The sequence below is a fragment of the Helianthus annuus genome, chromosome 13, assembly GCF_002127325.2.
Source record: "Helianthus annuus cultivar XRQ/B chromosome 13, HanXRQr2.0-SUNRISE, whole genome shotgun sequence".
In the NCBI taxonomy this organism is placed as follows: Eukaryota; Viridiplantae; Streptophyta; class Magnoliopsida; order Asterales; family Asteraceae; genus Helianthus; species Helianthus annuus.
Window position 1 is genome coordinate 102,087,319 of NC_035445.2, and position 59,286 is coordinate 102,146,604.

At 39.0% G+C, this 59,286-nt stretch overlaps 2 protein-coding genes across 2 annotated transcripts in view; one reads left to right on the forward strand and one right to left on the reverse strand.

Annotated features, from left to right (window-relative positions):
- Window positions 1-19,479: 19,479 nt before the first annotated feature.
- On the reverse strand, window positions 19,480-22,972 carry LOC110901414. Its single transcript, XM_022148244.1, has 2 exons — window positions 22,258-22,972; window positions 19,480-20,288 (listed from the first exon to the last, which is right to left on the reverse strand). The coding sequence occupies exons 1-2, from the start codon at window positions 22,970-22,972 to the stop codon at window positions 19,480-19,482; spliced, it is 1,524 nt and encodes a 507-aa protein (XP_022003936.1).
- Window positions 22,973-58,018: 35,046 nt separating this feature from the next.
- The window catches only part of LOC110898847 (serine carboxypeptidase-like 45), a 6,527-nt gene continuing 5,259 nt past the window's right edge, over window positions 58,019-59,286 (forward strand). Inside the window, exons 1-2 of the mRNA XM_022145692.2 lie at window positions 58,019-58,306; window positions 59,130-59,231. Of these exons, the coding sequence (XP_022001384.1) occupies window positions 58,045-58,306; window positions 59,130-59,231 (364 nt within the window). The 5' untranslated portion in view covers window positions 58,019-58,044. The remainder of the gene's footprint in view (window positions 58,307-59,129; window positions 59,232-59,286) is intronic.

Consider the following 59,286-nt stretch of genomic DNA (forward strand, 5'->3'; position numbering starts at 1 on the left):
AATATTTTGGGATTTTTAAAGATTTTTAATTATTTTTAACCTGCTCATAACCTACGGTTATGGCAACGGTTCGATAAATACCGAATATACCCTTTTCGGCCGTAACTTGAGTTCTACAAGGTCTTTTGACCCGATTCCAGTTGCCACTGATTTTAAATAATAAATAAAGTATTTTGGACTTTATAAACTGTTCGGGAAACTCAGATTTCCTGTAGAACTCAGAAACCTCCTTTATAAATCCTTAAAATGACCGAAATACCCCTACGGGGCATAAAATGGATTTAAACTCGTTACGGGCCTTATGGAAGGTATCCTACTGATACCACAACCTCTTTAAAGCATATTGACTTAGGAAACCAATGTAGGACTCTTACGGTTACCCGTTGCGCCTTTTGCGCGCACGGTTCGGCTTATGTTACTAGTTTACATAAACTAGCCGAAACGGGTCAAACCATATTGTTTTGACCCCAAAATCCAGAGTGTGGTTATTATACCCATATAAAACAAGTCTTCAAACTTGTTGGGGACTTGGGTCCAAATCACATTCCATTCCCGGTTTTCGCCTTTCACGCGATTAAACCGTAACTATCCTTTGAAACTGACCGGTCTAAGCTACGGCTAACTTAAAGACCCGTTAGGATTCTAATAGGTTATTTTAAACCTCCGTTCCAGAATAGGAGAACAGTAAAAGCTATCTGCAATTTATTTCGATTAAGGATTTATACTTGCAAAGGTAAATACTTTTAACTTATTTTTCGTTATACGGGCTTGGGTTACGGTATATAGCAAACCGCTTGATCGGGCATCAAATTCTCTACAGTTAAGTGGGTAATTGAATAAATTTGATCGGCTCGTTTAAACAGTCTTGTTTACTTAAAAGCCTTTGGGGGTTAATGGCCATGTCCCGGATATCCCTAGCATCATTTTACGAAATGGCCACGACCTAAGCGCAGAGTGTAGGCGTACACTCGTCAGTGCATAAATAGTCGATATGGTGTGTCTATTGATCTTTAACCCGGACTTGATCCGGGCTACTGAACGCATAAGGAACATGTAATTCGTTCACAAGATTATATATTTGAAATAATTCTCCCAAGTTATAAAAGAGTTTGTGCCTTGTGCATTCAAATCAATTTTAATAAACATTTTTCAAAAGTGTCGGTTGAATGTATTTACCAGTGTAAACTAACGTATTTTCCCAAAAAGACTAAATGCAGGTACTATGCGTAATTGGCTGGATATTCTCCTTAGCATCATAAAGAGTCTCGCAAGCTTAAGATGCCTTCGTCTGTTGAACAAAACTTATATTTTTATTTGATCCCTTGTGGATACCTTTCGACTATTCGTAATACATTTGATATTACAAACAATGGTTGAAATATAATTATCTTTATGATTCCGTTGTGCATTCATATATTGTGTGGTTTGACTATATTGTTGCCAACTGCGTCACGGTAATCCCCCACCAGGCCCACCGGTGAGACACGTGGAAAATCGGGGTGTGACAGTTGGGTTATTATATTTCTGTTCAAATTAGATTATCAGATTGGGTTGGGCTTGGATTATGGTGTGTTTATTGGGTTAAAGGTTAACAGAAAGTTAATTAGTTAAGTGGAAAATTAATTAGGTTGTATTTAAAAAAAATCAGTGTTTACATAAAAAAATTATAAATTCATAAGATTTTTTTGGTAAGGGGCGCGGTCGAAAAATTTCAAGGGGTGCGAACGAAAATTTTTAAGGGGTGCGGTCGGGATTTTACCAGGAATTTAACACGAAATTTTCCTTTTTCAAGGGGTGCGCCCACCCACCTTGATATATATGTGCGTACGCCCATGCTTAGGGGTAAAATAGATTTTCATACGCACATAACTGAGATATTTAACATAGGTTAGTGATAAGGATCACAGGAGTTTAAAAATTGCAACCTCTGGGATCATCAATGTAATTATTGAAGTTTCGGGACCAAAACTGCAATAATTGCAAACCATATGGACCAGCCAAGCATTTAACTTTTGCTCGTATAAATAGAGAACTCTAAGCTGTCGAAGAATTAATCAAGGAGCCAGGGTCGTTCTCGAGAATTCTCAAAACATTTTGGGACAAACAATTTTAAAAGCATAGTAGAAAATTAGAAACCCAAGGAAAGTTTTCATCCTTAAATGCAGTTTTATATAAATAATAAATAGCGGAAGTGGGACTAAGCCCAAATTCTTCATTTTGAAATGTAAGCCACTAACCAACTCATCTATTTTAGTTTTGTTATCTTTTTCCATACCAAAATAATTTAAATACAATTTTTACATAAAATATATTACAAGGTTAAAAGACTTGGGCATCTCGGAAGTTCGGGCCTTGGGTCATCGCTCACCCCACCCATGCCCAAATTGGGCCTAAAATGAGCGTCATTTTGATTATTTTGAAAAGATGGCAAAGGATTGTTTGTCATGGTGAAGGTGTCACACTCTCAAATTCCACTTGCGGGGTCCTACCGCGAGATGTGTAACAAACCAGGATCCAACCACTAGTCATGTTGAATCATTCATAATAAATGAAAAATACTTAAATACCACATTCAATATGAGGTATAGGATCTAGGGATGGCAAAAAAGCCTAAGCCCGATGGGTATGACCGAAACCTGAAACATACGGGCCTGGTATACCCGAAGCCCAATGGGTATGGGCCGGGTATGGGCTTAAAAAAAGGAAAAAATCATGTACGGGTACGGGTATGGGATTAATGATACCCGCCCGATACCCGGCCCACTTACCCGAATAATACCCGAAAGTATCATATTATAGATTTCCATATATATATAAACTTAGTACATGTATTTGTTACCTCCTCTGTAGTCATATGTGGAAATGTATTTGGCAGGTGCTTAGTGAACAAATAACTTATTTTTGAGCATGTATATTGGATATGGAAGCTATCACCCTTTATTATATGGATGTTTATGCAATTAGATGGTCCTGATACAATTACTTAATTAAGTAATCGTTTTGATTTAGTTTGGTATATATGATCTGAATATGATATGTAAGTTATTAATCATATGTTCATTTGTTATAGTTATTAAAATAGTAAATTATATAAACATTAAAGTAAAAATTGCACATTTGTCCCAACGGGTATTTTTATGAAATTAACGGGTATGCCCGATACCCGACAGGTAATTACCTGACAAATACCCGACGGGTAACGGGCCGGGTATGAGACAAAGAATTATAACCGGGTACGGGCTTGGGATTACTAATACCCGACCCAAGCCCGACCCATTGCCATTCCTGATAGAATCATATACAAACAGGTATATTTGTACAAACTGTAAGAACCAATAGTTAAATGACATGTGTCCTCCATTAAAAAATTGATTTAAGGGTATTTTAGACTTTTTATACATTTTTATTTATATTTAATTAAAAACAATAATTAAATTATCCCTAATTCACGCAAGATTAATTCAAATCCTAATCTCCTAATCTATTCTTCGTCATCGAATCAGCACCATAATCAACATCATCATGAGCACCGTAATCAGCATCACCGTCAACACCGTAATCAGCACATCGTCAACATCAGCATCTTAATCAACACGGTAACACCACCGCGAGCAGATCTGGCGATAACATCCCACACCAGCACCATCAGCACATCTCGTAATCAGCATAACACTGTAATTAGTATCGTAATCAGCATAATTTCATTTTTTTAATTTTGTAAACAACAGATACTATTTAACTAGCATAAGTTCTTTTTTTATAAACAACACATATTGTTACATACTAGCACTATTTCATGTTTTTGTTTTAATTTGGTAAATAGCACATAATTTTACATAACTAGTAGAAAACAAGTTTATTTCCAAATAGTTTTCCAATAACAACACAAAAGGAAAAAAATAACAACACATAAGAATTACACAACAAAATAAAACTTACGTATAGATTTAAAATCGACATAATATATTTTTCATACTAGCACGTTCCAACTACATAACTAACACAATTATAAAACATTTTTTTAAACTTTTTTAAAAGTCACTTTTATAAATAAAAAAAGTATAGCAATATGGTACTTATATTAAAGATAAAAAAATACTTGATTTTATGGTATAAATTTTTTCAACAGTAATGAAGTATATAAAAGTTATTTAAGTTTAAAAAATTTGATGAAATTAGCATTTAATGGGAAATGGCTAGATGACTAAAATACCCCTAACTTGATAGTTTTAATTATTAATTATATGAGTTTTATTTGTAATCAATAACAACCATTGATTTAAACTATCAATGACTCGGATCTGTTCTTAGACCATGTGTAGTGGTAGGGGAAGATAATGCCCCCACCCTAGGGCATTTTACGCCATGTGGTGGTCCAGTCAGCAAAGGGGCATTATTGGGCGTTTTCTAAAATGGGTGTAGTGGGGATGGGCATTATTGGGGCATTAAATAAAATAAAGAAAAAACAACTAAAAATCTTATTGGTTAACAATAAAGGAGATCAAAGATGATTGGACAAGGAGAATGGTGTTGGGCGTGCTTTAAACCACGCCAAGGGGGCTTTTTTTGAATTTTTTTTAAAAAAAGCGCCCTATGTAATGGGTGTTGGGCGTTTTTGGGCGTTTTTGGGCGTTTTTGGGCGTTTTTGGGCGTTTTTTGTGAATTAAAAAAAAACGCTCCACTACACATGGTCTTACGGTTCTTACAGTTGGCACTGTTTGTACAGGATCTCAACTCTTCAACATGAATAGTGATAATGTTTTAACTGTTTTAAAAATAAAGTGATGAACGTTTAGGTTTAACAACGGAAGCAAAAAGTATCAAGTGCCAGATATAGCAAAACCAAACAGTTATCAGGATATTAGAGGAAAATAATTTAATTAAAAGAAAACGACACTCCAACGTGCATACAATGCGATGATAAAAGAAACATGCCTTAGCGACCTGTGGGAAGACATACTAAAGTGTGTCAATACAAGATTGGTGAGTTCACAAGTTTTAAATCTCAATTATTGTTTCTAGAAAATGCTTAATTCAGTTATATCAATAGGTAGTCATCCTGTTTACAAGTTACTAAACAAATGAACCGAAGTTGATGTATTGTGTTTTGGTGCCTTCCATCACGTCTATCACGAACATGGTGCTTGAGTTAGGCCAATGTTTCACACCTGGCTCCAGCATGGTGTGGGGTGTGTCAAACCTAGTAGTACTACCAAATATTACCTCACCATCCATATTAACGTCGGTGTGTAAAAATTTTGTGATAATGAGTGTGTTTAGTACACAAGTGATATAAAAGAAATACATTATCTAAGTAGTGTTTGTGTTTTCTCCCAGAAAATTTATAAGTAAAAGTAGTAGTGAAACTCACTGTTTGCGGAAAATTCGAGAAATGCAAAGGCAAGGAATAGGTGTCTAGCTAACCACTACCTATTACATGCAATGTATATGAGTATATGTTCGTGTAGGTTCACAAAACCCAAGTAATCCAAACAACCCCGTTGATTTAATGTTTTAGAAAAGACTCACATGTTTGACTAACTTAGAACAAGTTGACTTGACGACCCGTTGGTGACTATTAAGTGACTTAACATTACTTCATACTCAAGCAATTGAGTAAAGCCATTGTACACATCACATAACACGTATGATGGCATTTATTTCAGTTTCACCTCCTAAATACACCTTGCATAGCCAATTAGATGTAAACTCTAGTGTTAACAAAAAGTTTCAGCAATCATAGTTCAACTTCAGTTTTTAAGTCAGTTTGTGTGTTTTATTTGAAATAGTAAATGATGCAGAAAAATTGTGAATATTTTATAAGATATGCCAAATAGTTTAGTTGGGTTTGTGTAATTTTCTTGAGGTCTGAATGTTTATAGAAAATTCATGAAAAATCATACATCGCAGAAAGGTCAAAAAACGCCGTTTCTGCTGATAGTTTACCCTTAAATTTATAAAAAAAATATATGTTCCTCCGATTATCACACCTTGATTTCCTGGTGTGCCCGCACTTGAGGTTTATGCGTGACGATTGATAACAGTATCACATATGGTAGCGAAAGATAGAATAAAATAAAGTAATAAATATAAAAGCTTGAATGTATTAAACAAATTTTATACAAGCTCTTTGTACAAAATATCTACAAGCAGGATCTAAATAAAAGCCACTTGAGACTATAATGGGTCTCTCGTCAAGGAGTTGCAAATTTCAAGTTCTAAGACCAAGCCCACTCCAGCCTATTCCGTATTTGCTTTAACCTGCACTTAGTCTTTTGAAATACGTAAATTTTCACTGGTAAATACTAATAACCGACTCTTTTGAAGATCTTTTCAAAATTTATTTGATATCATTTGGTATTTCATTTTAAATAACTTTGGGATAAACTATATCTTTTGTTACCAGTTTTACATGTTTTTCAATACAATCAGGGACCGTAATAAAATGTCGGTACATGATTAATAGACACACCGCATTTATATAATATTTATGTGTGTCAGTTGTATGCCTACACCCCACGCTTTATGTCATGGTCATTTGCAATTAAATGAGTTGGGACGCCCGAACATGGTCGTATTAACACCCAAGTGTTTAATGTTATCAAGCAATACAAATTAAAAACGGGTTATTTGCATTTCTTGACAATATTAGCCCTTTTGCAGTACCCGACCAAGTGGCTAATGCCATATCCCAAGTCTTTATAATCAAAATAGGCTAAAAGTATTTACCTGTGCTAATCTTTGTTTAAACAATGTAATTAATTCCGTATAGCAAAGCCGCATTCAAAGTGTTTCAGTCTAGGTGCAGTTTACTGGAGGCTTTCTAGTCTGGAATGATCAGAAATATTATCCGTCAGAATGTTAACGGATCATTTGTAAGTCTTTGACTTTGACCGGTTAACTTTAGAATACGCTCGATTCCGCTAGATTAAGCATTGACCGGATAGAATGTGGTATATACCCGTCTGAGTGTGAGGCCTCGTGTAATATGGTTGTATTAACCAAACATTCTGATTGAAATGATTTTGAAAGAGTTTGATCCGATTCGACTAGTTTATACATTTTATATTATTTAAATTAGTCGTATGCGTAAATACGGTATAGGGTGGTCGAATAGGTCTATGACGAGTCTGGTATGTCAAAACACATTTTATAATGTTATATAATCAGTCTTGAGGTCAGATTATATGCCTTGTAGGTTTAAAACCATTTTATGCCACAAGGGCATTTTTGACATTTTTAAAGTATACTTAGTTGTCTCATCAATAGACCCTTCAAATGATATGACCAGAAGGTATAACCTTAAAGAGTTATTCCCTATAATATTATGGTCACATAACAAGCCTTTATTGGGTTTCAAAATAGACCAAACATGCAAGAAACGAAAGTCAAAGCAAAAGTCAAACTCTATGTTTCTATCTCAATCACAATATGCTATAGATATTTTTTCATAGAACAAACATGACCAATTGCAAGACATGCGCCACTCCTATTGACACATCCTCTAAACTTAGCGCAAATATGGGCTCACCTCTTCTGGATGGCACTACTTACAAGAGCCTTGTTGGGGCATTGCAATATTATACATTCACTAGATCCGACATTACCTACGTCGTTCAACAGGTCTGCTTATTTATGCAGGCTCCTATCAATGCACATTTCAACTTCATGAAGTGAATTTTAAGGTATGTACAAGGTACTCTTCATTATGGTGTCCACCTCAACGCCTCCCCTATTGGGTCCCTCACAGCCTATTCAGATCAAGACTAGAGGATGGGTGGGGGATTCCCGGACACTAGGAGTTCTACATCTGGTTACCGCGTGCTCATGGGTAATAATTTGATTTCTTGGTCGTTTAAACGCCAACCTACTATTTCCAGATATAGTGCCGAAGCAATTATAGAGGTGTAGCGAATTCGGTAGCTGAGACAACATGGCTTCGTAATCTTCTTCTAGAGCTACAATTATCGAGGTGTAGCGAATTTGGTAGCTGAGACAACATGGCTTCGTAATCTTCTTCTAGAGCTGCACTTATTGGTTCCATGTGTCACAATTGTCTATTGTGACAACATCTCAGCTATTTATCTTTCGGAAATCCCATGTTCAACACCAACGAACTAAACATGTTGAGATAGATATTCATTTCATCCGGAAAAAAGTTCGTCTGGGTCATGTTCGCGTGTTGCATGTTCTATCTTCGCTTCAGTACGCAGATATGTTCACTAAAGGCCTCACAAGATACGTGTTTCAGCAATTTCATGATGATTTAGGCGTTCGTTCCAACTCCTCGCTCACACTGAGGGGGGGTATTAGCGACATATATATTGTGTATATATTTTGTGATATATTATATTCAATTGTGATTAGAGGTAGTTAGAAAACAATTCTCTTTACCTTATTTGTAGGCCTACCTCACTTAATATATGATTAGAGGTAGTTAGGAAACAATTATCTTTACCTTATTTGTAGGCCCACCTCACTTAATATATGATTAGAGGTAGTTAGGAAACAATTATCTTTACCTTATTTGTAGGCCTACCTCACTTAATATAAGGAGGCCACTCTTGTACTTAGCAAATCAATATAGAAATCACAGAATACGTTCTGCACATTCCTTTATAGAGAAATACAAAGTCTTCTCTTGATATACTAGTGACATACAATAATCATCACTCACTTGGAATAACAACTTCAAGTATATGGAATTAAAAATAGAAACAAAAAAATGAGTAAGAGGTATCACCAACGAGAAACTAACGACCTCTGAAACGTTTCTTATATTCATAGAAAAAACTGAGGAATAGAGCGCTAGTTTTTCTTCATCGTAATCTTGCGACGACAATGGGCTCAAGAAAATAAAACCTCTGTATTGATTTCTTGTGTGCGTCAGAAGCCAATATCCATAAATAAAAAAAAACTATTTAATTTGTGTGCCACTGAGGACCTTCCGGTGCGTTTGCAACCCAATGACCTTCTAAAGTGGAGGTCATGGGTTCGAGTCTCTCCTAGAGTAAAATTGCTCTAGCTTGAGCCAAGGGTTTTACCTCAGTGGGCCTTCAGACGGTGAGTTTTCTCTAAAATGGGGGTGGGCCGGTCATCAATATCGTTTGTGTTTGGGAGTGTTGATGGACTTTTACCATTGGATTTACCTGAATGGTAAATTTAATTTGTGTCTTCTCTTTTTTTCACTATGACCGCGAAACACAAAGCCCACACCACAAAGCCCTTTTATTTGTTTTGTTGTTTCCGTGTGTCCAAAACTCCAAGCCCACAAACAAAATTATCCAATTGTATTTCTTTTGTTTTTGTTGTGATGGCTGCTAGCCCAAACAAATATATATCTTTTTTTTTTTTTTTATCTTTTCTCATCATAAATAAAATAATAACATAACTCATATATATGAGTTGGACTTTCCCATGAGCTAAAAAGACCCAATAGATTGTAAACTAAAAATAAATGAATAAAATGAAACAATGTTAACAAATCGAGCCAATTTAGGTTTCTAGTTAAAAAACAAAAACTCATTTATGGTGTCCTCAATTCGAAACCAAGACCAAATTTAAAACTTTAGCCAAACTACAAGTACTATTTCATAGATGCTTTTACTCTATTAATTTAGGCTTGTGATTAAATTTTAGTTAAATAGTATACTAGTATATGGTTCAAAGAAGAACCATTCTCACTTGTAAGAACCTTGAAAATTTATCATAACCAATCAAAACATAACACATGAAACCTTTTGGTTTTTTAATAGAAGGATAATAATGTAATTTCATCTTAAACACTCAAATAGTGCGATTGTTTATTTTATTTGTACTATTTCTTCTTTCTTTCCTTCTTCATCGGTTGTGTGACTTATTTATTTTGAGGTGATGATCGATTTGCTTTGTGTTATGGTTGTTAAATGAACATCTTGTATCCCCATTAGAGCCTTACCTTTTTGACTTTTCAAACTACTATGGTGATTGATTTCTATTTTTTATTGGAGGCAATGTTGGGTGAATATGGTAAATCTATTTATCTTTTGATTTATGTAAATGGGTGGCATTTTTTCTATTTTATTGCTCTTTGCCATTTTTTTTACCTAAGCTTTGTGGCTGATTTTTCCCAATTTACAGGAGTTAATTTATAAGATGTAAAACACACTGCAAGCAAGAGAGAACAACCGTTTGCAATCCCCGACAGGAGAGAGAGTGTGTGTGCATCAGACAGGAAAGAGAGAGAAGGGTTTACGTGACAGCGACTGCGAGTGAAGGGTTTACATGCCATTTTAAGAAATTACGACGGCATATCTAGTCCATAAATAAACAAACTTCAACATTTTAGGGCGGCTAGGGTTCGATTTAAGGTTATAAACATCGTCGTACGGTCCAGGTTTGCTGGTTGGGGGGTTTAATGGTACGTTCTATTCTAGCTAACACTTCATCGTCAGTCGTTCCAGTTTCCAATAACCCAAACATGCTAAATCCACAATTTTTTTAGTTTACTTCAAGATGACGCCGTACGTTCTAGTGTTTGATAACGGCGGAGGTTCAAGCGACGGTGGTTGCTGAATACAATCATACAAAATTTACGAATAAAGTGAAAATGTAAAAAAACGCGGTGACATTTTCGTAATTATTTACTCGTAGAATAATTATCAAAATTACTCTACAAGTGATCTTGTAGGTTAATTTTGATTTGTAGAGTAATTTTGTAAAATGTTCTTATAGGGTAATTTTGATCTTGTAGATTAATTTTGTAGAGTATCATAATTACTCTACAAATGATCTTGTATGGTAATTTTGATCTTGTAAGGTAATTTTGTAGAGTATCATAATTACTCTACAAATGATTTTGTAGAATAATTTTGAATTGTGTGTTGTTTGATAAACATGCAGAGTAATTTTAATACACTTGTAGAGTAATTTTGATGCAGAGTAATTTTGATGCAGAGTAATTTTGATAATTACCCTACAAGATCAAAATTACTTTACAAGATCATTTTAGAGTAATTTTGATAATTATCCTACAAGATCAAAATTGCTTTACAACATCATTTTTAGAGTAATTTTGATAATTACCATACGAGCAAATAATTACGAAAATGCCACCGCGTTTTTTTTTTTTTTTTACTTTTTAATGTCTTTCGTACGTTTTGTACGATAAGGCACTTTGTACGTGAACTTAACCCTATAAAACTCTAGTTTTATCATTAATTTTGTTTTTTTAATATTTACGACGATGATGTAAAAAAAATATTTACGTTTGTGTAAAAATGGTGTACAAAATTTTTACGTCGATGTAAGAAATACAAATCTTGTGATTTTTGAACATAATTTTTTATATGCCTTACAACGATGTAAATTTTTTATACTAGGCAACATAGTTTTTCAAATGTAAATTCCATATTTACACTAGGTTTTTAGGAAAAACTGGATGCAAAAACATTTATGTCGATGTAAAGATTGTCGCAAAACATTTAGGTTTTGTATTTCACATCTGGTTTTTTGTTCAAAATGATGTAAAAAATTTTGATGTATTTTTTTTCATTAGTGTAAAAAATGTTACACTATAATTACGATGTAAAAAATATTTTTGTAAAAGTCGATGTAAAAATATTTACATTCGATCTAAAAAATATTTTTTACATTCGATATAACAAATATTTTATAAAAATGTTACACTAGAAATAGGATGTAAAAACGATGTGAGAATATTTTACACTAGAAACACGATGTAAAAAAGATTGTGTTTTTGTGTTCAAGTAGGAAACGACGACATACATTTTTGTAAAAGTCAGATGTAAAATACATTTACATCGTTGCACTATCTTAAAAATTCTTTTTTACTTGCGTTTGTAAGTGTTGCGGTGTTTTTGACAAACGAGGATGATAAAGATCAAGATTGACTTTGGCTTTATTTATTTTTTGTTACATTTTTTGGTGATTTTACGTCAATTGAAATATTTAGGTCTATATAAATATTTTGTCACATTTTGTATTTTTTTCACATTTTTCTGATTTATATCAGTGTAAACTTTTACAACAATGTTAATGTTTTTATTCAAATTTAGTTCTTTTTATGGAAAATACGATAATGATGATGGCATGCATATTTGCAGAGGAGAGAAAGTGATAAAGGTCTAAAATGCTCTCTAGTGTAATCTTAATACAATACAATTGCAATTTGTCCATTTTAGCACATGAGAATTGCAAATTAGATCTAAGCCACACAAACACAAAGAATTAATGGATGTGATGAGCTCCTTTTGTTTTCGTAACTAAGGGTGTTGGATGAGAGATGTGTTGATGCAACAAATACAAGATCGATGATAGTAGCTAGGCTGGTTAGGTAAAAGGGTTAGAGGGTTTCGGTTTGCCTAACACAGGTCGTGGGTCCCCCCACGTTTGCAAGACGTGGAGAAAGATTCACTGGTTAGATTTTGTTGTTTGCTCAAGATCCTCAACTGAAGTGTGTTCAGCTTCGGATGTGAGAGCAGTGGAAATGTGTGTGTTGAATGTGAAGAATGAAGACTTGCATGGAACAAGTACTCGAGAAGAAAGACCAGAGATCCCAATGGAATCAGAGCTGATCGGAATGTCCCTTAGCATTAAATGAAGTGTCATTTTATAGGGAAGGACATCGCCTAAAGAGGAACCATGGACTAGTGAAACATGCTTGCAGTGGGGGACTTACCCTTTTAGGGGTTGAAGCGTTTGGACCTGCGGGTAAAAGACTTCACCCTATGCACTCGTTCTACTTTTGCGGCTGGGAGAGTTGTTGAAGTAATCAGTGACATGACTGATTACTGTACACGTGCTGCTTTAGCTCAGTTCCCGGGTTTTAAACCTTTGAACCTTTTAACCATTCAAGCTGTCATGTATTCTTAGTCATTTTATTTAGGTTTTGGCTACCCCCGTCATCAGCCCCCCAAGTCAGAGGCTTTTGGGTGTAAGCACAAATGCTTCTGACTTTTGTACATGTGTTTTATTTTGCTTGAAGGCTTCAAGGCTTCGAGGCTTGAAAGGTTGAAAACGGTTGAGCTTTTTGATTTTTGAATTTTGACAAGACAGTTGATATGACCTGTAGCAGTTTTCTTTGTGTCAGGCGGCGGTTTTAAATACCCTTGTGTAATTATAACATATTCTTCTCATTAATTTACATTAACTTTTTAGAAGAACCATCATTTGCACATTTCCTCTCAAGTTTTCCTTCTATTTTCTCAGTTCAGGTTAGTTCCGATTTCCTATTTTCTGGTTATTTTCTTATAGCATGGGTGCTCGTAAAGATTTAGCGAAATCGTTTTCTCAATTAACTCAAGAGGAAGTAGAAAATTTATGTATGGATTGGGGGATTGGGATGAAGTTTAAACCGGTTGCACCGGCTTGTGATGTTTCAATCGATAAATGTCCCCCTGGTTCCATTGCTCTCTATTGTCGCCATTTTGAGTTTTCAAACCTTTGCCACCCGTTTTCGAACTTTGTTTTGAATGCCTTGGAGTATTATCGCGTATCCTTCGGCCAGATTCACCCTCAGGGTCTGGCTAGGGTTTTGCATTTTGAAGTTCTGTGCTGGGCTTCTGGGTTTGATCCCACCTTTTTTCGTTCCGTAGTTTTTTCCGGTTGACCAAGAATGGTGACTGGTTTACATTCGAGACATCTCAGGTTGACACTTGCTTAATTTCATCTATGGTTTCTAGTTTTGGTGTCTGGAAAGACCGGTTTTTCTGGGTTTCCGATGAAATTGTTCCTTTCAAACTTGTTTGGAGGCATCCGGATGCCATTTTGAATGAGCCTGAACCTTCTGCCTCTGAGATAAATACTTGTTTTCTTGAAACTCTTAGGGAGTGCTCTTCAAGACTTCGTCCCTTTCCCGAGCACCTACTGGTATTGTTGGGTCTCAGTAAGTTATGGGACAAACGTGATCGAGATCCGGTGCTTAAGAGAGATGGGCAGGGTATGCATTTGTCTTGTTGTGCTATTATGTTCTTGTTTTTTTGCTTGCTTACATATTTTATTTTTGTTTATTTTGTAGTTATGTCTGCACTTGATTTTATCAAGAGTGATGATACTTCTGATGTTGCGTTTGGGGATGCTATGGCTACTCCGGGTGAAGATGCCGTTGTTAGGGGATTCGAGCATAGGTTCGAGGGTTCTGGCTATGTGAATGTTCCCCAATGTTAAGGGTTTCACGAAGGCTCCGAGTTTTAAGGTTTCTGTTCGACGTTCAAACCGTCGTTTAAAAGGTGTTGATCAATCCTCTGGGTCAGAGGCCATTGATATTAGTGATGACATAGAGATGTCTGCGGAACAGGTTCTTGAGGTTGAAATGGGAAAGGGTAAGGAAAAAGAGCTAGTGGTTTCTGGGAAGAAGAAGAAATTGGTTAAGAAAGGTAGCACTCCTACCATCTAGGGTTTATCGGGCAAAAGTGTTGAGAGCTTGGAGGGTCCAGAGGCTGAAGAAGTTTATGTTCCCAACTGGGATGTGAAGGTTGGAGATAGCTTCAAGGATCCGGCTGTTTGTGCTGAGGTATTAACTCATTTTGCTCCTCCTGGTGTTCGGATGTAATTTCTGAGATGGAAGCTGATCACTTTATTTCGATATTGATGCTAAGCTCCTGCAACCTTTCAGCCCTGTTGGCTGAAGGTGTTACCCGTTTCACAAAGGGTATGCAGGAGTACGAAGAAGCTTCCAAGAAGAAGGAAAAGATGAAAGCCTCTATGGCTGCCATGAAGAAGGAGGTTGAAGGGTTCTCCAAGAAAGAGGGAGCTTGGGTGAAGAAGGTTGGAGAGTTGACAAGAAGACATGAGATCGAGATGAACGATCTCAAGAAAAGTTTTGAAGTTGATCGCTTGAAGCTGAAGGCTGACAGGGAAACCTTGGATGTTCAGCAGAAGGCCTTCGAAGACGAGAAGGAAGGTTTGAAGACTTTGGTTGCTCAAGCCACTGGTGATAATGAGTGGCTTATTGAGCAAGGTTTTCATCAAGTTGTTACCTACCTCCTTCACTCCAAGGAATTCAATTCTGCTATTGGAGAAGTCTACACCAAACTGCTAAACTTGGGGAAGCATCAAGGCCTTATTGCTGGTTACAAACTTCATGAATCTGGTTAGCCTTTGGAGAAGTCTCCTTTGTATCGCCTTGAAGCTTCTGAGGTCTTTAAAGGTTCCGTTCAGCAGATGGAGAGGCTGACTTACCCGTATGTAAGTCAGGTTGCAGCTTGTTTTGGTAAGCCCCTTTCTGTCTTGCAGGAGCTAAAGCCGGATGGTCTCAATGAAAAAGTTTGCGCTGAAGTGTTTGATTCCCTTTCGAGGAAGCATTCTCGTTCGAGAGATAGTGAGGAGACCCTTTCAGGGGAACCTGATGCTTCCAAGGATGCAAGCCTCGAAGGTTCAGAAGGTGGTGATGATGGTGGTTCGAAGGCTAAGAAGTCGAATAAGACCAAGAAGGCTAAAGATAATGGTTCTGGGGCTTCTAAGCCTCCCTCTGATGTTTGAACAAAATTCGTAGCTTTCTTAGCACCACTAAACAATTTAATGGTTTGTATGTTACTTTGAACAATTTTAGGTTTTGTAGAAACCCTTAAGGTTTCTGTTTTGTGGTTGTGGTTGGCCTTGGTGGCCGTTTGAACAATATCTATGTTTGCAAACCGTTAAGGTTTGTCTTAACCTATTTGGGAGCCTTTAAAGCTTCCTATGCTATTAACTTTGACCACCTGCTTTGCGTTGTTGTTTTGTTGAATGTTTGTAGCTTGAAGCCTTCAAGGCTTCCGGTTGCTACTTTATTTTTGTGACTTGATGCCTTGGTTTGTATTTCTGAGTTTGGGTTGTATGCAACCTTTTACTATGTTGTTGTGTTGCTCCTTGAATCATTCTTTATCTTTTATGTTATTGTCTTTGTTGAGTTTGTGTTGTCTTTATGTTTTTTATACCTTAAAGGGTTCAGTGCTGCAGTCACTTAGCCTTGGTATTTTTAACAAGAAGACATAGCAACTATCCTATTTATCACTTTCCTTAGTTTGGTTTTAAGTTCGTAAGCCTGTTTTTGATAAGTTTTCTAAGGCTTAAGGAACATTTTGTGTAGGCTGTTCGGACCCGTCTATGAGATAACTTTGTTTTTGATTATTTCATAATTCTCATGGATTTGTATTGATTTAGGAACTCACCCCTTATATAGGTTCATTTAACAATTGAACATATTGAGCGATATGGCCTGGGAGCTCATCCCCTTACATGGCCCTTGCCATGGAGTTTTTTGCTAGGTTCTCAACCTGATTTTAGGATGGAAAGACAAATTTGATAAAACATCATCATTCATTCAAGAGATATTGTTTTACAAAAAGTGAGCATAGGACAACTCTTGAAATACACCTTGTGAAATACAAACCAATCTTTCTTGATCAGACATGGAACCTCTTAAGGGTATTTCCATTCCAATGTCTGGGAAGCTTTTTACCCTCTGCGTCGGCTAGTTTATAGTATCCGCCCTTGTGTGCCTCAAGGATTGCATATGACCCTTCCCATTTAGGGCCAAGTTTTCCTTGGTTCTCTTTTTTACTAGCCTCATTGTTTCTAAACACCAAGTCTCCTGGCTTGAAGCGTTCATGCTTGACTCTTTTGTTGTAATAAGCTTCCATCATTTGTTTGTATTTGGCTTCTTGAATTGCAGCTTGGTCTCGTGTTTCCTCGAGGAGTTGTAAGTTCAACATGGTCTCTTTATTGTTTGCTTCGGGATCCATGTTGACGGTTCTTTGAGTTACAACTCCTACTTCAGCTGGAATCACGACTTCGGATCCAAACACCAAGCTGTAAGGTGTTCTTTTGTGGCTTGTTTTTTCCGTTGTTCTTATAGCCCATAGAACGCTTGTCAACTCTTCGAGCCAATTGCTTTCATGACTTCCCAATCGGGTTTTGATTCCTTCAACTATGCTTCGATTTATCCTTTCAACTTGGCCGTTTGATTGTGGGTATGCAACTGAGCTGAAAACCTGAGCTATTCTGAATTCTTTGCACCAAATGCTAAAAGGCTTCTCAGCGAATTGCTTTCCATTATCGGTGACCAGCACTCCCGGCAACCCATAGCGACAAATAATGCTTTCCCAAACGAAGTCAATGACCTGTTTGTCCGTGATTTTTGTAAGTGGTTTAACCTCAGGCCACTTGGTGAAGTAGTCTATGGCCACCAGTAAGAACTTCACTCCACCTTTGGCTGGTGGGAATGGGCCGACAATGTCCATTCCCCACTTATTAAATGGCCAGGCTAAAGATATCGGGACAAGGTCATGCTTGGGGCTTTTTGGGACCGGTGCATGAATTTGACAGTAAGTCACATTTTCTTAGTTGTTCAGCGGTGTCTCGGTGCATGGAAGGCCAAAAAAAACCCAAGATTCATTAACTTAGCAACCACCGTTCTTGCTCCAACATGAGCTCCGCAAATCCCTTCATGAACCTCTTTAACCAAGTACTGGCTTTGTTCAGGACCGACACATCTCAGCAAGGGTGCAAGGTAACCCTTTTTGTAGAGGATTTCACCTTACAACACGTACTGCCTAGATTTGATTTTAACTCTTTATGCCTCTGTTTGATCATCAGGTAACTCACCGTTTTTAAGGAATTTTTTAATTGGAGTCATCCAATTGGGGCGTTCTTCGATGATTACATCTTGAACTTCCAATTCTTCAATCGATGGAGTTTTCAACACCTCTACCAATACCTTTTTGGTAAGGTGGGCAAAGGTGAGAGAGGCGAGTTTACTCAAGGCATCAGCTTTCTTATTTTGAGACCTAGGAATTTGCTTGATGGTACATGTTTGGAATGTGTTCATCAGCTCTTTAGATTTTTCTTTTTACCTCTCCATATTGGGCTCCTTTGCAACATAATTGTCATTCACTTGACTTGACACCATCAACGAGTCTGTGAAGACTTGAAGCTTTTGAACCTTCATTTCCTTGGCTAACCTCAAGCCGGCTATCAACGCTTCGTATTCAGTCTCATTGTTGGTGGTCTGAAATTCAAATCGAAGAGCATGTGTGAATTCTAACCCTTCAGGGTTGATCAGAATGAGCCCAGCCCCTGACCCTTCAACGCTTGAAGCCCCATCGGTAAAAAGCTTCCAGGCTTCAAGGTCGGAGGGTACAGTGGCAGCTGTGTTAACTTCAGTGATGGTTTGTTTTGGGACTTCCACAATGAAATCAGCCAAGACTTGGGCTTTGATGGCTTTTCTTGGAACATAGGTGATTTTGTGTTCACCTAGTTCCACGGCCCATTTGGCTAATCGTCCTGAATTTTCCGGTTTTTCAAGCACACTCTTAATGGGTTGGTCGGTGACCACTTGTATAGGGTGTGCTTGGAAATACCTTTGAAGCCTTCTAGCTGTTTGAGCTAGGGCTAGAGCAAGTTTTTCCAAAGGAGGATACTTGATCTCTGCCAGTTTTAGAGTTTTGCTGAAAAAATAAACGGGTGCCTGAACTTTATCTCGTTCGATGGTTAGAACCGCACTTATTGCTTCTTCAGCAACCGAAAGGTATACAAAGATCAACTCTCCTGTTTCTGGGGCTGCGATATCTGGGAGTGAAGCTAAGTGTTGCTTCATCCGGTTGAAGGCTTCCTCAGCCTCTTCAGTCCACTTGAAATCTTTTTTGTCAGAGCACCCCTTGAGCATTTTGAAGAAAGGCAAAGATTTTTCAGTTAATTTTGAGGTAAAACGCTTCAAGGCAGTGAGCTTCCCATTCAGGATTTTCACTTCCTTTTTGTTTCGTGGTGGTTTGGTTTCGAGAACAGCTTTGACTTTGTTTGGATTGGCCTTTATACTTTTTTTTCCCACAATATGCCCCAAGAATTTACCTTCTTCAAATCCAAACGAACATTTCTCGGGTTTGAGTTTCATGTTAACCATCCTTAGTTTCTTGAAGGTCTCTTGGATGTTATCAAGCATTTGGTATTCTGTTTTGCTTTTGATTACCAAATCGTCGACATATGCTTCCATGTTTCTGCCAATTTAACTAGCAAAAGCCTTGTCAACTAGGCGTTGGTAGGTTGCACCCGCATTTTTAAGGCCGAAAGGCATCTTTTGGTAGCAAAAGATTCCTTTATCCGTGTGAAAGGCGGTTTTCTCTTCATCTTCTTCTTTCATGAGAATTTGATGGTAACCCTTGTAGGCATCGAGAAAACACTTGAAAGGGTAACTAGTGAGGGAATCAACCTTAAGATCGATTTCTGGCAACGGGTAACAATCTTTGAGACAAGCCTTGTTCAAATCCTTGAAGTCGATGCACTTCTCCAGAAATTGTCGGGCTTACGAACCATGACTGGGTTTGCAACCCAGGACTGATACTTAACTTCCCGGAGAATTCCAGCTGATACAAGCTTTTCAACTTCTTGGCATGCAGCCAAGCTTCTTTCGGGTGCTAGACTTCGCTTCTTTTGGACAACAGGCTTGACATCGGGTGATATTTTCAGCTCGTGTTCAGCAATGCTTCGAGGGATACCCGTCATGACTTATGGGCACCAAACAAAGACATAACTATAATGTACTAGCAGCTTTTCAAGATATGAGAGAGTTTCTTGTGAAAGGCTTGAATTAACCCTTATCCTTTGTTCAGGATACTTGGGGTTTATGATCAGCCCTTGCTTGTCTTCTTCACCTTTGGAACTTTCCCCTTCAACCATGTAAGCCTCTTGTGTGGGTCGAAGGGTCGCAATCCCTCTCTCGGTAGGGAACTTAACTGTGCCATAACCAACAGAAACAGTCATGTAGCATGCACATTGCCCCGGCCTTCCTATGATGACATAATAGTTTAAAGGTATATTGATGACCACAAAAGTGAGAGGTTGGATTCTCTCCATCTTGCCTTCACTGAAACGGACATCAAGTGTTAGTTGCCCTAAAGGCTTGAGGGGTATGTCGGCAATACCTTTTATGGAGGTTACGGAGGGTTGAAGCTTCGAACGTTCCTCATTTCTCAAACGGTTGAAGAACTTCTCAAACATAATTTCAGTGGCTGCACCAGTGTCTATGTATGCTCTGCTTGTCTTTAGTGTACCCACAATTGCTTCAACCACAAGGGGGTTTGAGAGTGGGTCCTTTTCTGTTGGAGGGAAGTAGTTACACTGAAGTTCCCAAGCTTCCAACCGCTGCCGTTTGTGGGGAACCTTTCCATCAAAATCTACCACGTTAACTTCCATGCCCTTTCCTTCGGCTATCTTGTCTCTTACCCCCTTTACTAAGTGGGCAAGCTCCCCGGACTTGACGGCCTTTTCAATCCTCTTTTTGAGTTGGAAGCAATCATTAGTATGGTGGCCCTTCTCTTCATGAAATTAACAAAATTGGGTGGAATTTTCGTTACTTTTGCTTTTAGGGAGAGATCTGGGAGGTCGAAAGCTTTGTTTCACTTCCTCTGTGTCAAGAATCTCTTGAGGGGTCTTGGTAAGGGGTGTGAAGTTTATGGCCTTCTCCCTACTTGAAAGGTTCCGGCCTTCAGACCTTCCTTGCTCTGAACCCCTTTTGCGTCTGTCATAGGAATCAAAGTTTCCCTTTTTTCTAGCTGGACTGTTGCCTCGTGATGTGTGCAAAATGCAACATATAAATTACAACAAATATGGCATAAAACTAACCCTTTTTCAGTACTAATGTTGGAAACAGCATGTTTTTGTCTTCCTTTTGTATTTTCAGGATTAAATGAGCTCAAATGAACAAAAGAAGCAAAAAGACAGCTAAATCTAACATAAATACAAGAAAAATGAATAAACGTGGCATGCCCGACCCCCCGACAGCACCTTCCCATGCAAAAACAAGAGAACAGAAGGCTGAACACGCCCCGTGCTCAGTGAGCACGGGGGCGTGCCCAAGTGTCTGCAGAAAAGACAAAGTTGTAGAACCTTCTATCACCCACCACGGGGGTGTGCCCAACGGACACGGGGCCATGGCAACTCTAAGATTCGTATAATCTGGGGAAATCTTGATAGTACAGATACGTTTCTGCACACGGGGTTGTGCCCAGCGGACACGGGGGCGTGGTTAACTAATGCAGACAAACTGCAATTAATGAAGAAAGAGAAGGAGGATGGACACGGGGCTGTGCCCGAGCTTCTGTTCAGGCTATAAATAGGGGTGCTTGGCTCATTTGCAAACCATCCCTTGGCAAACCACCTCTCTCACACTTCACCCACCCACCACCACCATCATCCATCATAGAGTGTGTGAGTAGTTTCGGGATCCAAGATTGATCGTAAGAGTTCTTGACAATCAAAGGCCATGTTTGCCTAAGTCTCTTACATCACTTGGTGAAGACAAGTGTCTAGTGTAATACTTTTTATTTTTAATCTTTTCGCACTTTTTATTTGGTTATGTATTAATGACTTTAATAACTAGTTTCTTATGTTGAAGGTGATTCTTCCTTATCATTTGTCCGTGGTGTCTTGGCATTATTTTACTGTCTATGTAAAATAAAAGATTTTCACCATTCATATCTCCACGGTCTATATGGAGATATGTTGGCTACCTGGTCGGGGGTTAAGGGAATGGTTTGGTAAGAGTCTTGCCTTGTTCAGTGTATAGATCCTGCAAGGACCTGGGTCAAATTTAGTAGGACCTCCTTCAATACCCACCGGTATTGGATGGCGGGGGTCCAAACTCTTTGATCCCCTCATATGTAAGCTACTATTAAAACTTTAACCCGGCTACTTAGGACTGTATCCCTGCTGACTCAGACTACTTAGCCGAGGGTAACGTCGCCTTCAAAAGAGGGGCCTACCACATTACGCATTAATAACTTAATTAATTATCTTTCAATAATCCGACCCTTTAGGGTTGTATCCTTGCTGACTCAAACTACTGGGTTGAGGGTAACGTCACCTTCAAAAAAGGGGCCTACTACAATAACTAAGATAATCTCTTAAAAAGTGCAAAAGTGCGGAAATAATCAAAGGTTACACTAAACACGAGTCGGATCCAAGTGATTCATCTTGTCTATCTGTTTTTATTTTTTATTTTATTTTTCAGCATTTTAGTTAGTTTTATTTTTCTAGTTTAAAAACATTTTTCTAAACTTTTGATTTGATTAGACGTTGAGGATAAACCAGTATTAAAAGCTCTTGTATCCTTGGACGACCTCGGTATCTTACCAACACTATACTACGCTCATGATGGGTGCATTTGCCCATATGTGTGTTTAGTGTTAATAAATATCGTGTTTTATAAATTTAAAACTTGGCTAAAAAGTGTTAAAGGGCTTAAAATATACATTAAAAAACTATACAACACTTCACACGCATCACCTCGCCAGCTAGATCCCGTTTTTCTTTGCTCTTTTATGTCTACAGCCTCCTCTCCTCTGATGTGGGCTTCGGCCCTTTCGAGAGCTTCTTCTAATGTCTTTAGCAGGGACTTGTTGAAATCCCTGGTAAGGTATTTGGAGGTAATTGCATTCATGAAACCGGCTACTCTCATCTTTTCATCCGCCCCCACATACGTTAGACCTTCCTTTTTATACCTTTCTATGAACTCTCGAAAGCTTTCATCATCCCTTTGTTTTATCTGGAAAATCACCGTGGCATCTTTAACGTACCGCCTTTGCTGGGAGAATTTGGCCAGGAACCCTTTGTTAAGGTCATCGAAGCTTCGAACGCTTCTGGCAGGTAAATCATTGAACCATATTCTGGCTGACCCGACAAGGGTTTGCATGAACATGAGACAGCATTCAGCATTAGACCATTTCTCGATCCTAGCAGCACCAGTAAAGATCTGGAGATGATCCTCTGGGTCTTCAGTCCCATCATATGTTTTGATGTGGGACGGAATTTTGATCTTTGTTTGAAAATCATAATCGGCAATCTGCTGAGAGAAACACGACAAATTACTTGGTTTATATGGCTTAGCCAAATCCTCTTCCACCCTTACACCTGTGTTGTTGTTGTTATTGTTGCTCCATTGGGTGGCCAGCACTTGATTAATAAAGTGTTGCCATGGGAAGCTTGCCCTCATCTGGGCCATCATCTGAGGCATAAGTTGAAGCCTTGAAGGCTTCCAGGTGCAACTGGGCAGTTTACCCTCAAAGGAGTGCTCATAACGGCACTTCGTGCGAAAGGAAGCACAGACAAAGCTTGTTCCCACGTAGTTGTCGCTGAGGGTGGAAGGCTTGCTACTGGAGATTGTAGGAGCTGGTCCAAAGTCAGCTCGTGCCCCAAGGGAGCACCGGTTGCAACTGGTTGGGAAGAAAAGAGGGGAAACGACGTTGGATCTGGCCTCGTGTACAAATATGGGTTAGGATTTGGAGGAGGATTGCTGGGACCAGCCTCATTCCTAGACACAGTTGGTTGTGAGCTTGCAAAAGGAAGAACGGGAGGTCCAGGAGATAGTGATGGTTCTGGCTCGTCATAATCCAGACGGATCCTCACTCCCTTGTCCCTTTCCCTACTCACGTATTGGTTAAGAAGAGACCTTAACTCGAGAAAGTTATTGGCAACCCCTTCGGGAGTAAGGTCAACACGTGAGGGGGTGTTAGAAGCACCAACGTTGGGAGATGGTACTCCGGAACGAGATGGTGTCGGCGTTTGGAAAGTGAGAAACTCGGGGTATGTTGCTCCAGTTGGAGTGCTTCCCGGTGTTGAGATGGAGGTTGGTATCGCCACAGGAGTTTGGCTAGTGTTTGGGGCAGAGGTACGTGGGATTTGGTTTACCTCTTCTGGAGACTCACCTTCCGACATGCTGAATTTTGAGCAGAAATGGAGCTACACTACTAGGTCTTTTGAAGAAAATTAGTGGCGTAGCCCCACGGTGAGCGCCAACTTGTTGATGCAACAAATACAAGACCGATGATAGTAGCTAGGCTGGTTAGGCAAAATGGTTGGAGGGTTCCGGTTTGCCTAACGCAGGTCGTGGGGTCCCCCCACATTTTCAAGACGTGGAGAGAGGTTCACTAGTTAGATTTTGTTGTTTGCTCAAGATCCTCAACTGAAGTGTGTTCAGCTTCGGATGTGAGAGCAGTGGAAATGTGTGTGTGTTGAATGTGAAGAATGAAGACTTGCATGGAACAAGTACTCGAGAAGAAAGACCAGAGATCCCAATGGAATCAGAGCTGATCGGAATGTCCCTTAACACTAAATGAAGTGTCATTTTATAGGGAATGACATCGCCCAAAGAGGAAACCATGGACTAGTGAAACATGCTTGCAGTGGGGGACTTACCCTTTTAGGGGTTGAAGGTTTGGACCTGCGGGTAAAAAAGACTACACCCTGTGCACTCGTTCTACTTTTGCTACTGGGAGAGTTGTTGAAGTAATCAGTGACATGACTGATTACTGTACACGTGCTGCTTTAGCTCAGTTCCCGAGTTTTAAACCTTTGAGGTTTGGGCTATCCCCGTCATCAAGATGTAAAGTGAGATGATGGTAAAGAAAGAGAGAGAGAGAGAGAGAGAGAGAGAGAGAGAGAGAGAGAGAGAGAGAGAGAGAGAGAGAGAGAGAGAGAGAGAGAGAGAGAGAGAGAGAGAGAGAAGGAGGTTTGACGAAGAAGGGGAGGGTAGAAGTGGGTCCCACTAATTAGATATTTTTCTTTTATTTTTTCAATATGAAAAAAGGATCAAAATGGCAATTTGAAAAATTAAATTGAAAATCCCTAAAATACCCCTAGTTAAAAACGAGGTTTTTGGACGGAGTTAGGTAACGTGATCAAAGTAGCAACAAAAGGGAAAAGTCAAGGACCCAGAGGAGATAAAAAAACTATTTGAACTAAAATGACAAATTTGGACAAACCTCATAGACTAAAATGACAATTTACTCTAGTTTTATCAATAAAGTTATTCGGTTTATTATAGTTTAAGTCTTATGCTATCTAGTTTAAACACTTAAAACCGACTTTAACCTTTTGGAACACTTGAAATATTATAGCAAGAAACTAGCCGGGAACCTTGGAATAACAACAATATGTACTATGTAGTACTGGCTTAATGTGTTATATTTCTAGTGTTTTATATTTGACATGTTTGGCGATTTAATTTAATTTATGATATCTACGAAACCAGTTGATAGTGAGGTTGGTGACCAGCCATAAGATGAATGGAGTGAATTTCAAGGATTGTTATTTATTTTTATACCCATTTTCAGGCGCTATTCTTTATGTTCAAAATTGACGAGTTTTGTACTTTATGTTTTTATATCATACACGTTTTGTCCTTTAGGCCTAACCCAGTTAGTTTTTTCAGTTAAATTTGGTCATGTGCTTTGCACACGAGGGCATTTTTGTCAATTCAAATGTTGCAAAGGCTTTGAGCTGTAAATTTGCCGTTGAACTTACCTTTGAATTGACAAAAATGCCCTCATGTGCAAAGCATATGACCAAAATTAACTGAAAAACTAACTGGGTTAGGCCTAAAGGATAAAACGTGTATGATATGAAAACATAAAAGACAAAGCTCGTCAATTTTGAACATAAAGGACAACGTCTGAAAATGTTTATGAAGATAAAGGACTATCCTTGAAATTCATTGTGATAATATTAAAATAAATTTAGTTCGTGGATGGACACAAGTATATGGTGATGTTGGATCTATTATTTCCATGTTGCCACACGTCAATGAATTTGGTCAAAATCAATGATCCCTCATCACTAGGCTAGTGAAAATCGTTTTCACACAATCCTTAGGCCCTTTTTCTAGTGGATAAATTTAGGTCAAATCAAAACACATTATGAGTCAAACTTTGAAAGTTAAACTCATCGTTGTAGCTAGTTGGACGGGTACTCTATAATCAACTTTATATGAAAGCTCATTATTAAAATTCAAAAACTGAAAAATAAAACGCACCATTATATACAGGGTTAGACGCATCATTATAATAGATTATGCATCATAGTCTTATCTTAATTTATACAGGGTTAGACGCATCATTATAATAAATTATGCATCATAGTCTTATCTTAATTAATACATAAATTATGAATTTTGTGATATAATTTTTTACAAAGATAGCAAAGTATATAAAATTATATCCCTTAGAAAAAAATATCAGTAACTGTTTTATAAATATATACTGTTTTATTAATATATAAAATCAAACTTGAAAATGCATTTCCTTTATTTATTTTCGAGTAAATTGCCAAAATCGTCCTTTAGGCTTAGGTCTGTTTGCCAGTTTCATCCAAAATGACTTTTTTTTGTGCCAAACAGCCCACGTTTGACATTTTTTTTTTGTCATTTTCATCCAAGCCACTAACTTAATTTACTTTTTATGTTAAGTTGAAGGATATTTAGATGAAACTGACAAATAAAAAACCTCAGGGACGATTTTGGCAATTTACTCAAACTCTTTTGATTTTTTTTATTTAATTAATTTTGTCACATAAGTTTTACAAATTTTCATCCAAACCACTAACTCAGTTTATTTTTTCTATTAAGGCGAAGGATTTTTTAAATTTTATAAATTAAGACAGAATTTTTTTTTGTCAAAAAGTTTTTTTTATTAAAATATTATATAATAATTAACCAGAAAACTTGTTAAGTTACATCAAAACAGAAGGTAGACGGGCAACAAGCTGCGCCGCCAACCCTTTCTGAATTGCAAACCCCAACCTCCCAAACACAAACCCCTGCCCCCTTGGGGTCGAACAATTGTTGTGGATAACCCGTTGAACCCTCGTCAAGAAGTTGATGGCTTCTGGCGCTAGGGAGCCAAAAGTATCAAAGGCAAAAGGGATAAAGACATTTTGGTTCTCTGCGCAAGCTTTAGCGTGCTTATCCACTTTCTTTGATTCTGCCTTTCTTGCTGCTAGTCCAGCTACAAACCCGTTTCCCTTAAACCAACCAAAGGGGAAACCCCCGTGAGGTCTACACAAGCATGTTTCCCCCCAGCCCAGCCAAAGACGAGCAGATCCGCTGGTCGCAGAGTAGATCTCCTGTCCGTGAGGAAATTCACAGGGGCCTCTTTCTTAGCAGAAATCCCAGCTCTTCTTAAGATGTCCCCTAAAACATCTCGCACCCAGTCATGCCGATATTTAAACCCAGGGAGCTCTTTACAGTGAACTGCGTGCTCCCCATATTTATCCATACAAGCTTTACGACATATCGGGCATGTTTCATCTTCTGGGTACATAGGGATCATTAGCCGCTATTTGAGAATGGTTCTATATTCTACTGCCGACATGCATTGTCCTAACCCCTCAATCGGGATAACGGTCAAAAATTCCTGAGCATGGGGACCCTTCAGACACTCAAACACCGCCTTCTGGCGGGGTGACAAATCAAAAGCTTCTCCCAGGCTTTGAGCGATTTTGCTAAAAAGTGCATTCGCCAAAGTTTTTTGTGGCTTCGAGGGGGCGGTGTCCTTGTTAGAGAAACCGCCAATATCCAAGTCTGGGAGAGAGACATTTAAGCGTTCGAGCGCTTGTTGATAGTCTGGGTCAAGCCCGACGACCCCACCGTTTCGAAGGATATGATCCTGTAGTTCCCAAGACTGAGCTCTAGACGCCACAAAGGCATAAGCCCCAACATCTCGGGCTGAGAAGAGGCCCAAACCACCTAGACGCATTGGCAAAGATGCTAGACGCCACTGGAGGTCACCAAAGAAGGGGCCGCCACCCACTACTATGTCTTCTATGGCCTTTCTAAGGCCATCATCGAACCGAGATACCGCATCCTCCATCAAATGGGGTTGACAAGTCCGCAGCCCAAAAAGCAACTTAGCAACACCCATGCACGACCTTAGCAGGAGGAGTTCACATTGGGGATCCCTCAGGCAGGGTAAGAGTTTCATAAGGTCAACCGCCCCCGAGGCCCGCCGCCCTGCCAACTCTCCAATAAAGCTAGGATCCCGACTAACAGCTCCACCAAAGAGCTTAACCCCCTTCTCTGGTCTACCAATCCCTCTTGGGAAAAGCCCATCCTGAACTTTCTGGTCGTCGCATGTTGGCCAATAAACCTCTGTTTTCTTAATATTGAGATAAAGCCCTAGAGATGGCCCCTCCTCGTTGATGATGTCTAAGGCCTTAGCAACCTCAGAGGCATTGCTGATGATCGTCCCATCATCCAAATACCAAGCATGAAACGGGAGTTTACAGCGGTTCTGAACTCGGAGAATAAGGGGGTGTAAGGCGAGGGCAAAGAGAAGGGGCCCCAAAGGATCTCCTTGTTGAACTCCGGTAGTAGCCCCAATACACTCGTTACCAACATACAATCTAGCAGGCTGAGCCTAAAGAAATTGGACCCACCGATAGATTGACGGGCAACACTGATGAACCTCTTGGAGGAAGGCTGTGCGGTCGACCGTGTTAAAAGCATTGGAGAAATCCACAGTAAGCAAGGCTAAGGAACCATCTGCATGAAACGAGTTGAGAAACCTGTTTGCACTGTGAAGTACCGCCTCTGCCCCATTTGGCATCCCCACCCCAAACTGATAGTCACCTAAGTATTGGGCCATTTCTTTCCCGACCTTCTTCATCACCACCTTGGAAACCAACCTTCGCCAAATACCCCCCACAGCAATAGGCCGAATTCCTTTATCAGGTTTCAATAAGGGGGTGAGGGGGGCCGAGGCAACAAACTCAGCAAGCACCATAGGGCAGGATCCCCCAAGCCATAATATTCAGTTTTTTATATAGATCAGTTTTATAAAGAGAAAACGATATATAAAATAAATATCAATGGTGTGCAACAGATATCAATCAATTACAACTTTTACTCTTTTAGTATTTAATCAAGTGTAGAGATAGAAAAAAGTTGTAAAAGGTTACATATTTTTAAATGTGTTGAGCACCTAAGAAATATGTTGACAGAAATAAAATATTTATCTAATTAAGATTATGAGGGTAACTAACTAATATTTACTCCGAGTGGTTTGAGTAAAGAAACTATTTAGTGGGTAATTTTAAGATTTTGTAACGATACGTTATTTGATAAGGGGTGGGTGGGGGGGGGGCAGTGGCTTCTGTTTTTTTAGGAGCGAATTTAAAATAGTAGAAGATGAATTACAAACTTGGTACATATGGTAATATTTGTTTATTTGACATTTTTCTACAAAGTCACAAGCATTTTAGTTTTATAAGATTTAGAGGTTGAAACAGATTTTATTTTAATAAAACTGATGTATATAAAAAATTGGAAATTAATTTTTGTCTTACTTTATAAAATTTAAAAGATCCCACACCTTAATAAAAAAAATAACCGAGTTAGTGGTTGGATGAAAATTTATAAAAATTATGTGACAAAACTATTAATTTTTTATGTGACAAAATTAATTAAATAAAAGAATAAGTAAATTGCCAAAGTCGTCCCTGAGGTTTTACATTTACCAGTTTCATCCAAATATGCTTCAAGTTAAAAGAAAAAGTAAACTAAGTTAGTGGTATGGATGAAAATGGCAAAAAAATGCCAAAGGTGAAGGGCTATTTGGCACAAAAAAATCATTTCGGATGAAACTGGCAAACAAACCATAACCTCAGGGACAATTGTGGCAATTTACTCTTTATTTTCTAACCATATTTAACATTCACTTAGACCACACAGTGTGGAGGGGCTTGAAACTTGGGTGTTATTCGACATGTGGAGGCTACGTCAGCGCGCGTCAAAAAAGTAGCTTGGTGGAAAAAAATGAGGTGTGGAAAGAGGCATGGAAATGTGACGTTATCCGACACGTGACACACAATTTTTATTATTAATTTATATTTAAAAATTATATAAAATCTATTAAACTTAAATAAAAACCAATTAATACAAATTAATCATATAACTTAAAAATTAAAGACATTACATAACTTATAAATTAAAGACATTACATAACATTAAAAATTAAAGTCATGTCCCCTTAGGGAACTCGACGAGAGCGACTTGGATGATGTCGGCTTCGTTTAGCTCACCATCGCCTTTGTCCACGCCGTTGAGAATACCTTAAAATCTCGTACAATTAATATGAATCATCCGAAAACGTGAATAAAGTGCATCCTTGGATCGGATGCCCTCATCCCTACACATACAAAATTCTTGATAAACTCGTTCTCAAAACGAAGACGTGCATAACGGAGGCCCTTGGTTGTTCACACTGCGACCCACGATTTGCATAACGTGATGTCCTCTTCTAGGATCAATGGAATAACCAACATTGTAATAAGATGAAAGTTGAGATTTTTGTGAGAGTGTTTAGAGTTATATAAGAAGTTGAGATTTTTTGACAGAGCGTAATGGATTTTTTGAGATAGTGTAATGGTGTATTTATATATAAAAAGATTGATTTTTTTTTGAAAATTTGTTTTTTTATTAGCCGTTGGGTAAAATGGTTACTTTCACGGCCAAATGAAAAGATGACACCTATGCACACTTATTAACTCAGCGCCAATGGAATTTTCCAAGCCCATAACTCAACGCCATAAACAATGCCAGGTGCGGTGTGATGTGTGCAATGTGGAAAGGCATAAACGCCGTTGATCCACACCCACACCGTATGATTTTATTACATTGTTGTTATCACATTAATGGTGACCATTAACTTCATGTAATGGTTCAGGATACTTTTATTTCATCACTCGTGACAAGATTGTTGTATACATGATTAATATATAACTAGAATTATAATTTTTAAACGGCACGACTATTATTTGTTAGATTTAAACTCACAACTACTTGATTGATTGATAACTACATCATTTTACCATTAGATTACCCTCTCGAATACATAACTAAAATAATAATTATTGATCCAAATAACAAAAAGAAAATTTCCATCTTTTTTCTAATCTTGGGATATCTATAATAATATGAATAAGAGTAAATTGTCAAAATCGTCCTTGATGTTTGGGCATTTTTGTCATTTTCATTCAAAACAACTTTTTTGTACGATACAGTCATTCACTTTTGGGATTTTTTTTCATTTTCATCCAAACATCTAATTTGCTTTATTTTTTCTATCAAACATTTGGATGAAAATGGCAAAAAATCCCAAATCTCATGGACGATTTTGCCAAAAAAAGTCAGACGTTGGGATGAAAATGACAAACAATCCCAAAAGTGAAGGACTATATGATACAAAAAAAATTGTTTTGGATGAAAATGGCCAACATACCCAAAGCTCAGGGATGATTTTGGCAATTTACTCTATGAATAAAGAAAATAAGTTAAGAGAAAAATGCAAGGATAGTCCCTGTGGTTTGCCCATTTTCACCTTTAGTCTCTAACTTTCTAAAATTACACATATAGTCCCCAATTTTTTGAATTTCGTCCCCGGATAGTCCCTGGCGTGGATGGAGGTTATTTTTTGGTGTTAGGTGCGTGTGAAATGACTAAATTGCCCTTAATATTAACCAAAATAAATTAATTAGTTAGACCCACTTCTTATAAAACAATATAACAAGACCACCCCCACCCCCACCCCGCCTTTCTCTATCTTTCTTCTCTCTGGTCTCTCTCCCGACAAAAACCACCATCACAAGTGTAAGGACCTGCAAAAATGTCCAAAATACTCCGTAAGTGGAAACCCGGACCACCAAAACCCTAATCTTTATGAAAAATCAAGAAAATCCAAATTTATTAATCTGTCGCGGGCCGCGTAAGACTTAAGGAGAGTCTTCGCGGGGCGCAACAGCTAGTCAAAGCTCCGGATAACGATCAAGGCCACGTGTCAGACACGTGGCAGACCTAGGCCATGACACGGCAGCCTTAGCCGTAGCTAGGGTGGCCCTCGCGGACCGCGATGTAACACCCCAACCGTTTAAATATTGCGTAGTGTGTTCGTTTGTGATTTAGAATAAGTAATGTATGTAACATCCAAAAGTGCGAATGCAAAAAGGGTTCGAGTATACTCATAGCGGTTTGGATGGATTGAAGGGAGCGCTTGAGAGTAGGGTTAGGCTGAATAGTTCGATAGCATAATGATAAGCAATGCGTAAAACAGAACCAAGTGTTGATGGGTCGGACAGCTGGTCGATCGGACGGCTGACCGTTCGGTTAACAGTCCGTTTGGACAGCTGTCCGGTCAGACGGGTGTCCGATCGGATAGTTGTTCGAGTGGGTTGTTTCTTCCTTTGAGTAGGATGTGTTTGTGTATGATGGTTTGACTTTTGAAGTTTTTGTTGTAGCATTTCAAAACATGGGAGTATCCTTGCCCTTTCAGGTCGGTCGATCGGACGGTAGTTCGATCGGCCGACAACCCGATCGGTTAGGTACCTTAGCAAAATAAGTTCTCAGCAAGGTGTCATCCGATCGGACGACTGTTCGATCGGGTGGTACTCCTAGTGCATCGAACATGTTGAAAATCACCCAAACCCGGTCAGTGATCTGCTCGATCGGGTGGTACAACAGAACACTCGTCTTTACTTGGTTCTCCCGATCGGACAGGAATCACCCAAACCCGGTCAGTGATCTGTTCGGGACGGTTGTCTGACGTTTAACTCGAAATCGGTGAACCTCATGGATAGAACCCGGATCTTGAACCGCACAACTACTCTGATGATTAGTAAGTCGGCTCGAGCTCCGTTTCTATCGGCTTTGAAGGCGTTGAGTGTAAAAGAGTTGAAAGAAGGTTGGAAAACCATCTTTCAATCCTTTTTACCGTGTGTATGTTTAGATCTATGAAAGATCTTTGTTTATTTATGTGGAAATCGGCTAGATCCAAGTTATTCTTGGTAGATTGAGGCCAAAACATGAAGTTCTTCAAGAACACCATGATGACATCATCCTAGAACACTTGAATCTTGATGATCTCATGGTTAAAAGTTAAGATTTGAAAGATAGAAAGGTGTAGGAGTGCGTGTAGATCAAGAAAGTACAAGATTTAGGACGAAATCTTACTGGAATTGAGAGGAATCGAAGAAAAGGTGAGCTGAGTGTGCTGGTCGGACAGAAGTTTCCAAAAGTGGAAATGATGACAATGACAGGGGTATTTATAGGATGTTAAAAGAGGAAATGGTTGGCCGATCGGACAGGCAGCTCAATCGGATAGCCTGTCCGATCGGACAGCAGTCCGATCGGCTGGAAGCCTGGTCGATCAGTCGCCTGATTCGAGCATTCTGTAGCAACTCTCACTAAAAGTCCTATTTATTATTAGTCTAATAGGAAACCCTAATTAAGAAACCCAGGTGATTCTGCACAAACCTTGAAAGTTTCAGAACAATCAGAATCAGGATCAGGGCCCCTAAAACTCAAGAGGGGTAAACCCTAGCCAACGATTATCCTTATAATTTGCTGTAGGAATTGAATTTCGTCGAATTATGACTCACCAAGGCTATGTTGGACACGAACCTACCCTACCCTAAAATGTTACCCGCCGCGCCACGCGAAGGAGACAAGTCTCCCTGTCGCGACACGCGAGGGGGACAAATTTCCAGTATAAATAGAGGGCATTGGCACTTAGAATTCTGTGTTAGAACGATGTACAAATTCTCTCTGTACGTTGAGTTATTGTCTGATTACTCCAAAACACACACCAATCCCGAAACGCTGCTACGGTTCAGGGTATTAATTGGATCGCTATTACGATTCAACGTCCGATCGATTGAAACTATCCAACGTATGATTAAGTGTTGCTCAAATTGAGTTTATACTTTGTTATTCATCGTGATTTCGACTTGAATATTTGAGTATTATCCAATTTTGGACTATGCTCTGTTATTCGTTGTGAATCCACTGAATTATTAAGTATTGCACTTTGTTAATCGTTGTGAGGGTTTAATCTCGTGAATTGTCGTAAATGCTGTATTGGTTACTTACCTAATTTCGTGTGCATTAGATTATTAGGCTTATCAGTAGGCTAAACTCTATCCCATACCCCTACAATCAAAGAAGATAAGCAAACCAAGCAAAGCAAAGGTGAGTTCACAAACTTTCTACAAGGCACGGCCGTCCTCCAGAGGTAGGATGCCACTCCACTAAATCTTCGCACACATGCCTGTAGGGCCGCGACACGATGCGATATGATGCGATATGATACGATACGAATACTAACCTTCGCACACATGTCTGGGAGACCGCGATACGGGCTAGTAAGCCAGTGAACCAACCGTGAATTCACTTAACTTTGTTGTTGACTCGTTGTTACATGCCTTGCAGGTCGTTAGGTCTCTAGCTTAAGGAGCTTGCACTGGGAGGCGTGGTCGTTGTGGGAAAACTTATATTAAACTTATGTTTTGCTTCCGCTGTAAACTTAAACTATGTTTTGACCCCAATTGTATGGTGTTGGTTTTTATAAATAAACTACATGCTTGTTCAATATGATTGGTGGCTATGATCCTGGGCATGTCACGCCTCCAAGGCGGGGTGGGGTTTTGGAGGGGTGTGACAGAGTGGTATCAGAGCCATTGGTTATAGTGAACTTGGTTTTAAAAAAAAAGGGTAAAGCTTTTGGATAAAACCAGACTATAACCTGTACAGTGCTCAACGATCCGCAACGATGCTTCGCTCCAAGTGCAAGACTCAATACTTTACTGTGTTCTATAAATATTCATTTTAAGTGTTATAGCTAAGGTTAAGTCCTCCCTAAGTATTTCATGTATCCAACTTTAAGAAATATCTATCTGACGAATAGCTGGTAGTACCTCTTCAAGACATATAAGTGAATGAAAAATTTTAAGATTTGTTGAGAAATCACTTTAGATAGAAGACAGAAAGGTTAAGTTTCTCGAGCATAAAATATTAGTACTAGTATCCTTACTTATTCGAGTAAATCTCGAGGACGAGATTTCTATAAGGAGGGGAGAATGTAGCAACTCTCACTAAAAGTCCTATTTATTATTAGTCTAATAGGAAACCCTAATTAAGAAACCCAGGTGATTCTGCACAAACCCTGAAAGTTTCAGAACAATCAGAATCAGGATCAGGGCCCTTAAAACTCAAGAGGGGTAAACCCTAGCCAACGATTATCCTTATAATTTGCTGTAGGAATTGAATTTCGTTGAATTATGTCTCACCAAGGCTATGTTGGACACGAACCTACCCTACCCTAAATTGTTACCCGTCGCGCCACGCGAAGGAGACAAGTCTCCCTGTCGCGACACGCGAGGGGGACAAATTTCCAGTATAAATAGAGGGCATTGGCACTTAGAATTCTGTGTTGGAACGACGTACAAATTCTCTCTGTACGTTGAGTTATTGTCTGATTACTCCAAAACACACACCAATCCCGAAACGCTGCTACGATTCAGGGTATTAATTCGATCGCTATTACGATTCAACGTCCGATCGATTGAAACTATCCAACGTATGATTAAGTGCTGCTCAAATTGAGTTTATACTTTGTTATTCATCGTGATTTCGACTTGAATATTTGAGTATTATCCAATTTCGGACTATGCTCTGTTATTCGTTGTGAATCCACTGAATTATTAAGTATTGCACTTTGTTAATCGTTGTGAGGGTTTAATCTCGTGAATTGTCATAAATGGTGTATTGGTTACTTACCTAATTTCGTGTGCATTAGATTATTAGGCTTATCAGTAGGCTAAACTCTATCCCATACCCTTACAATCAAAGAAGATAAGCAAACCAAGCAAAGCAAAGGTGAGTTCACAAACTTTCTACAAGGCACGGCCGTCCTCCAGAGGTAGGATGCCACTCCACTAAATCTTCGCACACATGCCTGTAGGGCCGCGACACGATGCGATGCGATATGATACGAATACTAACCTTCGCACACATGTTTGGGAGACCGCGATACGGGCTAGTAAGCCAGTGAACCAACCGTGAATTCACTCAACTTTGTTGTTGACTCGTTGTTACATGCCTTGCAGGTCGTTAGGTCTCTAGCTTAAGGAGCTTGCACTGGGAGGCGTGGTCGTTGTGGGAAAACTTATATTAAACTTATGTTTTGCTTCCGCTGTAAACTCAAACTATGTTTTGACCCCAATTGTATTGTGTTGGTTTTTATAAATAAACTACATGCTTGTTCAATATGATTGGTGGCTATGATCCTGGGCATGTCACGCCTCCAAGGCGGGGTGGGGTTTTGGAGGGGTGTGACACGTTCGGTGCGACGATTTTTGATATTTCGATTGCGATTGCGATAGATGAGGATAAGATGGAGTTTCTTATTCAAATTACTTTTAATCCCAACCACTATATCTACATACAAGCATTCCTATCTCGCGCTGTCTTTTCGCCACCAGTTATCATGATTCGATTTTCGATTGAGTTTGATTGCGTTTCGATTGATTCGGTTGATTCCACACATAACATAAAGTAAACATGCACAAGTAACACATAAGGCACACACTCACGTATAATAATAACCAATCATCGCGATGTTCGAGTTTCGAGTTCGATGATGATTAGAGTAGTTCGATTATCGTTTAATTAACTTTATCGCATTGTTACTTCCTGCTATTCAAAGTCGTAAAGCGATTCGTATTGATAAACAATTCGATTACTTCGATTTTAGCAAATTACTCCACATAATACAACTAACGTAAAACACAAAATAGACTACATACAGTCAAAGAAGTCAAAACAGGTATTGGTCAAGGAGAGACAGATCGCAATTAGCAATCTTTTCTCCCTTTGACTTTAATCTTGACTTTGACTTTCGAAACACGGGGTGTTACAGCCTCCCCTTGTTTAGGGAATTTCGTCCCGAAATTAGGTCGAAGGTGTACAGTTCCGTGAATCACGTTTGACAACTCTCTCTCTAGACTTTCATTTAAACAACTGCGGGTACTTCGCCTTCATGTCACTTTCGAGTTCCCTAGTGAACTCCGCGCCTCGTTTGCCTTCTCATAGGACTTTCACAATAGGAATGCGCGAGCGCCTGAGCTGCTTGGTTTGGCGATCCATGATTTCGACAAGCTTTTCCATGAAGTGTAGCGTTTCATTTATTTGAAGGTCGTCGAGAGGTACGATTAAATCGTGCTCAGCCAGGCACTTTCGGAGATTTGACACATGGAAAGTCGGGTGGACGTTATTAAGTTCCTCCGGTAGTTCGAGTCTGTAGGCAACTTTTCCGATCCTTTCCAGAATCTTAAAAGGTCCAACATATCGAAGCGTTAGTTTCCCTTTCTTGCCGAATCTGACCACACCCTTCCAAGGTGATACCTTTAGGAGTACGTAGTCGCCAACGTCAAATTCAAGGGGCTTGCGTCGTCTATCGGCGTAACTTTTCTGTCTACTTCGAGCTTTCAGCAGGTTGTCTCGGATTTGGAGGATTTTGTCAGTTGTTTCTTGTAGTAGTTCAGGACCAGTTAATTGCGAGTGACTGATCTCGTGCCACACGATAGGCGATCGACATCTTCTTCCATATAAAGCCTCGAATGGTGCTATTTGGATGCTGGCATGATAACTGTTGTTGTACGAGAATTCGACTAACGGCAGGTATTTGTTCCAATTACCACCGAAGTCTATGACACATGAAATAAGCATGTCTTCAAGAGTACGGATCGTTCTTTCAGTTTGTCCGTCGGTTTGAGGATGGAATGCGGTACTCAGGTTAAGCGTTGTACCCAGAGCTGCTTGAAACGTTTCCCACAATCGCGAGGTAAACCGAGCATCACGGTCAGAGATGATGTCGCGAGGCATACCATGGTTACAAATGATCTCGCCGGTGTAGATTCGGGCTAATCGTTCTACCTAGTAGTCTTCCCATATTAGCAAAAAGTTGGCTGATTTGGTTAAACGATCAACGACAACCCATATGTTGTCGTGACCTGATGACGTGTGCGGAAGTTTGGTTATGAAGTCCATAGCTATACTCTCCCCATTTCCACATAGGGATTGGGGGTTGTTCGAGTAAGTCAGAGGGCCTTTGATGTTCAGCCTTGACTCTTGCACAAGTCAGGCACTTCCCAACGTAGAGAGCGATATCGCTTTTCATTCCCGGCAACCAGTACTTGTAACGAAGATCCTGGTACATTTTATCGGTACCTGGATGGATAGAATATCAGGATTTGTGGGCTTCATCCATTAAAATCTGTCGTAAATTGGTCCGCTTAGGGATCCAAATTCGGTTCAGAAAGTGGAATATCCCATTCGACTTACTTACAAGCTGAGCTCCATCGTGGTAGATTCGTTCCCTCTTCAGAGTTCGTTCATTGAAACAGACATGCTGGGCTTCGCGAATTAGAGTCTCGAGATCGTATTGGGCTTGGGTATCGCGGATGCTGAGCAAATAACTCCATCTGCTGAGTGCGTCGGCAACGACGTTTGCTTTGCCTGGGTGATAATGAATCTCGCAGTCGTAATCATTGAGGAGTTCCACCCATCGGCGTTGACGCATGTTAAGTTCTTTCTGATTAAAGATATGTTGTAGGCTCCTATGATCGGTGAAGATCGTACACTTGGTACCATACAGGTAGTGTCGCCAAATCTTTAACGCAAAAACAACTGCGCCTAGCTCGAGATCATGGGTTGTATAGTTCTTCTCGTGGATTTTGAGCTGTCGAGAAGCGTAAGCTATAACCTTGTCTCGTTGCATGAGAACACAACCGAGGCCGAGGTTGGAAGCATCACAGTAGACAATGAATCCGTCGTTCCCATTGGGCAATGTGAGAACAGGAGCATTGCAAAGCTTATGCTTGAGGGTTTGGAAAACAGACTCTTGTTCAGTTCCCCAAACAAAAGACCTGTCTTTATGCGTAAGGGCGGTAAGCGGCACAACGATCTTTGAGAATCCTTTGATAAATCGGCTATAATAACCCGCTAGTCCGAGAAAAGAACGAAATTCGGACGGGTTATTAGGTGTAATCCAGCTCTTAACTGCTTCAATCTTCGCGGGATCGACATGGATACCTTGACTATTAACAATGTGACCCAGAAACTGAACTTCCTCTAGCCAGAATTCGCACTTGGAGAATTTGGCATAGAGTTGATTCCCCTGGAGTAGCTCGAGAACCAAACGTAGATGTTGCGCGTGCTCGGCTTTCGATTTGGAATAGATCAAGACATCGTCGATGAACACGATGATGAATCGGTCAAGATAGATCCATGAAAACCGCGGGTGCATTGGTTAAACCAAAAGGCATAACAACGAATTCGTAATGGCCATAACGAGTTTGAAAAGCAGTTTTAGGTATATCCTCCTCTTGAATACGTAACTAGTGATAGCCTGAGCGCAAATCGATCTTCGAGAAACACGTAGCACCTTGTAGCTGATCAAACAAGTCGTCGATACGGGGTAGATGATAGCGGTTCTTGATGGTTAACTTATTCAATTCCCGATAATCGATGCACATCCGGAACGACCCATCCTTCTTTTTAACGAAGAGGACTGGAGCGCCCCAAGGAGAGGTGCTCGGGCGAATGAAGCCTTTCTCAAGCAATTCCTGGAGTTGGTTTGAGAGTTCACGCATTTCGGACGGCGCTAGTCGGTAAGGAGCTTTGGCAACAGGGTTGGCTCCAGGAATGAGGTCGATACGGAAGTCGATATCATGACTTGGCGGTAATCCAGGAAGATCATCAGGGAACACTTGAGGAAATTCACGGACCACAGGGACGTCTTTGACTTCTGTCTTCCTTTTCTTTTCCTTCTCCGCTACTACAATGTTAGCCAAGAAAGCTTTGTATTCCTTGCGGAGATACTTGCTAGTTTGGACATATGACATGAGCTTGAGGCCTTTCGAAGCAGTTTCACCGTACACACATAATAGATCACCATTCGCGAGCGAGAATCGAATCATCTTGTCGAAGCATACAACTTCAGTATGGTTTTCGCGAAGAAAGTCCATGCCTACTATGACGTCAAAACTTCCGAGTTACATCGGGATAATGTCGATTGGGAAGATGTGATTGTTGAGCTCAAGAGTACAATCACGAAGAACAGAATTAACGGAGACAGTTCTTCCGGTAGCGACTTCAACATCGATCGACGAGGAGAGATAAGAGTGCTTACGACTAAGGAGCTTTTCAAATTCGAACGACACAAAGCAATTATCGGCTCCAGTATCAAACAAACATGATGCATAAATACCATTCACAAGGAACGTACCATTGACCACATTGTTGTCGGTCTGGGCTTGGCGCTCATTGATGTTGAAAGTTCTGGCGTGTACTGCTTGTTGCTGCTGCTGTTGCTGCTGCTGCTGCTGCTGGGGCTCTTGCTTCACAACCCTGTTTGGGCACATGTTCGCAAAGTGGTTAGGGTCATGTAAGAACCGTCAATAAAACTCGTAATTAGAATAATAATTATCCAATAAGAAAACCCTAATTAAGACACCCAAGTAATTTGGCGTAAACCCTGAAATTTTCGGAACAATCGGAATCAGGATCAGGGCCCCTAAAACTCGAGGGGGGGGGGGGGCAAACCCTAATTGATAATTACCTTTTCAGTAATCATTAACACTAAAGATAAGGAACTTCAGGATATTCCAATAGTCTCAGAATACCCAGACGTTTTTCCAGAAGAATTACCTGGATTACTACCTGATAGAGAAGTAGAATTTAGAATTCATTTAATTCCAGGTACTGCACCAATAGCCAAAGCACCATATAGATTAGCACCTACCGAAATGCTAGAATTGAAAAAGCAATTAGATGAATTATTAAGCAAAGGATTCATACAACCTAGTTCATCCCCTTGGGGTACACCAGTATTGTTTGTGAAAAAGAAAGATGGATCGATGAGAATGTGTATCGATTATAGAGAATTGAATAAGGTTACGATTAAGAATCGATACCCATTACCTAGGATTGATGATCTTTTTGATCAATTACAAGGAGCTAGGTACTTCTCAAAGATAGATTTAAGATCCGGATACCATCAGTTGAAAGTACAAGAAGAAGACATACCTAAAACTGCTTTCAGAACTAGGTATGGTCATTATGAGTTTACAGTCATGCCCTTTGGATTAACGAATGCCCCAGCAGCATTCATGGACATGATGAATCGAATCTATAAACCATACTTGGATAAATTTGTGATCGTTTTCATCGACGACATACTTATTTATTCCAAAAGCCAAAAAGAACATTGTGAACACTTACACGTTCTCTTAACTTTGTTAAGAAAAGAAAGGCTTTATGCCAAATTCTCGAAATGTGAATTTTGGCTACAAGAAGTACAATTCTTAGGTCATGTGGTAAATCATGAAGGTATCCATGTAGATCCTGCTAAGATAGAAGCTATTACAAAGTGGAAAGTCCCACAAACAGCTATGGAGATAAGAAGTTTTCTAGGCTTAGCTGGATACTATAGACGATTTATCAAAGATTTTTCTAAAATAGCCGTACCTTTAACTAAGTTAACCTGTAAAGCTGCTAAGTTTGAATGGGGACCTAGACAAGAAGAAGCCTTTAAGATTTTAAAGCATCGATTGACGAATGCACCAATCCTAGCTTTACCAGGAGGAACCGAAGATTTTGAAGTATATTGTGATGCTTCAAAATTAGGCTATGGATGTGTGTTAATGCAACGCAAGAAGGTAATTGCGTATGCTTCTAGACAATTGAAACAGCACGAAGAAAATTATACGACTCATGACCTAGAACTAGGAGCCATAATTTTTGCCCTTAAGATATGGAGACATTATCTGTATGGAAGTAAGTTTACTGTTTATACAGATCATAAGAGTTTAAGATATATATTTGGGCAAAAAGAGTTAAACATGAGGCAAAGAAGATGGATGGAGATGCTAAGCGATTACGACTGTGATATCCAATATCACGAAGGAAAGGCAAATGTAGTTGCAGATGCCTTAAGTCGTAAGTACCATGAGAAACAGAAACGAGTCCGTGCTCTGAGGTTAAATCTACAAGTAGATTTAGTGGCACAAATCAAAGAAGTTCAGAAAACAGCAATCCAAGATGATGCTGAAGGAATGAAAGGTTACCTAAAAGAACTAGAACAAGGAAATGATGGAATTTGGAAATTCCATAAGAAACGAATTTGGGTACCTAAGCGAGAAGAGTTAAGAAATAAGATTTTAGAAGAAGCTCATAAATCTAGGTATACCATGCACCCAGGAAATAATAAGATGTACCAAGATTTAAGAAATAATTTCTGGTGGATAGGAATGAAAAAGGATATAGCCGAATACGTATCTAAGTGTTTAACTTGTTCACAAGTTAAGGCTGAACACCAGAAACCCTTAGGATTACTACAACAGCTAGAAATGCCTGTATGGAAATGGGAACTCATAACAATGGATTTTGTTACCAAGTTACCCAAAACCAAAAGAGGTAATGATGCGATTTGGGTAATCGTAGACCGATTAACCAAGTCAGCTCATTTCTTACCAATGAAAGAAACCTTTAGCATGGAAAGGTTAGCACAACTGTACGTGGACGAAGTAGTATCCCTACATGGAGTTCCGCTCTCCATTATATCGGATAGAGATAGTCGTTTTACTTCTCATTTTTGGAGAAGTTTTCAGAAAGCAATGGGAACTCGACTAAATCTAAGTACTGCTTATCATCCACAAACAGACGGACAGAGTGAAAGGACAATACAAACTCTAGAAGACATGCTCCGAGCATGTGTAATTGACTTTGGTGGTGGTTGGGATAGCCATTTGCCATTAATTGAATTCTCCTATAACAATAGTTATCATTCAAGCATCGAAGCTGCACCATTCGAAGCACTGTACGGACGTAAGTGCAGAACTCCAGTATGTTGGGCAGAAATCGGAGAAAGTCAATTATCAGGTCCTGAAATTGTACAAGAAACTACTAACAAGATAACTCAGATTAAAGAAAGATTGAAAACGGCTCGAGACCGTCAGAAGAGCTATGCAGACAATCGTCGTAGGCCTTTAGAATTCCAAGTAGGAGATAAAGTACTTTTAAAAGTCTCTCCTTGGAAAGGAATAGTACGATTCGGTAAGAAAGGAAAGCTAAGTCCAAGGTACGTTGGACCATTCCCCATGATTCAATGAATAGGACCAATAGCTTATCGTTTACAATTACCAGAAGAATTAGCTGGAGTACATGATGTATTCCATGTATCCAATCTCAAGAAATGTTTATCAGATGAATCCTTGGTAGTCCCTCTTCAAGATGTAGAAGTAAACGAAAAACTAAAATTCATGGAGAAACCATTAGAAATCGAAGATCGAAAAGTCAAATTTCTCAAACATAAACGACTGGTGTTAGTTAAAGTCAAATGGAATTCAAAGAGAGGACCAGAATACACTTGGGAGTTGGAATCAGAAATGAAGCGAAAATATCCTCATCTCTTCCAATAAATCTCGAGGACGAGATTTTTCTTAAGGTGGGGAGGATGTAACAACCGTAAATAAAACTCGTAATTAGAATAATAATTATCCAATAAGAAAACCCTAATTAAGACACCCAAGTAATTTGGCGTAAACCCTGAAATTTCCGGAACAATCGGAATCAGGATCAGGGCCCCTAAAACTCGAGGGGGGGCAAACCCTAATTGATAATTATCTTTATTAAAACGTTGCACAGTTCTTATTTGTTGAAAATGTTGATTCACCAAGGCTATAACCGAACTCAGCTAGGCTAGGAAATAGGCTGAACCCTTTACGGACCGTAAGGGTTGGTCCTTACGGACCGTAAGCATACCAGTCAGCCTTACGGACCGTAAGGGTTAAGGCATACGGTCCGTAAGCAAAGCGAAATTCTGGCTATAAATAGCCGACCTTGGCACTTGAACTGTGGTGTTAAAACGTTGCACAAAGCTTCTGTGTACATTGAGTTCTAACTGATACACTACAAATAAACACACACGATCATGAGGTGCTGCCGCAATCAGGGTAATAACTCGATCGCTATTACGATTCAACGTCCGATCGATTATAACTATCCAACGATAGTCGGGGTGCTGCTCGAATTGAGCTTGTACTTTGATTATTTGTCGTGATTTCGACTTGAATATTAGAGTGCTGTTCGAATTCGGACTACGCTCTGTTATTCGTTGTGAAGCCGACTGAATTATCGAGTATTGCACTGATTAATCGTTCTGAGGGTTTAATCTCGTGAATTGACGTAACTGCTGTATTAGTTACTAACCTGCCTGTGTGTGCATTGTGTTAAATTAGGTTTAATCAAGGCTAATCAGTAGGCTTATATCTTGCTCGTTAATTTGCAATGTGAGTCATTCTTCTTTTAAATTGTTTTCTCACAGTTTGTGAGTAAGTTTACAAAACTCCAAGTTATTTTCAAAGGTTATAATTACAGGGATTAAGTCTATGTAATCACCATATTACAGCCAGTATGTGGGGTTTTGTATACATTACTTATTTCCCGTCACACTTGGACAAACGGGTGGCCAAGGGGTGATCTGACCACAGTCACAGACACCATTGGACAAATGGGCTAGCCAATGGATGGTCGAGTGACAAGTACTGTGGGTAGTTGGTTTGATATCAGAAACATTGTAATTCCCCTTAATACTGTAATTTATTACTAACGGGTCGTTTTAGAAAACAGAATGATTCACTCAGTATTTCCCCGCTGACAAAACCTTTTTCAAACATGTTTCAGGTGATCTGTGTGATCCAGGAAAAGTGCAGTAAAGCACTACAAGCTCAGAGAAGTGGCTCATTGTGAATAAATAAATAAAACATATTTTGGCAAATAATGATTTCTGTGTGGAATCAACGTATTGTAAATTATGGGAATTTATCCCTAAAAATTTTGTATAATATATTAAACGAGCATTTTTACGGTGAAAAGATCCTATAATAAAAGACTTCCGCTGCCGCATAAATCAGATACCACGGGTACCACTGGACTACTCGCGGCTCCCGATTCCGTCCAGGGTGGGTCGGGGGGCGTGACAGAAGGTGGTATCAGAGCTAATAATTAATAACTATTGAGCCACTGATCGAGCCACTGATTTAAGCCTATTACGGAATTAAGTATTTGACAAAATACTTAATCCTACTAGTTATCATTCTGTGATTATTTGTTGTATTAACTGATTATTTGTTAGTTACAGTATGGGTAAACAAAAGCTGTCTGCTATCTACCACAAATTAGATATTGCATCTTCTTCTAAAAATCCAGTAAACCTAGAAGAAGGAATCTTTGTCCGCAAGGCAAACTATGAAAATCCTCTTTCCCCAGAGAAAAGGGATTCGATACTTAAAAAGAGTCAGGAGAAAAAGAAACCCCGAACCAAGAGAGTTAGGTTTAACCCAGAAGTCCAAGAGTTGGGTAATAGTACACCTTGGGAAGATAAAATAGACAAGAAATGGGCAAATCTTTATATGCTAGCTTCTGTAGCAGAAAATGCCAACCTCTAAATATCCGATAAGTTGGGTCTAGTAAGAGAAATCACAATCCAGTAAATAAATAAAATCCTAGTGTGTTTATTTCTGTTGTCCTTTGTATAAATTAGTATGCAATAAAACTTCAGTGTTTGTTTGTTAAACTTTGTTCCAAAGTTTTAACATTGCATTCTTGTATTTTGCATATATACTATGCAGCATGAATGAGATATCGGAAGCATTTCAGAATCTCAACCTATATCCAGCATGAATGAGACTGCTGCTGAGCCGGGACGACTTGTAGAGGTGCAGCAGTGGTAGTAACAACACAGTTCTTGTTGCTGGAGCTGCTATTGTTGTGCTTCTTATTGCGGCGTGATGACTTTGATGGTTGAGCAGTGGCGGTTTCAGCGGTTGGTGCAGTGGTGGCTTGGTGTAGAGACTTGGAGGGCTTATCCCAGAAACCAGCTTTTACTCGCTTGTCATTGATCTCGGCGGCAAGCAAGTAAGTCTCTTCAATTGACGAGGTATTTGCTGCGTGAACAAAATTGGCAACACAGTCAGGTAGAACTCGAATGTACTTCTTGATCGCTATCTCTGGCGTCTTGACTTGATCGGGACAGATAATGCTGAGCTGCTTAAAGCGAGCAGTCAGGGCAGCGTTGTCTCCATCCTTCTGCTTAATGTTCCAAAACTCGTCCTCCAGCTTTTGGCGTTCGTGGGGAGGGCAGAATTCGTCCATCATAATGGCTTTCAACTCTTCCCAAGTCAGCTCATAAGCTGCATCATTCCCGCGTTTGTTTCGTTCGGCCGTCCACCAGTCTAGAGCTCGGGACTGAAAGACGCCGGTTGCGTTTTGGGTACGGAGATTTTCTGGACAACCGCTTTGGCGCAGAGTGACTTCGACGGAATCGAACCATTGAAACATAGCGGTTGGGCCATCTTCTCCGCTGAATTCCTTTGGTCCGCATGCCTTGAACTGTTTGAAGCTAAAAACAGTCTTGGCAGCATCTTTGGGAGCTTCAGTTCTCGACTCCTTAGATGATTTGCTGATGTTCTCATACACTTCACTCACAGCCTTAGCTACTTGCTTGGCAATGATAGCAGCAAGACGCTTGTCACTCTTTTCTTGGCGGGTAAGTGGGGTTCGGTGTCCAGATGACGACATTGTCTGCAACAGACATCGTCGTAGGTCTCAGACACATCGTAATCGAATCTCACCTCACACGTCTACTACTTACTAAACTTACGTTGAAGCACGTATCACATAAACACATAGGCACATAGGTTCACGTAGTCACATAAGCATGTAAACACGTAAGCACATAAGCACGTAAGCACATAGGGCACAGAAGCACAGAAGCACATACACATTTAGTCACAGAGGCAGTCAGAATACAGAAACCTATTATTCAAAGTTTGCGATTACTCGAATATTTCGATTGCGTCTATTGTAGCGATTAGCATAGTTTAAGCGTATAGTATAGCGAGCATCATATCGTACAGCGTTTCCTCTTAGTAGCGACGATTTGTTACCGGTTTGAGATAGAAGAGCAATGCGGGTGGTGTGTGTCGATCGAAATGAGTGCAAAATCGAATAAATCTCAAAATTTTAAACAGGTAAACAGTTAAACACATATAACACATAAAAGTAACAAGTCATCAGAGTCAGCAGTTGCGGGCTCAAAATCGAAACACATAAAAATCGAGAGATAGATTGTCTGCGGCTACTAGACATTGACTACCCAAAGCGATTCGACTATTCTCAAGGATCCGTCGTACACATGTTGACTTTCAGGATAGGGCCTCTGCCTCGATTCTTGGGCATTCGGCGCAAATCCCTTTGGTCACATTGTGAGTTCAGATCTTTGGAGTCCGTCGAGGCTTTGGTGAGAGTTTTGGCAAAATCCATGGACAAGTCGTCAAGGTTAGGGTTTCACCCCTGGCTTGCCAACTTCCCCTTGGTTTTAGTAAAATAGAGGAGATTATTTATCAAAATATGGATTTCACTCCTAGTTTGGTATAATTTCCCCTTAAACTTGAAATGAAGAGTTCATTGATAAGTTGATAAAACAGCATTGATCAAGCAATTTAGTCGAGAGTTTACGGTTTTCACACCTAATCTTGACCAAATCGCTTTCTCATTATTGAAAATTCAAGTGCAGTGATAGTGTAGTATAGGCGAGAATAGCGACGAATAGCAATGAGCTCATACATCGTCCCTATTGGGTATGCACAAGTCGGTCTATTGGGTCCTAACTATAGTCTAGGTCTCTAAGACATCGGCCCGGACTAGGTCGAGTCTGCCTGATTCCCCATAGTTATGGCTCTGATACCAATCTGTCACACCCCAACCGATGGCGAAAACATCGGGGCATGGAACTGAGCGAAACAGATTGTCCAGAAGTTTCCATAACAATTATCATTACTATTCAATTTAAATAATACGTCCCATACCGTATCTCAAACAGTAATTAAATTATTACAGACAAAAATCCAGGCAAATAATTCTGTTCCAACAACTCAGATTTTAAATATAAATATTATTTATCTGCTTCAAGAGACTCTTGCTGCAAGATGTACAGACACCTATGCTCTAGACGCTTATTCTAGCCTCGCCTTCCTAGCAGCTAAGCATCCTAATTGCCTGTCACATACGTTAAAATAAAAGTCAATACACATAGTGTAAAGATGGGCATACAAGTTTAATAATAGCATATAGAGTTCGAAATAGTTTACGCATAACCAGCACGTACACAGAGGAAAACGATGCATGTTAATTATCGACATGGATCTATCGATACCAATGACTGCGGGTTGACTGCCCAAGGCAGTTCGCAATACATGATTACCACCGTAATCCATGCAAGTAATTGTCCTTAACAACCCCCGTGTGAACGGGTGCTGAGTCCAAACTATAGTACTATCGTCGTTAAGGCAGGTAGACAGCATTCCACGTGTAAACATAACAACAAGCATTCATTTAGTCACGTAATACATGCGATAACGGTTAGCGTTTAAATATTGCGTAGTGTGTTCGTTTGTGATTTAGAATAAGTAACGTATGTAACACCCAAAAGTGCGAAAGCAAAAAGGGTTCGAGTATACTCACAGCGGTTTAGATGGATTGAAGGGAGCGATTGAGAGTAGGGTTAGCCTGAATAGTTCGATAGTATAACGATAAGCAATGCGTAAAACGGAAACAAGTGTTGATGGGTCGGACAGCTGGTCGATCGGACGGCAGTCCGATCGGACGGCTGACCGTTCGGTTAACAGTCCGTTTGGACAGCTGTCCGGTCGGACGGGTGTCCGATCGGATGGCTGTTCGAGTGGATTGTTTCTTCCTTTGAGTAGGATGTGTTTGTGTATGATGGTTTGACTTTTGAAGTTTTTGTTGTAGCATTTCAAAACATGGGAGTATCCTTGCCCTTTCAGGTCGGTCGATCGGACGGTCGTTCGATCGGCCGGCAACCCGATCGGTTAGGTACCTCAGCAAAATAAGTTCTCAGCAGGGTGTCATTCGATCGGATGGCTGTTCGATCGGGTGGTACTCCTAGTGCATCGAACATCTTGAAAATCGTTTAAGTGTTGAAGTATAGTATCTCATGATCCGAAGAGTAATCCAATCGGACGGTAGTCCGATCGAACATCAGTTCGTTCAATACCGCACTTCAAAGAAGTTGATTAAGGGTGGGACCATGTGTTAGCCGATCGGCTGGCCAGTCGATCGGCTGACTGTCCGATCGGCTGGCTGTCCGTTCGGACAGCAGTCCGATCGGTCAGCACCCTGACCTGATCAGCCTGTTCGTCTAACACTTGGCTGTTCTGATTGTTTGTCATTTTATCGAGGAATTTTGACAACGAGTCAAACAACAGAACATTCGTCTTTACTTGGTTCTCCCGATCGGACAGGAATCACCCAAACCCGGTCAGTGATCTGTTCGGGACGGTTGTCTAACGTTTAACTCGAAATCGGTGAACCTCGTGGATAGAACCCGAATCTTGAACCGCACAACTACTGTGATGATTAGTAAGTCGGCTCGAGCTCCGTTTCTATCGGCTTTGAAGGCGTTGAGTGTAAAAGAGTTGAAAGAAGGTTGGAAAACCAACTTTCAATCCTTTTTACTGTGTGTATGTTTAGATTTATGAAAGATCTTTCTTTATTTATGTGGAAATCGGCTAGATCCAAGTTATTCTTGGTAGATTGAGGCCAAAACATGAAGTTCTTCAAGAACACCATGATGACATCATCCAAGAACACTTGAATCTTGATGATCTCACGGTTAAAAGTTAAGATTTGAAAGATAGAAAGGTGTAGGAGTGCGTGTAGATCAAGAAAGTACAAGATTTAGGATGAAATCTTACCGGAATTGAGAGAAATCGAAGAAAAGGTGCGCTGAGCGTGCTGGTCGGACAGAAGTTTCCAAAAGTGGAAATGATGACAATGACAGGGGTATTTATAGGATGTCAAAAGTGGAAATGGCTGGCCGATCGGACAGGCAGCTCGATCGGACAGCCTGTCCGATCGGACAGCAGTCCGATCGGCTGGCTGTTCGATCGGCTGGAAGCCTGGTCGATCCGTCGCCTGATTCGAGCATTCGGTGCGACGATTTTTGATATTTCGATTGCGATTGCGATAGATGAGGATAAGATGGAATTTCTTATTCAGATTACTTTTAATCCCAACCACTATATCTACATACAAGCATTCCTATCTTGCGCTGTCTTTTCGCCACCAGTTATCATGATTCGATTTTCGATTGAGTTTGATTGCATTTCGATTGATTCGGTTGATTCCACACATAACATAAAGTAAACATGCACAAGTAACACATAAAGCACACACTCACGTATAATAATAACCAATCATCGCGATGTTCGAGTTTCGAGTTCGATGATGATTAGAGTAGTTCGATTATCTTTTAATTAACTTTATCGCATTGTTACTTCCTGCTATTCAAAGTCGTAAAGCGATTCGTATTGATAAACAATTCGATTACTTCGATTTTAGCAAATTACTCCACATAATACATCTAACGTAAAACACAAAATAGACTACATACAGTCAAAGAAGTCAAAACAGGGATTGGTTAAGGAGAGACAGATCGCAATTAGCAATCTTTTCTCCCTTTGACTTCAATCTTGACTTTGACTTTGACTTTCAAAACACGGGGTGTTACACGCGAAGGTTGCCCTTCGAGTTTACGCGGGCCGCGAAGAACCTAATTTTCGGCTATAAATTCGACGTTGCATGGCCAATTCAGTTTGCTCGAAATATTTCACTTAAACAGCTTCCTTTCTGTGCGAAAATTCAATTTTAGTGGTGAAACACTGCTGCGATAACAGGGTAATAACTCGATCACTGCTACGATATAATGTCCGATCAATTGAAACCGATCCGATGGATGTTTAAGTGTTGCCTGAATTCGGGCTATATTTTGTCATTCGTCGTGAGGGTTTTGATTTCGTGAAGTTATCATAAATGTTGTATTAAGTTACTAACCTAGTTTCGTTTGCATTATTTAACTAGGTTACCAGGCTTAATCAGTAGGCAAAATCTGTCCGGTTAAACTTACAATGTGAGTCATTATCTTTTTATCAAACAATTTTGCTAAAACTCAAATTATTTTCCAGTTATAATTATAGTGATTAAGTCTTTGCATGTCTGTAATTACTGGCAGTAAGTGGGGATTTTGTATACATTACTACTAATGATTTATCATTTTAGGTGGGCGAGCCTAATTAGTGATATGTCCACAGTCATAGATCCGGTCGAGTGACAACTGAACCACCTAATTATAAGATAGGGGCAAATGTGAAAACTCTTAATGCTGTAAATTGTAACAATGTGTCATTTTGTGCAAATTGAATGACTCGCCAGTATTTCCCCGCTGATAAAATCTTTTTAAACATGTTTCAGGTGATTTACTGTGAACAAGGAAAAGTGTCGTGTAGCACTACCAGCTTGGATAAAGTGGCTCAGTAAATAAATAAATAAACTTGTTTTTGTAAACATGGGATTTCCCAGTGAAATTCATTTATTGTAAATTACGGGGTTTGTCTCGAAACTTGAAATAAAGTAATTGGGTATTTTCAGTTTTAATTGATTCTGTTAACATTTCCGCTGCCAAATTAAATACTAATACCACGGGTTTCTGTCCCGCGGCATTCGAACCAGGAAACTGGGTCGGGGGCCGTGACAACAAGTCCACCACCAATAACCTACAACCTGCAATTAACCCGATTCCGGCGAGACTAATATGTGATTCCGATCCCGGAATAGAAACTTTTGACTACCGAACACCCGCGGCAACCAAATTAAACTTGTTAATCATTCCAAAACAAACCCATCGCATCAACCGGTTGATTGAAATCGCTTCGATCAAAACCTGCATATAGCAGATTCTTGAAACTGCAGAAATATCTTATACTTGCAAAGGGACTCCAGAAGTTTTGGATCAACCATATAAATAATGCAAACATTCAATACTTCAGAAATTAGGAATTGTGTTATGTTGTTTTGTTAGAATGAGTACATAACAAAATGCACATGAACATCTATCAAAGAATTAGCAGGTGATCAAACAGAAAAAGAAGTGTTGTACCATTTTCCATCAACCGAACCACCCTAGACTGACGGAAATAAAAAAGTCTACATCCAAGCCCTAGACCGACGTGTTTAACGTAAAAAAAAGAAGGGGTGACTACCGACACACTTGCTGATGAAGGGGAGAATAACGCACAAAAGAAAGAGTTTTTTTTTTGCAGTAAATCTTTCACCGATCCAACCACATACGGTACAAACGACGGTGAGAACGGTGGTCACTCAGTTGACGGCGATGATTCTCCGGTGATAACAGATTGATGATAATGGTGGTCACTACTCACTCTGGTAACCTGTGGCAGTTGAGATGATGATTTTGCATCGTCTGAAACAAATCTGTAACATTGGGTGTTGCAATTTTGAAATCGGGCAATGCATTTGTAACCCATCTGAGATAAATCTGAGATGGAGCAACCTGAAACATGATTTTTCCGGTGTCAAAATGAAACAGGGGGCAGGAGGTGCGATAGTGACGGGTCCGTTTGACGTTCAAATGGGGGCTAGAGGTGCGACGGTGGCGGGTTCTTTTGTGTTGTTGGATTCTGCAGGAACCGGTCGCCGAAAAATGAGGGTGACGGGTGGGTTTGCCTGAGAAGAAAGGGGATAGCATCTGATAGAGAAAAGGGTTGGGTGGGTTGGTATATGGTGGGGCCCACATAATATTTTAGTGTTTCTTTATTAGTTTTTTTAATAGTAAGGACATTTAGGTTATTTCACACCTGTTTAACACCAAAAACTAACCCTCATACGTGTTAGGGACTATTCGGAAACAAAATTGCAAAAGTCATAGACTATAGCTGTAATTTTAGAAAGTTAGAGATTAAAGGTGAAAAAATGATAAATCGCAGAAAGTATCCGAACATTTAACTCTAAAGGTAAAGTAGAAAATATAGTGGAAACGCAAAGAAATATCAATTTCATCACTCATTCCCTTACTTTATCATATTCCTACACTTCATGATTTTATCCAATCGACTAGACACTTAGTATGCTCCAAATTGACCCTATGCTCCAAATTGACCTGCCATAACATTCCAACTTTTCTTTTTCTGACCCCAAACGCCCTTGTCACAGTGCAACATGCATGTTACATATTAGGTATTTATTTTAGATTGTTGTAGTAGTGAACAGGGGCGGACCTATTAATAAAGAATGGGTTTTCAGGAACTCATTCGGTTTTTACTTTTTAGTGTAAATATACAGAGGCGAAGGATAGTGGGTGCCCGGGGGTGCACTCGCTCACCCCAATATTTCGGTTAGAAGTGTACAAGTTCCGATTTTTCGTCCGAAAATTTTAAAATTATATAGGATCCCCCCCCCTCCCCTCCCCGATTATTTTTCCTAAATTGTATATCCTAAATATTTATAAACTTTGTATATAAATGATGGTTAGTTTGGTAAATATACACTTTGTTTTATTTGAAAGTATTATTATTTGACCCGATTTGAATCAAATAGCCAACCCGACTCGACCCGAAACATAATGATAGGAAAAAAAATCGGGTCCCATCACTTTACGCCCCCTCAAAACTTTTGGTCAAGCTCCACCACTGTAAATATATATAATAAACTGAAAAGGAACCCATAACTAAAATATAAAAGGAACCCATAAACAAAAAGTCCTTGGTTCTCCACTGGTTAGGCGCGTGTTAATCTTCCTGAGATACTCGGGTTTGAATCCCGTTTTAGGCAATAGTGATGTTTTTTGTTCCTTTTTTTTTTTTAATTTCTTCCTTTTTTTCTTTAATGTATAACCCATTTAGGGTTTTAACAAAACATCGACATTCGCCTCCACAGGACCACAGACACAGACACCATTCGCCTTTTTCTCAGACATATATTGAACATCGCAGCCCACAGTACCAAATATTGAACATCGCAGCCCGCCAGCCCCTGTATTGAAGTGAACAGAGCCTCCACCTCCACCTCCGCCGATTGCCGCCGCCGGCCGTCGTCTCCTCCACCAGAAACTAGTCAGCGATTAAGGACTTAGGCAAGGTTTATTCTTTATACGATTTTCATCATTACATTACATAAATTGGTATTTGGGTTTGATTATACCTTCAGCACTATATGTTTGTTATATAAGTGTTATATTGTTTTTTTACATCTTTAATTCTCAGTTGAGGTATATTTTTTTTCACAGTTTTATGTGTAATTATTGAATGTAATACCCTATTGTGAGTTTTTTAAATCTAATTGAAGCTAATAACAATCAGAACTTAAAACATTATATCGAAGAACATGTTCCTCTGTTTTGATTCATTCTAATAACAATCAGAACTTACCCGATCTGAACCGTCGAACCGACCCGAAATTTTTTATGTTCAGTCATATAAAAAAAATGAACCCAGTGAAAAAATTTCCTGGATCCGTCACCGTTAGTGAAGTTTAAAAAAGTAATTACAATATTAAATAAGATAGATGTATAATTATTATTATCCATTATTATGTTTTCTCTTTGCACATACTACTCAAATAGCCCTTAGTCGACTTTTATCATTTTGGTATTGATGATGTCGTGTAGTTATTTATTTGACATAAATATCACCTATATTACCTTTTGTGAACTCGCGCACAAATACCAACTATCGTTATTTAATTGATTTAATCAGGGGCGAAGTATCCGAACTTTTCGCTCAGTTGTGTTATATATGTAGTTTTCATATAGAAATTTTTGGTATATATGTTTTCGCCCACCCGGTTCTATAGAAATTTTAGGGTATATACGTTTTCGACCCCCCTTATTCGGGTCAAGCTTCGCCACCGGATTTAATATTGATAAAGCTTTATACGAACACTAACTCTATGTCTTTGGTACTACATTAAAAAACTACGTTTCTAAAATCAAACAAGCTAGATCTATGAAAATAGAAAGAGAAGAAAAGATTCTAAAGATCTTATAAGTTGTAAAGTTTTGCTTTTATGTTTTAGTATTGTATACTTGGAGTGCAAAATACTAACACTTGAGATCTTCTATAGATTATTTGATGGTGGTCTATCGGGGGATACCTTTTCATTGTAGACTATTATTTGATTGATTTAATATTCATTCGATATTCTTTTCACATCCTTCAAGTTATCATTTGATAGTTTTACATTTATCACACTCTCTCACTTTGTTCTTAGCTTCCGGTCCCTCATTGTACCCTAATTCATGTGATATTTTCTTTTGACAATGGGGGCTAGCTATAGTGAATTTAAAGTTGTATCACCTTTGTATTACTATTATGATGTTTAAAGCAATATTAATGTCTAAAAACTAAATCATACATAGAGACGGTGAAGTAGTGATGACCACACATTATATTTTCACTTTCATCACCATGATGGTAAATTGACCATGCTCATATGCATCTACGATAAATTTCTAATGGTTTGCACATTTTTAACAATATTTTTCATTAACATGTTGTCAAGTTTAATAAGGTAAGCACCACTTCTAAGTGATATTAACTTAGCCAAAGACTAACATATCTAGCCATTAACAACATGTTGAATGTAAAATGTTGTTTATCTTTGCTTAGGGAGGTAGCAAAACAAGATGTGTAAGGGCGGTGGGGTCATTGGGTCGCCTTACCTGAACACCTCGAGTTGTGAGCTCAAGTGAGATCCCAGTCGCAAGTGTCCTGGGTACTTGTATCTAATAGTGATTTCATGTTTATGAACTCGTTTGGCTGAAGGTGTAACTGTTGCCAACGGCTAGAATTCTAGTTGTTACCTTTTTAAAAAAAAGAAAATTCTAGTTGTTACCTTTTTTTTTATAAAAAAAAAGGGTATGAGCACTTGTGAGTTGTGGGTTAATGGCCCCTTTCAAATTGAGTATTTATGGGTTGAAATGGATTAGTTTTTTTTTTTGAACGGTGATTTTATTTTTTAGTGACCCAATGTCACATCGTCTAAACAGTGGCTCTAGCTAAGATCTGCCCAGACTACGTTGTCTTAACTAGGTCCGCGTTGGGTTGATCAAACTTGGTCACGGCGTTCCCTCGGAAACCGTACTGCCTCCACACGAGATGCCTCGCTGAAGTAACAGCCGGATGAAAACTGGAGTGCGGCTCAAGATCGAACTCCCCTTGGTGGGTTTGTCACCATCATTGCCCAATATCCACCCCAATATGACACAAGTGGGAATTGAACTTGTGTCTCCTTTGAAAAATTGAAGTCTACTACCACTAAGCCACGAATGAGGGGATTGAAATGGATTAGTTAAGGTGACAAAATTTTATTGATCAATGATACGAGTACTTTTGGGTTATGGGTTAATAGCCCCTTCCACCCTAATCAATAATGCTAACTTATGATGAAAGTATATTTGATGTAGTGCAAAAGTATTTTCATATTCTCCAAAAAAGTATTACCATTATGTAGTTCTCATACATTAACATATTCACAAATGATATAAACAATATAAAAAGAAAATATTAGATACTTACTAGTGATGGATCAGGTGTAGCATGTGATCTTTGACTATTGGTAGCATCACTACAACAATATTCAAATGTTCACCGATTCATTCACACGTTAAAAAACAACTAATATTATTAAAATATTCTTTTGTAACTAGAAAACATGTGAGAATACGACAACATTTTATTTGTCGCTTTATTACTAAATTCACTGTATACTTAAAAAAAAGTAATATAACTACACATGTGTGACTATTTTAAATTAAACTTACGTATGTTACTTATAGCAAAACAATTATATATGAGGGGGAAAGTTGCCAAAAAGGCATATTTTGCCATTAGACGCTAAAATGTGTGTTTTTATTAATTTGTTGAGTAATTTTATGTTTATAAAACTGAATAAATAAAGACAAAGCAACGAAAAAGGTGTCGTTGAAAAAGCCTAAAAGTGGCAACCGTTTGAAAAATCCCGTTATTTAGGGAGATGAAAGTTATACAACGTTAATGGTTATTAATAAAGTGGTGACAGTTTTGGTAAATATAAGGTTCAAATTATTATTATTATTATTATTATTATTATTATTATTATTATTATTATTATTATTATTATTATTATTATTATTATTATTATTATTATTATTATTATTATCTCTACTATACAAAAGAAAGGAAGATGAATAGTGACTCCATGCTAAGGTCTTGCGTAGTGGGGCGGTATGCCCGGTCATGGCGCCGGCATGGCGCCGGGCACACCAAAACGAGGGGCGCCATGAAGGAGAAAGAAGAGAGGGGCGCGACCTCCATAGCGGCGTGATGGATTGATGTTTGAATTTTTTTTTCTGGTTATTTAATGCTCTGTTTCTTCCTTGTGTTGCAGGTATATATCGAAGAAGAAGAAGAAGAATAAGGACAAGGAAGAAGCAGGTATATATCGAAGAAGAAGAAGAAGAATAAAGACAAGGAAGAAGAATAATTTTAGGGTTTTTAATTTATGGGTTTGGGCTGGTTTTGTGTTTTGGTTTTATGGGCTGGTTTTATTTTTTTAGTGGAACTGTTTTTTTTTTATGTTACTGTAATTTTTTTAAGTGTAATGTTTTTTTTTAGTGTAATCTTTTTTTATTTAATGAAATGAATTTTAATTTTATAAATTTAGAAAATAATTATATAAAATTAGAAATTAATAATTGAGTAATGATTAGACGGGGGCTTTATGACTATGGGCTTAAAATGCATAACGCCCCATAACGCCCACCCGCACACGTGGCGCGCCACGTGTCGCATAACGCCCATAAAGGGGCGTTATGACTACGCATGACCTAACGTGAGTTATTGGCTTTTTGTTAACTTGTACCCTTTGTTTTTTCTCTCTCCAGTTTTTTTTCTTTTAGTTTTTTTAACGAATGCATCAATATAACTTTGGACATATTAACTTTTTTCTTCTATAACGAGTGCACCAATTTTCTTTTAGTTTAGTTTTTTAGCGAACGCACCGATACTTTTTTGGACACATTTTTTAACTTTTCTTTTTCTTTGTTATACCAAGTGTACCGAAACTGACCGAGTTCCTATCGTTTTCTTTTTTGTTTACCTTTTGTTACCTTTGTTATTTACCATAGTGTTTTACATTCTCTTATTATTTTGATGTTCAGAGCCAAGTCACGACACAAATAGCATAACACATTTAGATATCATTATGTTTAATTTTACGAATTTATTCATCGGTTGTTCTGGTGTGTCATACATTCTGAATTTCAACCGCGTCCTTACACAGTACGCACGTTAGTACGGCCCTAGTTATGAATAAAGTTGTGAATAGTTCCTTTCTTGTGTTTTCATTTAAAAAAAAAAATCAAACATACATGTGTTTTCTTCAATTTCAAAATTCAAAGTGTTAATTAATCACATGAAAATGAAAATAAATAAAAAAAATTCAGTATAAATCCCCCTATATTTCTGTATCTGAAATCCACATCACATATTTGCATCATGTCATCTGAACCATGGATCCTCCATACAAAATTCATGTATGTAACAATAATAATATTATTACAAATATCTTTCACCGGAGTATATTCCGTTACCGTCTCCGACGAAATCGTGCAACTTCCCGGCCAACCGCCGGTCAGTTTCAAGCAGTTTGCCGGATACATAACCGTCGATAAAGCTAAACAGAGATCTCTGTTCTACTACTTCGTTGAAGCTCAATCTAACTCTTCTTCTAAACCGCTCGTATTGTGGTTGAACGGAGGTAACCTTTAGTTATAGTTACAGTTACAGTTGCTCATTGGGTTTGACGTTTGTGCGTTCGATTTGTTGTTTAATTGTGCGTGAATTGAACCGATTGAATGGAGATTAACAGTTCGTTACTCGATGTGTTTGTTCGTTCGTTCGATTGATTTGTTTAATTTGTGCATAAAGTTGAAGCGATTGAACGGAGTCGGAGATAACAGTTAGTTACTCAGAGTGTTATTGTTTAGTCTGTGTGTAAAATGAAGCGATTGAACGTAGGTAAACAGTTAGTTAGTTGCTCGATGTGTTTGTTCGTTCAATTGATAGTTGAATTTGTGCGTAAACTGAAGCGAGTGAACGGAGCGTTTGTTCGTGGAATTGATAGTATAATTAACCGTTAGTTACTCAGCGTGTTTGTTCGTTAAATTGAATGATTAATTTGTGCGTAAATGAAACAATTGAACGTCAGTGTGTGTGTTTGTTCGTTCAATTGATTGTTTGATTTGTGTGTAAGAATTGAGCGATTGAACAGATCTGTGTTTGTTCGTTCGATTAATTGTTTAAATTATGAGTAAAATGAAGCGATTGAACGGAGTCAGTGTGTTATTTCGTTGAATTGATTGCTAAATTTGTGTGTAAAATGAAGCGATTGAACGGAGGTAAACTGTTAATTAGTTGATGTGTTTGTTCAATGAAGTGGTTAATTTGTGCGTTAAATGAAGCGATTGCGTTTGTTTGTTCAATTGATTGTTGAATTTGTGCATTGAATCAGTTAGCTACTCAGTGTGTTTGTTTGAATGAAGCGATTGAACGGAGGTGATAACTGATTTAAATTGTTGCAGGTCCTGGTTGTTCGTCGGTTGGGGAAGGGGCGTTTGTGGAGCATGGACCGTTTAAACCGAGTGGTAGGGTTTTGGTGGAGAACGATTATAGCTGGAATAAAGGTATGCAGAATTTCAGGATCTGATTGGGAATGTTGTGCAATAAGTGTTGATTTTG

What these genes read in the sequence shown, in the direction of transcription:
- LOC110901414 (XM_022148244.1), bottom strand. Translation starts at nt 22,972, where the DNA reads ATGGCCCAGATGAGGGCAAGCTTCCCATGGCAACACTTTATTAATCAA. An exon ending in AACGGGATCTAGCTGGCGAG is followed by an intron (nt 20,289 to 22,257) that starts GTGATGCGTGTG and finishes AATTTCATGAAG; the next exon opens with AGAAGGGCCACCATACTAAT.